At 42.4% G+C, this 72,089-nt stretch overlaps 1 long non-coding RNA gene across 1 annotated transcript; it reads right to left on the minus strand.

Annotated features, from left to right (window-relative positions):
• Positions 1-16,435: 16,435 nt before the first annotated feature.
• Positions 16,436-47,355, minus strand: LOC123365301. The gene is made up of 4 exons (XR_006577523.1): positions 47,218-47,355; positions 34,169-34,307; positions 17,782-17,902; positions 16,436-16,466 (listed from the first exon to the last, which is right to left on the minus strand). It is a non-coding gene; the product is annotated as an uncharacterized LOC123365301 (long non-coding RNA).
• Between the last annotated feature and the right edge of the window lie 24,734 nt (positions 47,356-72,089).

Here is a 72,089-nt window from a genome sequence, read left to right on the forward strand (position 1 = left end):
ACTGCAACCTGTTAGCTTAACTGGGGTAAATACCCCTTCCCTTCAGTTAGTTCACTGAAGTGGTTTATAATAAAACCAGTTTATTTAACAAAAGGCCATAGGATTAAGTCATGGCAAGTATAAGGAGTAAAGATAGAAAGGGTGGCAAGCATCTGAAGAAATGGGATTTTTTTTACCCATGAAAGCTTATGCCCAAATAAATCTGTTAGTCTTTAAAGTGCCACCAGCCTCCTTGTTATTCATAACTACGGCCACACACTTCTGCACAGGACTAATCTGGGATAGAGTGATGCCTGCCTTGTTCAGTTAACTTTCCTGGGGTTTTTCCGCCCGTGCTATTTGCTTTACAAGCCCTTTACTTAAGACCAAATAGGTCCTAAGAGACATGTGTCAGGTAGCAAGCCACTGGTGGCCATCACCAGCTTAGGGAGGCTTGGGGTTTATTCCAGAGAGTGCAAGTCACAGGGCCTTTAAAGGGCACGGTTTTATGTGGAATCAGATGGCCAAACTCCAAGCGTTGGCAGATGTGTTGATAAGATAGTTCATCTAATAACAGCTATGAGGAGCACTAGGCAGAGAGACAGAGAGACAGAGAGAAAGAGATGTATTTGACTGGCAATTATATAGGAGAAGGGAGTCAGTAGCAGCAGCTAGTGACATAATATATTTATCTTCCTCAAGAACAATGCCTTCTAAAGCCCAGATTTTTTTTGTTTCATTTTCTGCTCTTCTTCTCTTTCCTGGAGAAGAAGGCCTGGAGAACCAGCTGTTGATACTTCATCTGGGAAACTGACACCTAAAACCTTCCTCCTCACAAAGGAATCCAACTCTATCTGAATAATCTTGAATTGGCAGTAGCAATTTGTAAAATTGCATCCCACTAGTGAATCATAACTCATTTTGGGGATCTATTGTATTTTCTACAAACCTTCTCTTGCTGGGAACAGACAGGAACTCTGGGAGACAGAGATAGGTAATTTACACCCTTTTCCTCAGTGGTCACAGCTGCCAAAAGAAATACTGCTGCTCCTGGAAAGGAAGTATGGACATACTCAAAATACCCTCATACATTCCCGCTGCAACCCCTGCTCATGATGAAAGCCCTTCCAGTCTGGGTTGGGCAAAAGTTTGGTGTGTGGAAAGCCTTTAGAGAGAATCTCTTCCTTCCAGAGCCTTTGCCGCTCGCCACTCACAAGTTCAAATCCAACTGGGTTGACGGTCACCATCTGAAGTTGATTTGCTGTTTTACGTCAAATGAATTTGGTGGGTCCCATCCATTTCTTAATGGACAGCTATTTCCAAATCACCAGCACTACCGGCACTAACAGTCAGATTCAGGTGACAGTCTCAACAGAGAGTCCAAGGAGGGGATAGGTCCTTCATATGGTCCCTCCAGGGTTTCCTTGAGGTACATTGACTGTTGCCTATATGGTACCTATTCTATGGATAAATGGAAGGCATTTGTTTCCACTGCTGTCATTCCTAGTACCCGTCATCAGAACTAAATTTACTTGTGTTTTCAGGTATGTTTTGGAAACTGTTTACATCTTTCACCGCATTCATGATCATATTAGAACAGGTATTAATTCTTTGGATAGAGTGTTGGATCTTTCTTTCATTCATTTGTTTGTTTGCCATTTGATCTGACATGGTGAGATAGCATCCTTCTAATGTAGTAACTGTTGTTTAAATGGTTCATCCTAAGCATTGATTTGTCTGGCTATGAATAAGGAATGGAGAATCTGGCCCTGAGTAAATATTACATTGTAAGGAAATAGGAATATGTAAGTAAAGCATGTGGCTGTACTGTTGTTTTACAATGCACTTTCACAAAAAGTTCAGAATGTCTTTGAGTCTCAGATTACTGCATGAATGACCAGCATTATTTGAACAGTTTTGGATTTAAGAGTTTTAAAAATCAGGATAAAACCATCCATCCACCAACATAATCCTATTTACAGCATTAAGAACCTACTGCATTGCAGGAGAACCAATTTCAGCTGACAAAATCTTCAAACATAAGGAAACGGCTTTAACCTTTTGTGCATTAGAAAGGGAAGAGAAAAAAGATTATGGCAACCAAATTATAACACTTGCATTTTGAATCATTTAAACCGCTTTAGGCATGTGGCTGTATTTTTCAGGAGTTTGTTTCTTTTTTGTACACACTGGAATAAAACGTTAAAGCAGTTACAGTAAAACAGCCCTAATTAAACTATCAGGATGGTTTTGTTAAAGGTTAGTTGCATAGTTTGGCTCACGTTAAAGGCCTAAATTACCATATGGGGACGAGTGATTTTGAGACACCTTAATGAGGCTTGATTTTCAGAGGTGATCAGCTCAAGTTGCACACCAAAATAACTAGTTGCATTCAATAAAGTGTAGACCATCATGTCTAATAATAATCAAGAACATGCACTGCATCTATTGTGTGCTTCATTCTCTTATTGGTAAATAAGACAACAAAATTAGAAGATTTAGACATGTTTTAAAAATTAATGACTAAGCATAGGATAATTTCACTATGTTTGAATTTGTCAGTTACTATTAGAGTACTAAACGTGGGCATGAAAATGTTACTGAAGATCAAATTTGGATCATTTGCTCAGAACTTTTATGTAACTAAAGAGTTACACAGCTAAAAACTTCCCTCTACTTTACTACCCATTCCCCTCTTCAACTCTCTATGGGCTTGGCTACAGGGCCGGCTCCAGAGCCCAGCGGGGCAAGCACCCGCCTGGGGCGGCCCTTTCCCGGGGGGGGGGCGGCAGGCTGGACCGGCGGACCTGCCGCAGTCATGCCTGCGGGAGGTCCACCGGAGCCCCAGGAGCAGCGTACCTGCCGCAGGCATGACTGCGGGGGGGACGCTCGGCCGGCGGCTCCAGTGGACCTCCCACAGGCATGACTGCGGACGGTTCGCTGGTCCCGCGGCTTGGCTGGACCTCCCGCAGGCGTGCCTGCGGCAGCTCAACCAGAGCCGCCGGACCAGCGAACCGCCCGCAGCTGCGGGAGGTCCAGCCGAGCCGCGCGACCAGCGGACCCTCCGCAGTCATGCCCGCGGGAGGTCCGCTGCTCCCACGGCTCGGGGGCGCCTCCCGGGCATGACTGCTTGGGGCGGCCAAATTTGTAGAGCCGCCCCTGCTTGGCTACACTTGAAAGTTGCAGCGCTGGGAGTTACAGCGCTGGTCGTGCAGCTGTGCAGGGCCAGCGCTGGTGTGTGGCCACACTCACAGCTACCAGCACTGGTGTGTGGCCACATTTGCAGCATTTACAGCGCTGTTGGGAGTGCTGCATTATGGGCAGCTATCCCAGCATTCAAGTGGCTTTTCAAAAGAGCGGGGTGGAGGGTGGTGTACTGTGACAGGGAGCGGGGAAGATAGAGAGAGTGGATTTTTGGAGCCAACACTGTGTGTTAGCTTCCCTGGATTGAAAAATCACAAAATGTTCGCGAACCCTTAGTCTTAATTGCAAACAGCCTGCATCCAACGCTGTTTCTCTGTCAAGCAAACTGCTTGCCTCTCATTTGATCGTTCACAGCCAGGTACAGATAGCTCCTGTTTGCTGTGATCAGTGTTTGTTTTTTAGATAAGCAGTTCAACTGAGCTCCGATCGGAGTTCACAACAAAACAAAGAGAGGCTGCATAACAAAACAAAGAGAGTAATTTAGTTAAAAGCATTCTGGGATATCTCCTTATTCCCTGGAGGCCAATAAAAGCGCTGGTGTGTGTCCACACTTGATGAGCAGCGCTGGATCACCAGCGCTGCAATCGCTACACCCCAACCTGGCCAGGTGTACAGCCAGCGCTGCAGCCAGGGAGTTGCAGCGCTGGATGTGCCTTGCAGGTGTGGACGGTTACTAATTGCAGCGCTGGAAAGCCTCTACCAGCGCTGCAACTTGCAAGTGTAGCCAAGCCCTATGTTACTTATATGCCTCCATCACCATTATATCCATGTGCCTTGCAATGTGTATCCTTACATCACCCTGTGAGGTAGGGAAATGCTAGTATTGCTATTCTACAGAGGGGTAGGGTGATTAAGTGATTTGCTCAAATTCACACAGGAACCCTGTAGTGGAGCAAAGAACTGAACCGAAGTCTCTAGGGTCCTAAGATAGTACCTTAACCACTGGACCACCCTAGCCTTCCCTATTAGGGAAATCTTTGAGAAGCCACTGATATAGGGAATAAAGGGGCTTTAGGGCTCTGGAAGGAGAAGCAGAAAGTATCTGCCAATCAGAGAGGCACAAATGGGATTCCCCCAACTGCCAGTGATGGGCATAAGTCACAGGGGCAGTGCCTCAGCTGATGTATGCTCGGTTGAGTTATGGCAGTTTAAACCTGCTAAGGATCTGCCCCAGCGAGTTCAGATTAAGATCTGACCGTTCAAGTCTGGTGGGGAAGTTTCTGTTCCGAGTCAGCTCAAGACATTTGGGTTTAAATCCAAATTTGAGCTTCTCAAAAGTTTGGAGGTGGGTGTTTGGATCTGTCATTCCACTTCAGACCCATCTGCAGGGGTTTTGGTCTCACAGTTACATGGGTTGGTTGGCAGGGGGCATAATCCAAATCCTATTTTATCTAATCTAATCTATCCAGGTTTCTGTAATGACACCCATCATCCGAGTGCCTGAGCACTTTCCAAAGACTTAAACTCCAGAAACAAAGCTGGAAGGTAAGTCCTTCACTATGGAATAACTGTTAAAATAGGTCAATATGCAGGCCAAACGACCTTCATGAAGTACTTCTTAAATTCGGAATTTGATTGTATCAGTATGTTAAAGTATTCTTTACGCCTGCACAGCATCTCCAGGTGTTCTGACCAGTTCTAATTAGAACCATTAGCCCTTACCTCCAGCTGGCAGAATTGGCATAAGTATCTGAATAGAAGGGAAAAATATGGGGTGGAAAGAAAGTAAGTTTCCCTGCTTGTGTTAAAAGTGAAATTATTTAAGCATGAGAATGCCCTCAGATCCCTTCCCCTAGCCTTTTCCTTTCCTCTGAGATTAATAAATAAAACAAAGGCTACAGAGGAACATTTGTATTTTCCAGGTTGATTTTTATTTTGTTTTATCCAGGGAGGCAGATGCACATAGTCTGACAGGAGGCATTAAGCTCAATGAACTTTTTTCACTTCACAGACTTCTCCCCCTTGAAGTGAAAGACTTTAAAAGGGGGCAGGGAGAGGGAGTGAGCCTTTTACGGCAATCCTAGCAAACACTTGTGCTCATGGCACTTTCTGTGTTTCACATCAAAGGAAAGAGTCACCCTTCATTAAAGGTAAAAGGCAGATTATTACAGGATCTAATTTATCTTTTGATTCCAGCAGATAACACACTTATATTACCATGCTTAGCTGCTGTGCAGCTCCCCAGGCAAAGAATGAGAGACCACAGGGTGGTTAATAGTAATGCAGAAATCCCAATCAGTTGGAAAGTCTGTCAAGCAAGCATCCAAAAATTCAGAAGCTCTTTAGACTGGAAGTTGCACAAGAAGAGGCTCCCCTGGGAGATATTTGGAACTTCCCAGTTTTCATCTGAGGCAAAACCTGAAAGCTCAGGAAAAATGTAAACAAACAAAAATTCTAAGCAAACTTTTTTGAAACACAAGATGGTCCAGGCTCATCCATTTAGTTTAAAATGAACCTTATTTATTCCAGACCAGTTCTTTCATTTGTAATGGTAACACAAAAGTTATGATGGGAGCAGAAAGGGAAAGTTTACTCATGTGAAAGAACTCCTGTTTAGGTCCTGATCTTACCAACTGAGGTCAGTTAGGAAGACTGGGTTTGTAAGAGGTGTGAAGCGAAAATAATAGACTGTTTCCAAGCTTCAAGCACCTTCTTGAAGAGGTATTGTCTGATTAAAAAGGAAGATTACTGCTGAGGAAGTTGTTCTGTTACTTAATCCAGATTCAGATGGTCTTTTTCTGTCCTCAGTCATAGGTATTGAACCCCAGAGCCTTCAGTGATGAGGCATACATGTATAAGTGTGTATAGCATGAAAGACAGGAAGGTCTCATAATTGAGGCATTGCACTGGGACTCAGGAGATCTGGGTTCATTTCCCAGCTCTGACACAGACGTCCTGTTTGACCTTGGGCAAGTTACCTAATTCCTTAGTGTGTCAGTTCCCTATCTTTAAAGGGGGGATAATACTATTTCCCTATCTTATAGGAGTGATGTAGCATAACTTCAGTGATTGTGTGTTGCTCAAAAACCATGGAGGTTGGTCTGTAAAAAAGCCTATAAAATGAATATATCACAACCAAGTCACAGTAAGGCTACATAAATAGCAGAATACCTTCAAGTCTTGTATGTCTTATATAAAGAATGGAAGGCTGAGGAGTACGCTATTAATTTAAATTTGAATTATCCCAACCAAAATTGCATTGGAGAGTGTCTCTTTGTCACAGATCAAAATAATGTTCCCATGGGAACCAAGCTGTAATCTCTATTATAGGGCATAGTGCTGATTCTAGAGTGAAAATGTTTGCTCTTGAAGTCTACTGGATGCTGAAGATGAGGCAAGAACATACATTTTATTTACGACCCCAGGGGGGCACTCAAAATTCTGCAAGAGTGTAGGGCCTGATAATGGAAAAATGTAGGGTCTCTCTAAGTAAGTCCAAGATACCAAGCCCTTTCATGTTTCAGGTCAGGCAGAGTTACTTTTAGAGATTTATTTGGAAACTAAAGCCTTTTTTAAAAAAAATCAGCTTATAAGTCTAGTGAATTGACCGTACTGCTCTACTGAGGTCTTTTTTTCTACTTTAATGATTTTTTTTTCATGTTTAACAGGCTCTCCACATTGTAGTTCATGCACCATTAATGTAATCAAATCATTACACTGATTTTAAAAATCCACTCCAAGGAGCCAATAGGCTGTGACAACTACTAATTGAAGTTTCAAGGGTGTTGTAAGAATCATAGAAATGTAGGTCTGGCAGGGATCTTAAGATGTCATTCCAGCCTCCTGTGTTAAGGCAGGACCAAGTATACTTTAGACAACCCCTGACAGGTGTTTGTGTACCCTGTTCATAAAAATCTCCAGTGACGGAGATTCTACAACCTCCCGAGGAAGCTTAGTCCATTGCTTAACTATACTTATAGTTAAAAAGTTGTTCCTAATATCTACCCCAAATCTCCCTTGCTGCAAATTAAGCTCATTACTTCTTGTCCTACCTTCAGTGGACATGGAGAACAACTGATCATTGTAATCTTTATAACAGCCCTTAAGACTATGGGCTGTTATAGTCTTAAGGGCTATAAGACTATAAGTCTTGAGAAAAGTCTTGAGAAAAGAAGACTATCAGGATCCCGCCTTGGTCTTCTTTTCTCAAGTCTAAACATGCACATTTTTAAAAAAACTTTTCTTCATAAGCTCAGATTTTCCTGAACCTTTTGTCATTTTTGTTGCTCTCCTCTGGACTCACTCCAATTTGTCCACATCTTTCCTGAAATGTGGCGCCCAGAACTGGACACAGTACTCCAGCTGAGGCCTCAGCAGTGCCAAGTAGAACGGGACCTACTGTGTCTTAAATACAACACTCCTGTTAATACACCCCAGAATGTAGTAACCTTTTTTTCACAACTGTATCACATTTCTAACTACTTCTGTTTTGTGATCCCCTATAACCCTCGGGCTCTTTACAGCAGTACTACTGCCTAGCTGGTTATTCCACATTTTGTAGTAGTGCATTTGATCTTCCCCCACCCCCCCGTGAAGACCTTTGAAATTGTTTTTATTGAATTTCATCTTGTTGATTTCAGATCATTTCTCCAATTTGTCAAGGTTGTTTTGAATTCTGATCCTGCCCTCCAGAGTGTTTGCAAGCCCTTGCAGCAAGGGGTTATCTGCAAATTTTATAAGCATACTCCTCCATTCCATTATCCAAGTCATTAATGAAAATATTGAATAGTACTGGAGGCAGGACTGACCCCCTGTGGGGCCCCACTAGATACTTCCTCCCAGTTTGACAGTGAGCCATTGATAACTACTCTTTGAGTATGGTTTTTCAAATAGTTACACACCCACCTTATAGTAAATTCATCTAGACCACATTTCCCTAGTTTTCTTATGAGAATGTTATGTTGGACTGTATCAAAAGCCTTGTTAAAAGCAAGATATAGCACCTGTGCAGCTTCTCCCCTATCCATTAGGCCCGTAATCCTATCAAAGAAGGAAAGTAGGTTGGTTTGGTATGTTTTGTTCTTGACAAATCCATGCTGGCTATGCCTTATATCCTATCATCCTCTAGGTGCTTACAAATTGGTTGTTTAATATTTTGTTGTAGCATCTTTCCAAGTAGCAAAGCTAGGCTGAATGGTCTATAATTCCCTGGGTTCTCTTTGTCCCCCTTTTTAAAGACAAGTACTATATTTGCCCTTCTCCAGTCCTCTGGAACCTTGCCCATCCTCACCCATCCGCCATGAGTTCTCAAAGATAATTGCTAATGGTTCCAAGATTGCTTCAACTTGTTCCTTAAGTACCCTAGGGAATTTCATCAGGCCCCTTCCACTTCTTTCCCCTTTGTTATTAATATTTATTGTGATAAGTATCTGGTCACAATTTACCTTTTTAGTGAAGATTGAAGCAAAATAGGCATTAAACATCTCAGCTTTCTTGATGTAGTCTGTTTTTGGCTCTTGTTTCCCACTAAACAATGGATTTACATTTTCCATCATTTTTCTCTTGCTTGTAAAGACCTCCTCTTATTGCCTTTATGTTCCTTGCTAGGTGTAACTTGTTAGCGTTTCTGATTTTTGTCCCTAGATGCTTGTGCTATTCTTTTGTGCTCATCCTTAGTAATTTGTCCATGTTTCCAATTTTTGTAGAATTCCTTTTTGATTTTCAGGTCATTAAAGACTACCTGGTGGAGTCCTATTGTCTCTTACTATTTTTCCTATTTTTCCTTCACTTTGAGATAGTTTCCTGTTTCACCTTTAATAGCGTCACTTTGAGAAACTGCCAACTCTTCTGTCTCCTTTTCCCTTTGATTTTCTTCCCGCAGGACCTTACATACCAGTTCTCTGTTTGTTAACATCTGCTTTTTTAAAGCCCATTGTCCTTATTCTTTCTTTCTTAGATTCTATCATAAGAAAGAAAGAATCATTTCATGATCACTTTCACCAAAATTGCCTTCCACTTTCAGATTCACAACCAATTCCTCCCTGTTAGTCAGAATTAAGTCTAAAATGGCTGTCCCTCTCTGATTACTTCCTCCCCCTTCTGATACAAAAAGTTGTTTTCAATACATTCTAAGAATTGATTGGACATTTTGTGTTTTGATGTATTACTTTTCCAACAGATGTCTTGGTAGTTAAATTCCCCTTTTACTACCATGTCGTGTGTTTGGGATATTTCATTACATTGCCAGGGTTCAATGGGTCCTGCAAGTCCCATGATCTTGCCTTCTTTGAAGCATCTTCAAATTCCAGCTATCCCTGCTATCCAGTTGGAATTCTCTTCTTTCTCCTGTTATTGCCCCTATTTTGACCTGATCTTGTGTATCCCTGTGTCCCTGTTCATCTGCCCACGCATGAGGACCTCTGGCATGTATGTCCTCCAGGCTGAAGAATGATGTTCCACAGATTCCTTTGTGCCTAACCCACTACTGCCACAGCACTTCTGAAGTTCTGTGTCAACAATTGTTTAGATACCAGAGGTTCTAGAAGTATGAGAGTTTTTGGACTGGAAGGTAGTCCGAACCTAAGACAAGAATGCCAACTATAGCTGGGATTCAGGATAGATACAGGAACTGAACTGGCAGGATGGGAATATACTTCACCTGTGGAGGAACCGATGAATGATGAAAACTCAGCAAAGATGGAAGGATTATTGATTTAAATGAAGTCCAGGACACCAGGAAATCCCAATAAACTTGGCTGTCTGGTCTTCAGAAGTGGCTAAGATACCTTCTGTCCAGTAGGTGGTGTCAAGTAATCTAGTAAAGGCAATTCAAGCTGGAGAAAAAGTCCATAAATAGCCCTTCAAATGCTGTTTTGTGATTTTGACATTCCATCTGAACCTTCTTTAATGAGGCCAAGTTAGGAACTGTTTTGATTCAATGTCTGAGCTGGAATGCCTTGAATAATTTTTTTTCCCTCTCCACAGCCTCATACAAGCCTGATTATTCCACTAGAGACATTGTGAGACTAGTCCAGGAAGTATGTTTTGAGCTTATTAAAAGGCTTTATTAAAACTGGCACATACAAGTAATGATCAATGAGTGCCTGGCACCAGTACACTGAACCACATTGTGCCGGGCATAATATTGATGTTCACTGAATACTTACAGCATTAAGCAATGGTTCATTTAATTTAAAAAAAAAAGTGCTTTGGAAAATACTTTAAAGCAGAGGTGGTAAGTAAAATGCTGTACAACAAATACCATCCAAGCTTTGATGTAACATAAATTTGTTATCTCTAAAGGACAAGAGCCAGTGATAAAAGGCAGTTAGTTAGGTACAGGACCTGTGTGAAAAGTTCTGCACAGAATTGGCAAATAAACCCAGTGGGTTTCGCTGGTGTAATCTCGTACGTTCCTTTTCTTAAGAAAAAGGAAATTTTCAGTAGCCAGTGATTCAGAATTGCATCAAATAACTGTGCATGACTGTGCCTGACATTGGCTCTTTCATACTACAGTGGTGGGTGCATTAGGAACATGTAGATAAACAGACACTTTTGCATTTGTTCCAGGAGCTCAGATAAATAAGTAGCAACAGTACAGTATTCTTTCACTGCAGGAGGTCTCCATTTTACTAACATTTCTGCTAACCATTCTTAGTTTTTGCTATTTTTTTTACTGATGTGTTCTTTTCTAATCCCATTTGTGTACCTGTTGCTGATTAGATTAATGGTCCAGCATCTCTGAGACACTTGTTTAAGATGTGGAAAGAATGTTATATGTCAGCCATTCACATCTGTGCTCTACAAGTTTAAAATCACCCTTTGTTGAGAGACATAGAAAGAGAAAACTGCCTGGAACACACTTTGTAACCTTCCCCTGGCATTTAGTAGTTGTCATTTAAAAAGCAGCTTTTACTGATTTGCACTATTTGAGTGTATTGTGGTATTGTCCTTTCTAAGTGTAGCTGTCAAACACTGCATGGCAGGAAGAAGTACATTTTTAATGACCATCATATACAGAAAGATAGATTTTAAGTGATTACAAGAAATAAAGCGTAGAAGTCAGAATTGATTACAAGAAAACAAAAGTAAAATGCAACTAATGCCTAACTTAAAACTAAGTGAATTCAAGGCAAAGGTCTCTCTCATCACATGTCTCATCAATCTTACTGGCTGATCTTTCAGTCAGGATCTCTTCCCCCTGTCCAATACTGCTTCCTTTGTTCTTCAGGTGGTGATGCTGTGGGTAGGGAGAAAGGGAGAGACAATTTGGGGCACCTCCTCTCTCCCTCTGTACAGTTCTTTCTCCTCTTTGTGAGTCCTCTACAGCCAAGGTTCAGGAGACAGAAAGTCTCTGTGGATGGGATCTCCAAGCTGTTCCTTTGTCAAGGTGTAGATTTTTTGCCCACACCCTCTTTCCTGCCAAAGAATAGCCACTTAAACACATGATGGCTCATTTGATATTGTTGACACCTGGCTGAGGTGTTGACTAGCCTTTTGTCTCTAAGGAACTGGTTTGTGGCTTCCTGCTCCCCCCCCCATTATGTCTAGTAATACCATATGGTTATAGGATTCTACTATACATACAATGTTGCCACACATATTTTACCAGGACAGTAATGATCAGCAAATTGTAATGGTACCTCACAAGGCATACTTTGTATAAGATTAATCATAGTCGGTATGAAACAGATGAATACAGACTGTCTCACCCACCCAAGAGCCCAAACCCCTTCAGCCTACCATCTCCTCAACCCTCCTCTTCTTTTTATCTGCAACCCACAAAATGGCTTGAAACCTATCCTGTAACCCGAATTTCACAATACTCTACACCTGCAAGGGATTGTGGGACATGGGAGCCACAGGATAATTTTTCAGCCACTCTGTGAGTTGCAGACTAAATCAAGTTGAGAATCACTGTTGAAAGCTAAGCATAGAATTGAGACACCTACAGCCTAGTCCCTGTTGGCTGGTCAAGAAGAAGATTTCCTTTCTGCTCAAATAGCAGAGCTGACTATAGATTGTAAGAGTTCCTTCCAGTTCAATTCCTATTTCTGATAATGTGTATATAGTTTGTCCAGTTACCACATTGGACTGAGTCTGCTGAATGGGTAGATCTGGCCTACTGTCTGTCCATAAATTAGCAAGTGCAATTTATTATATTTGACTGAAAGCAAATACTGGCACCAAGTTTTCAATGGAAAAAAGCTAGAGCAATAAACATATGCTGCCTGGCCACTGCTCAGTTACAAATTACTGGGAGTCTTTAATTAATACATTCAGTAGGCTGACATGTTTTTCTTCTATTAATAAGGTTGTAACACACATTTTGCTGTGGAGAGGGGAATCACCTCCCTAGCCAGATCAGTGTAATTGAGTTGGCTGATCTTCCTTTCTCTCTGTTCTGTATATGGTAAAACATCCAGACGCACACTGGCATATGTGTTACTGGTGCTGCTGAGCGTGCATGTCCTCCAAGTACTCTGCTCTGTGGTTAGGCAGTGCCTGCCTAGATTTTCTCAGAATTCACTGACTAAAAACATGGTTAGACAGCATGACAGGTGTTTGGCAGATGGTTGTGTTGTGAAATAAGCTCCACCACATTTGTTTTAATTGAATCAGAGGATGTCACGGCCAGTTTATAAATATGGTTGTTATGACTCAGGCGCAAAACGACAGCTGCACTGATAGTTCTTGATTTGTGTCACATACACACCAGTTTTATACCAATCCCTATTGACTTCAACAGAATTACTTCTGAATTAAATCTGTATAAGGCCACAAAAATTGCATGACTTTAACTAAATTTTCTAAATCAATTTTGTTATATTAGTGGAACTCCTCCTTTCTGTTAAATTGGTTTAAGAGTGGCTCATATTGATGTAGCTTGATTCAATAAAACAATTTGAGTGTCCACACTAAACAAGTTGCATCAATTTAACTAAATTGATTTAGAATATGATTTTCTTATAATGGTGCAATTCCCGAGCGTAGACCAGCCTTAAGTGAGTGGAGAATTGGACCCATGTTGTTGATGAGGCCTGAGTAAAGACTGCAGGAATCTGGGCCTGGGAGATTTTTGGCATATTCTTTTGTTGTTGTAATGCACATTTTCATATTTTTATGTAGAAGATATGAGTAGGAGGAATGATAGAGTAACAGTAACAGTAGTAATAGTAATTTTGATTAAAATAGATATGATTTTTCAACATTTGTTTTCATCCCAAATAGGGACAGAAAGTCAAAATATAAAAATTTGTAACAAACTACCTTCCCCCCCCCCCCCAAAAATAATTTGGAAACATTGAAATGAAACATTTCATTCTGGTTTGTTGAACTGAATTGAAACATTTAGTTTTGAGTTAGTTTGATATTAAACTCCATCTGCCTCTAGAGCCTTATGGGAGTTGTAGTTTGGGTGCTTCATGCTCCTTCTCGACCCTATGGACCAGGCTCCCTGATTGGACTACACCCATGATGCACCCTCTGTCATGTTACACCCCCCCATAAGGTACCATTTAGCTTGGTCAGAGGTGAGACCACAGTACATCACTGGAGATTGTGGTCTGATGAAGAAGCCCAAATCAAGAGGAGAGAGAGGATGACGTTATGGAGGAGAGAAAGTTTACAGCCCGATAACCTTACAGTGAATCCCACTAGCAGATGGTCAGTTCCATAACATTTAAGACCAGAACCCTTAAGTAACAAGAAACCCAGCCAAAGAGATGCAAATTGCAATAGTCAATAAGCCAAGCAGCGGCCTAATATCTATTCCCTCTCCCTGAAAACTGAGATGGAAGGGAGATGGCTCAGCAGCCCTATAGGAAAGCCCAGAAGTAGACAAACAGCCAATGTACCCCAGTCCAGCCCTAGTCCCTCCAAAACAAAGCATCAGTTCGCCCTCTGTGACACAATCATCATTAATTCTCATTATTTGTATATGGTTTATTGGAACAAATCACACACTCCGCTAGTATTTCTGGGTACATTCATCCAGTTACAGAACACTGCATGGCAGCATGTCACCTTGCTCAGTCCCCAGTTACAAATTACAGAGTGACAAGTAGCAAAGAAATGGAAGAGAGAAACTTTTTGATGAATATAATTCACGCATTTACATTTGTAATACAATGGTGGTAATTGGATGGCTGCTCTGTTTTTCCTCAGTAATGATCCAATCCCTGCACTCAGATAAACTACAAGCTTTGGGCCTCATAGTTAGTCCCCTTGGAAACCTTGTAAAATAGAGCACTCCAATTATCCGCTAAATAGTTTCAATTACTGTGCTTAACCACTTAGCAACAAAAGATGTTTTGTCCACTATGCCATGTACAACTTAGCTGGCTCATTTAAAGGGGACCCGCAATTTTTTTTTTTTAAATTTTAATCAATAGCCTACACTCCAGCAATACATTTGGATAAGCCCCCCAAAATGACAAGGGCATTCAGCATGTTATTACTATACAATATAACCTGTGTTGTAGACCATTTTTTTAAAGTACTCACTGTCCTAAGTGATCACCCCATAGTATCCACACGCAGCATCAGATTTCCTGTATTAAAGGTCTGATTCAAGGCTCACTGAAGTCAATGAAATGGCACGTGGGTTTCAGTGGGCTTTGGATCAGGCCATCTCTCCAACATGATCAGAGATCACTGGGAATTGTCCAGATACAGCATCACTCTATACCAGGAGACCAGAATTGGATTTCAATGTCCATAAGGCACATGTATACACACAGCTGATACACAGGGAATTTCATGCACTGCATCTATCTGGAAATTTATTTTCAGATTTTATATTAAAACACCAGAGAGAAGTTAAAAAGAATAAATTTCCCATTTTTGTCTCACCTCCCTCCAGGGTAACTGGTGGGGTGAGCAATTCTTTCCCAAACAAATGACCTTTTATTTAGTTTTTTAAATGTACGTATGAGTATTTCAAGCATTTTATAAAATTAAAAGCATTTCAGTTATCACTAGGGTTATTTGTCATTTATATTGCTGTGGTGCTCAAAGGCTCTCATCAGGATTGGGGGCCCATTGTGTTAGACGTTGTACAAACACAGAGGAAGACACAAACCTTGCCCCAAAGAGCTCCAATCTAATTTCTAACTGTTTTTTAAAACCATAGCATAAATTTGATTACCACATAAGTACAATTCAATCTTTTGTGGAATACCCTTCAGCGTTTTCAGTAAAATTCAGCTTTGTTACGGCTGTCTCCCTTAAGAGCTGTCAGTCTCCCAAGTTTCACTTTAGTTAAAAACATAAGAAGAAAAGCCAAGTATGTTTAAAAGCTTATAATACATTGCATTCACCTGTTAGACTGCCTTTTAAGGGGGATTGAGTTCACATTGCTACAGCTGAGAGAATACTGTAGTAAAAAGCATCTGGTTGCATATATTTGTTGACTCATAATTAGAAGTAAAGGGTCAATACTAGCTACATTACTATTAGACAGAGGAGGTTTGGTGATTTCCTCCTGTGCTCCCCATTCCCATTCTCCATCCATTGTATTGTAGTTTAAAGAAATTACCAAAATCGTTGAAACTAGCTGCATTCGATTGCATTATTTTGACAAAAAATGCAGAATTTTAAAATATTGTGTGCAGAATTTTCAAGTTTTTGGTGCAGAATCGGGGCGGATTTGATTTGTCAAATTGGTTTAAATCATGATTTAAATCGCTAGTCAGGAAGACTCTATTTAATCATGGATTTCTACATAAAAGTGCATTCTTGTTGGTTGTCTTAACCTTAATACATATTCTTTATAACTGAGAGATAGATGTAGGTTTCATTTTTAGAAGGTACACACTGTACATTTTTAAAGTGATTTATTTTGAAAAGTTTTCAGATTAGTTTTAAAGTTATATCAGAAAATGAATGATTGTTTGGTTATTTCATTTACCGAAGGTAATTGAAGCAGATATTTATGAAGTCATTGGGAGGTGAACTATCTCCAGTTCAACAGGTTAATCATTAATATTTGGAAGATTTTCTTACCATGCTGTATTAGGAAGAGATCACCAAACAGACATTTAAATTGTTTTATTTAACTAAAGCAACAACGTTATGTATTCTGGATTTTTTTCTTCAACAACAAACATAGAATATTTTAACAAAACAAGTATATGAATTTTTAAACTTAGTTAAACGTTCAAGTTTTTTAAAATCAGGTTTGTTTTTGTTAAAATTGTTTTTAACTAAAATAGTTAAATGAAATATATTTTTTAAAAAAATCAAATCGACTATGTCAGCCAGGTCAACATGAGAAACTTAAAATATTGGCTTCTGCAGCTAACTCAGCCGTCTTCACCTTCGTTTTCCTGTTTGTTCATAATCTGGAAAAGAAAAACAAGCTTTCCTGCTTTTTCAGTTCCCCAGCAATTTATCAATTTGGAATGAATTAGTCCAAAGGAAGAAAATATTCTTTCTATACCAGCAGAAGAAGCTACTGCTGTCAAAAGTGAGATTACCACTTCAACAGTCTCTGAATCCAAGTGTTTAAGTGACTTCCACCAGTTCACTGGTGTGACTTTCTTTAAAACATCAGAAGCAAACATATTCCTTGAGTGGTTCTTATTCTCAAACTGGGTGTCTTTTACAGCCTGCTGCCATTATAGGTTTTCCCTTCTAGTGAGAGAATGGTATGGTAGATCTCAAATCAACGAAGGCTACACTCAGGGCTTGGCTACACTTACAAGTTGCAGCGCTGGTGGAGGCTTTCCAGCGCTGCAACAACAAAAGCACCCAATCGCAGCAGCCAGCAGTTGCAGAAGGACAAGCAGAGGAGCGTGTTACCGGTAAGCTCAGAAAGACCTCAAGACTTCTGGAATATACTACTCAAACAGTTTCACTTTTGTTTCTACTGCCTGTCCCTCCCTTCTCACATTTTATCTCCAGACTTCTTCTCCTTGTCCAGATCTATTCCATCCCCAACAATCTTCTATTCATTGAACTTTTTGAAACTTCACACTTTTAAAGAGAGGTGTAAGGGATTGACTCTGTGTTCACAAATTTGCAGAGGGACAATAGGGTTGAGGTCTGTTATTTCTCACCTCTATATATTATTTATTTAAAAACATTTTTGCTGTTAACAAGCATGTTATCTCTGGAGACACAAATCCACAGTTTGAGAACTTCAAAACTAAGCATCTCTGATGGTATCTTCTAGACTGAGCACTGAGACCCATTGGGTAGATAGAAATATTAACCTAAATAATCTATACAGAAGCCCCTGGAACCCCATAAGATTGGATCCCTAATCCATGAACTATTGGAACTCATTTACAAAACTTTTCTTAAACATTACATGAATATATTGTCTCACACTATAGATTTAGAATTTATAATCCCTATTCCATGATGAGATATCTTTGAGTTATAATGTAGTTTCATTAAAACTATCTTTAGATACGTTTTTTCCTCAAAAATCTGATTTAAATTTAAAAAAATCCAATTTTTTTAAATAATTGATTTTTATCCACCCTGCACAGAATTCCCCCCAGGAGTAATTATATCTATGCCACTTTGCAAAATCTGCTGTGTGATTCAACAATTCTATTACTTCCCTTTCCATTTCCAGCTGCACTTGTAAAATGTTGACTGTTACTTCATCTGAGATGTGGCTGGTCTCCCCTCACTGTCCTATCTTACCTTCTTCCTTTGGAGTCGTGGTGTGAATGAGCCTGGTTTGGGGAAGAGGAAGGTTGATGTATGCTTTGGTTACTATGATCTGTCTTCTGAGCAGCTTTCACCCAGAACTGATAGATCTCTCCTACAGATGGAAAGAAGACATTGTGGCTGTAGCTTTCAACATACCATCTCCAGGGATAGCAACAAATGATAAAAGTCCTTTTCTTCAATTTATGCATTTTTGGTGAGACCTAATTACACAGTTCTGAGCACCGTCAACAATAAAGCATCCAATTCCAGCCCAGAAAAGCTTTGAACTATTGACTTTCCAAGACGAATGTAGTTCACTTAGCTGCTCTGAGAGAAGAGTTGGTTTGTACAGGATACATCCACTCCCCATTAAGTCATCTTCTCTTTAGTGGATTGACTAACTTGTCTGGACGCTTGTCCAGTCCTGCCCTTCCCTACCCATCCAGATGGGATGCTGTGGCTGCCAGATTTTGTTAATTAAACTGGGCCAAAAGAGCTCAGTTGGAGAAATGCAGACCTGGTGAGATACTTGGCTTGGATAGCTCAATCTAGTGCAAGAATCAGCGTGTGTATATAAAATATTGTAATATCAGGGGTGTCCAAAAGAATAATACAAGACCAGATTGTTAAAAAATATAACGAATTTTTTAATGCATCCAGGGCCTTACCACTGCAGTGCCTGCCTCCCAGAACTGGTGACGGGCAGCACCAACCATCAATTTATTTTAATCCAATTCTCCCAGACTCTGTCTCAGTTTACAGCCACCTGTAACCCAGCTAATGGGAGAAGGAGTAGCTCATTACAATAGGATGGAGTATCTCAAACAAACACCTGGGCTTACCTTAACCGAATAGTGGCACTCCTCTTTGTCTTTCTCCTAACACAAACATTGCTGAAAGAGCAATTGTATTGTCTTAGAAATATTAAGCAATTACATTTTCCCTTAGCTCTATTATTGTTCCCCAGGATAATCCCAACATGCCCATGAGTAAGGAGTTTTGGGTTACTTCCATGTTGATTATCCTTGAAAATTCTTGGCTAAGTTTCTGAAACTGATGTTCCCCAGGCACTAGATTCCACTACAGATGACATTAAAATTTTGCCATTGAAATGCAGATAGTGCATGTAGCCTTCCACAGCTGAGTTCTTTGTAGCAAGTATATGTCTTGGTGCATAAAAATCTACCTTTATAGTTTAAATCATCTTTTAATGATGGGGATGACAGAATAATATGAGGAAGGAGACTATTATATGGAGAAGAATTGATCTGGTATAATAGGTGCCTAACAATCCTGATCTCAAGTTATTTTGGTTTTCTGGTGATTTTTTTGAAGCAGAATACTTTTCCTTTCTAAGCCCTCCCATAGGGAAACATCATTTTGGGTGAGGATTTTAATTGGGTCTTAGATGCGCATTTGGATCAGTTAGCCTTCTTTGGTGTAAAGATGGGCAATCTGAGAAGCTTGGTAATAGCCCTTTCTCTGGTTGATGGCTGGGATATTATTACAACCTAAGCACTCAAACTTCTTACTTTGCTACATCCCACAATTCATATTCCACAGTATTTTTTTCTTAACTACATCATTAGTAGAACACGTTCTACTCATTTTAGTCCTTAATCTAGTTGTCAAAATACTTTCCATGGTTCTAGCTACACATTTGAAGTCTCTGTGCCTATTCAGAGAAAACTGATAAATTGGATTTGTCTTGGGCAGTTTTGGTTACAGAGAAGGTCTGGGGCTATAATATTTTTTAACTAGTCTATCATCGTAGGGCAGAAATGTTTAAGTGAGTCAACATCTTGTATGTATCCCCAAAGCTGCACTATTAACTAATGTTGTGCACTGAGTATTTTACACTGGGAAGAGGAGCAAGGTGGGGATACGCTCTTTCTTCCCTCCTGTTTATTTTGGTTGTAAATTCTCTTGCTGAAGTCATACTATGGTCTAATTGTATCTTTGTCTCTGAAGTGGCAGAATGCATGCATTGGAAGTGGATGATAAGTTAGTTTAGTTTTCTTTTGTCAAACCCAAAGAGACTACTAACTCTGTCTGATTTACTTTACTGAATGTTTTGGGTTTTTTTTTCTTTGGGTTCAAGCTTAATTTTGAGAAGTCTGCAGTTCTTCCTCTTGGGCTGTTTAAACTCACCCGATGGTAATCAGGGAGACCATATAGTTCAGTGGATAGGACATTAGGAGAGCTGAATGGTATTTCTGGTTGTCCCACTGAACTGCTGCATGACCTTAGATTGGTTACGTTGACCTAGATCCATTAAGGTACTTAGGCCCTTAAATCTCAGACATATGCTCCCAAATTTTAGGCTAAACTGTGATCCACAAACCCCCCCACTTGGCTGACGCCTAACCCTGTAACCTAAACTCATTCAGCACCTAATTTTCCAGTGTGAAAGTTTCCTAGATGTCTGTTTCTGCCTCTGAGCATGCACACTGCTGACTCCCATAGGTGTCTGGCCACCTATCTCCCACCCAAGCTCCAGAGCAATTCATGAACCCTGGGAAGATAGATGCTCCACGACCTTAAAGAATTGTTGGGCTAGCAAAAGAATGACTCTGTAGCCTGGTGGTTATGGCACCCACCTGGGAAGTGAGAGAGCCAAGGTTCAGTGCTCCAGTGACTCTCTTTTTATTTATTTATACATAATGGAACAGCTTCAATAGGAGAGACTGAGGAAGTCCCATCTCAGAATGTCCCATAGTCAGTGGCTACAGTACCCTTCTGAGAGCTGAGAGTCACTTACTTAGTCCATCCTGTGCTTTGCTGCATATTGGGCTACCCAGATTTGCCATCCTTGTCTGTCAACTCTCCTTCTCTCCAAACCTTCCCATTTCATGTTGAGGTGCTTGATGTCATTCAGAACTGTTCATTTCCATATTATTCACGGGCTTCCTCTTTCTTCTTGCGTTTTCTGGCTTCCATTCAAGGGCAGTCTTAGTAAGCGTTCTTTTTCCATTCTCAGCATGGCCAGCCACTGATGTCTTCTTTTGTAGATTATTTGTGAGAGGGTGCCTTGTCCAGAATTTTTTCTTATTTTTTCATTCGTTATATCCCATATACTATATAGTTCATAAATGTATCCAGTCATGCCATTCAAAAGAAATGAAACATGATATTCAAATTTCATGTAAAAGATCAAAACAGCATGTACAAGCTTGTCCATCCACTGCAAATGGGATCTGGGAATCCCTGCCATGAATCAGCATAATTTAGTTTGTCAGGTGCAAATCCTGTGGGATTATCTGATTTAGAGGAAAATTATACCCCTGGCAAAATCAAAAAGGGTTTGTTTTTCTCTTTTAATATGTCAAATACTCTTCTTATTGAACTCTCTTAACCATAAATCAAAAAAACATAACTATTCTCTTCCCCAATAGTTACTTTGAAGGCAGCATCCAAAGAATCAAGTCAACTCCCAACGATGTCCCTATTCCCAGTAAAACCAATCCTAATTAATTATATTTTCCATCCTAGCTTGGCTAATTCAATATTCAAGGTATTCAGGCTATTAAATGTCTGGCTGATATAAGTGTGAACTCTTTTTTTGCAGAAACTAAAAAACAAACAAAAACATGTCCAGATCCAATATTTTGGTCTACATTCAGTGGAGGCACTTCAAAGTATCACATATATATGAGATTTGTCTCTCTCAGCCCTTAACGCCCTGTGCTTTCTTTACAGTCTGATATTTAATATAAATTATTAAATTAAACAAGGAATATTTGTTATAACTAAGGTTAGAGCAATGTGGGAACACATCACAGGACAAGAGATTGATGAATGAGGTAAAACAAACTAGTCCCAAAATCTATACTGAGCTGATGCAAGAGAAAAACAGTACAACTGTGTACCTTAATTGTACATTACTCCACTGCTCATAAGCAAACTTAGTTATAAGGGTTTACCCAAGCCTCTGAAATATAACACACAAGAACAGTTGCTAGTGGTTGTCCTCAAGGGTGGTTTCATATTGAGAAGCTTTACTGTCCATCTTGTGCAGTTGTTTTAATGTATAAATCCCCTTTGGACCCCATGGAACTTCTGGCTGGAAATTTATAATTTACAAAGTTTGTTCCCTGAGAGTCTCATTTTCTGTGGCACAGAAAACAATCCTGATAAACTGGATAAAGATTTCTCAAAACATTGTTCCCAGGCTGAAAATTAATGTTTTGGGAATTCTATACATGGAAAAGAAAAACAAGCAAGAATGAAAAATTAAATCAACACTTCCTGGGCTCTGCGGGGCCATTTCTGAACTTTCTGCCTGGAAGAACTCAAAAGATGGTGGATTCAGGCATGACTGAATTAGCCTTTGAATTATCCCACCCCACATAATCCATAGCAAGTTTCCAGGCGCATAGAGAGAGGTTTCTTACTCCTGAAAGAGACAGGATGGAAATGATATCTTCTCTTTTTCAAATTGCTTTTGGGTGAGGAGGATTAGAACACTCACATTGTATCAGATGAGAATTTTTTTGCTTACAATGATAGAAAAAGAGTGTTTTGTTTGACAGGTTGCTGTGCTGTTGTACACATATGTCCTTGATCCTTTCGCTACTCAAAGTACATCTTGAATATGTTTGTTACATGTACTAATTTATACCAATGAAATATAGTATTTAAAAAATCCCCATTTGTGGATGCAAATCAGCATGTGCAAATGTAGTCTTGAACTGGAAATAGACCTAATCTGCAAAGTTTGAACCAAAGCTCTGCAGAGTTTGAGAATCTTGAATCTGAAGTGATGGTTCAGATCCCTCTCCATTTTTTACATACACAGACTGATGTATTTACAACATTTGCTGGGGCAATTAGAGAAGCCTGCTGAGAATTTGGTCTGGTGTATTTCGCAGCCTTTACTGAACTATGAAAAGAAATAGAGTCCTCCTGAAGCCAATTTGGACTCCACTCTTAGAGAAGCATGACAGAACATTTCTACTGATCAGTCAGAGGATTCTGAAAACTAATAATGTGGAGGATATGCCCTCTTACACTTTTCACAAATTAGCAGAAAACTGGCAGAGACTTTGGTCGCATAATTCCAGAAGGGCACAAGTCTCTTGGAGTGAACGGAGTAAGTTAATTCTATGGAAGTTCAAGGTCTAACTGGTTCACCTCTAGACATTAACATTTAGCAGGAAATAAGTGTATTGCTTCAATTCTTGGGTTAAAGAGGGTGCTTTCTCCTGATTCCTGAGATTCTTCATTTGGTTTGTGTTTAAAGATGGCTTCTTTCCATAGACTTGCAAGTAGCTCTCAGAGTCGCAGAAAATCAGGATTAACTGCTTCATTGCTGTCCAGAATGCCAGATAGTACTTGTGCTGCCAACACATGGAATAGCTGTAGAAAATAGCTGCACACAACGTGCAGTGGAACACCAGATATAAGTAGTTAAAAGTCCTGGAAACCAGACACCTGTTTCACATGGGTGATGTAGTTCTGCTGATTCCATGTAAGAGCCTACTGTTCTCTCTTGTACCATTCCAAAGCTATTAATCTGTGATTTATTATATACCAGCTCAGTTCCTGGGGTGTAGGCTGGCTGCCTTTCATCAAATTGCTAATGAATACTGCTCTTAAAGTTATTGGAGATCATTCTAGTGTAGGGGGATTCTCTGCTGATATAAATCTGGAATACCACCACTACCACTCTGTGTTTTTTTTGTTTTTTTTTTGCAGGGAGCATGGTCAGAACTTCCCAAGGCCGTGCAGATATCAGCTATTATATCAGTCCCTGGGGATGTTGGCAGATGGTGTAACTCACAGCAGCCTTCAGACTGCTCTATATTTGGCTATGGAACTAGCTCTGCAGGCAGCTCATCTAGGATTGGGAGAGCTCAAAAGCCACCCATATGCTTGCCCCTATTTGCCCCTTGTCTACAGTCCACAGCCAAGAAACCGGGTCACTAGGTCAATTCACATTGAAGAACATTTTCCAGTGACTCATTGCCACTGCCAGTTAAAATATACAGATTAGGCTGAACATTTATTATAAAATATACAGGGGTGCTTGAACAATGTGTATAGTGGGGGTGCTAAGAGACATTGAACCAAATTGTAAACCCTGTAGATGTTGGAAACCATTTCAAGCCAGGGGGTATGGCAGCACCACTAGTTCCAGCTCCTATGAAAATATATTGCTTTTAGTTTGTTTATATAGATTCAACCGGTCAATATTCCTCTATGACAAGACTGATGTCTCTCTGAGCTCCCAAACTGACTCCTACAAAAGTCAATACTTTCATTAATGTCAGTGGAATAAGGACCAGCTCCTCCCTTTACTAAACACAATAAATGCATGAATGGGCCTATTTCTGCCCTCCTGTTCAGGTGCTCAATTCCTGCTGATTTCAGAGACTGTTGCATGCCTGTATTTGAGGGCAGAATTTTGCCCTATAATGTGGGGAAACCTAACAAGATTTTGGCTTGCAAAGCCCAGGGCAACAAAAGCAGCCTGTTCATGCAATCACCCACACCTGATACTCTGAGCCATGCTTGTGGATGCGCTGAGCACTTCTTGCTTATCTGTTAATTGCTTTGACCTTTTTGTTTACTTCATACTCGGGAATTTCAGAATTTGCTGCACTAAATTGACCTTAGGATTGAAGCATTATACAAACATTGACTTAACCTTTTCTGTTACTCTGTCAATATTGCCAGTCTATACATATGCATGTCCTATCACACTGGCAAAACCTTATGCTTGAAACTAATGCCCTTTATTTGGTTTGGATGTGCAGTGCAGATTCACAAAGCACACATCTGAATGTCTTTAATAAAATGCCTAACTCCTGTTAAAAAGGAGTGTTTCCAGAGGATGACAGACCAAAAGTCCTGTCCTATTTTAGAAGGACCGTCCCTTCTCTGACAGCATTTTTCTCACCTCAGCTTTCTCTCTCATTCTTAAAAATCTATTACTATGCAGGTACAAACTTTAATACCAGTTGCAACAATGTACATCTCCGTTTGATCCCGGCTACTGCTAGCCACTAAACAGGAGTTGCTAGATGTTTGTTTAACCTTTTAGTTGCAGAATTAATATAGTGCTCAAAGTGCATCTCTAACAGGTATAGTTGGACACTATGCAGACACTTACATGCTAGAGTGGGGCATGCTATAGAAACCCCTAAGACTGCTAGATTGTTCATGGTACATATAGCTGCATTCCGTAACAACTCGCTGATCAGTGGGTACAGGGGAGGAAGGAAATAATTTAAAAACCCTAGAATAAATATCTTTGAAAGACTTAATTTATAACTGAAATGACAAAACCATTATTTTATAACTGCTCTTTAGGGTTTCTATTTATTCCACCAAGGTCTGAATTTCTACCTTATTTCCTGTGGATTTTGTTATACCAGTTACTACTTATCAGTTTGTAAAGTGCTTTGGGGTTCCTTGAGTTTGAAAGGTGCTGTGTAAAACATTTGATTCTACTTGTTTGGTCTGGAGAGCAATCAAGCAAGGTGACAGATGAAGAGTTGTTTACATACCGACTCCACTTAATGTCATTTTTGGACACACTTCAGGTTCAGCATAGTTCCATACTACTCTGTGCCTAATTTTTGTCATGGGAAACAACTGAAACTTTCCCATTTATAATTGATATTTCTCCCTCTATTAAAGAGAACATTTTCAAAGGTGTTTGGATCAAACTTTGACTTACTACTCAATGATGGGATGTTAGATGGGGTGGGATCTGAGTTACTACAGAGAATTCTTTCCTGGGTGCTGGCTGGTGAGTCTTGCCCACATGCTCAGGTTTAACTGATCGCCATATTTGGGGTCGGGAAGGAATTTTCCTCCAGGGCAGATTGGCAGAGGCCCTGGAGGTTTTTTCGCCTTCCTCTGCAGCATGGGGCACGGGTCACTTGCTGGAGGATTCTCTGCAGTTTGAGGTCTTCAAAACACAATTTGAGGACTTCAATAACTCAGACATAGGTTAGAGATTTGTTATTGAAGTGGATGGGTGAGATTCTGTGGCCTGCATTGTGCAGGAGGTCAGACTAGATGATCATAATGGTCCCTTCTGACCTTAAAGTCTATGAGTCTATAATGCAGTTCTTGAAATCTGTTTTTTCCCCCCAAATCCCAAATGTTTCATTTTTTAAAATGCTTGAGGCCTAGCATTAGCAAATGTGTGTATGTGCATGTGATGGAAGGGGGAAAATATCAGTAAAGAAAAAATAAACTTGGAAGTCTGAAACCAAAGTATAAGGAACGAATGGGGGGAAATGAAGGCTGGATGAAGATTGGTAGAGAACAGCTTTAATTTCACAGAGTTATGATGATCTCCTTTTCCCTATCCCTACTTTCAAGAGCCAGGGAGGCCATTGGATTTTCTGAGCTTAAAACAGATTTGGTTGGAAAGTTTGCTTCCTCTTCTAACTGAAACACCAGGCCTGTCTGGCCTTATGGGGTTGGAGCTCATTATAAGTGCTACTGCAATACAGATAATATCCAGACATTGTCACATAGTCCATGCCTGCCTATAGGTGTTAAAATGAAATGGGACCCAATGACTTATATCAATAGTTGTTAATGCACCTCACTTGTTAACGTGGGAACTTTTTTTAACTTAACTTGCCAGCAAATATTATTTTCTTTGTTTTATTTTCTCACAGGCTGCCAGGGAGAAGGACTGCTGTCCCCTGTAAATTCTTTTTATGGTATGTAGCCTAAAATATTTAATTCTGTGCGCCGGTTCTGTGTAAGTTGAAACAAAATGGAGGAATTTGGATCTGAAAGTGAAACTCAGTTGGCCAGTCCCAAGTTCCATTCAGACACAGTGGAGACTCAGGCCTTGTGTTCACTGCTACACAAGGTGTACATTTTACGACAGGGTAACTATGCCTGTGAGCTATCTTGATGTGAAAACACTGCAAAGACCTGACACTTCAGTATTACCATGAGGTAAACTTACCAGGGTCAACTATTGGAAACCATATAGGGCTTACAGTAAAACTAAAATGCCTGGTCTTCAATGTGTTTTTACCTCAGGTTAGTTCGTGCATGTTAGTTTCCCTGAGGTAAAAAACACAGCTTTTTTTAAGCAGTGAAGACAAGTCCTGAAGCTCAGTTTGTGAGGTAAAGGAGGCTGGGAACACTATAGGGAGAACAAGTCCCTCATATCGTTCTGCAGCCTCTTAGCTGAGGAGGAAGCAGCTTTCATGGGCTCTAAACAAATCCCCATCCAGCTGTCTTCAAGCAAAGAAGAGCTTGGACCCTTGAGGGAGGAAAACTCCTCTGATGAGGATGAGGGACTGGGGGAGGGAAGCTCTCCAATAAGGAGAAACACACACAAAAATGATGTCCATGCTAAGCTGTATAGTAGAGGAAGTTTAAGTGCTGCCACTTTGTTTTTTTTAAAAAAGCCATGAATCAACCCTTTTAACTTAAATCTTCTAGAATTTTCTCAAAAAAATTATGTCCCTTTCACTGAAGCTCCAAACATTCCCATTTGATTCAGTTTGATGCATTTGGTCTCTATAGAAGCAGCAGATCTCACACCTAACTGGGAAAGGTCACCTTCTGTTCCTAAAAAACAGTAAAAGGAAACAAATGACAACATGATGCACTCACCCAAGGATCAAAAAGTTCTTTTCCAGCTGTGAACATTAGTGAAAGATCAAGCCATTCAGCACTCAAGCTTGCTGACCACCTTGGGTCAGAAGGAAGCACACATTAAATGCAAACCAAATGCAATCATTGAATAGCAGGAAATTCAAATTGCTCTGAACTGTCTGGGGGTCAACAAGGCTAATGAATAGCACCATTTCTAAATGGGATCTCAGGATCATCATGTGAGAGCTTGCTTATGTGCAATGTTACACCAATTTAACTAAAGGTGTGATTTAAAATAGATTCAGAGCAAAAGCAAAAAAGTGTGTGGAAACTCTTTAATAGATATCGACTAGTCTTATGTCAGTTTAACATAAGTTTAAGTTAAGGCAAAATAAGCCACCACTGTCTACTACCTGGAGTTGTGGATTGCTTTAACTAAATTGGTTTAAAAAACAATTTAAGTTTAAACCAGTGCCATTTCTGTGCTTTAAATGAAGCCTCAGACTTAATAGCATGTGTCTGAATGTTAACGAGGCAAGTCCAGGGCAAAATTGATGAGTGTGGGGGAGAGAGGAAGAGAGTGTGGATTGATGCAGTATTTAAAGTAGCGACAAATTCCATGCCTGTAAATAGATGGATCTCACTGATAAGGAACTGGGATAAAAAGGAAGTTGAGTGAGTGTCCTGGACTATTTCCCTACATTTTTCCAATGTGCAAATTGCATTTCCAATTAATCAACCTCCTTGTATAGTAAAGTTGATCTTTGAGGGGAAAAAATGACTGTGTAGGTAAGCTTCACTTCATCCACACAAAGTGGATCTTATACAGGTAAAGGGCTGATGAGCTGGGGAGATGAATCTACATCCCCCACTCATGGTCAGACAGTGGGGCTGCAGTGTAGCCAGCCTGCATCTGCTACTTCTACCTTTTGTGGTGTTTGGATCACAGGCTCCACATAAACACAGATCCTGTTGTTTTCCTCTCAAGCCTGCTTTCCTTCCCTCACCTCCCATTCCAAGATGCCCTCTGCATTCTCATATGCAGTTCAGGAGCACAGGTTTCCCTCTTGTGCTGCGTGTCCTCAGGGGTGAAAGTAACTTACAGGACTTACCGGTACTGCTGGAGTCCGGAGGGGGGCGTGGCCTCATGCGGAAGAGGCGTGGCCTCTCGAGATTTAAAGGCCCTGGGGAACCAGCTGTGGCTGGGAGACCCGGGCCTTTAACTCAACCAGAGGCTCCCAGCTGCAGAGGTGGCTGGGAGCCCCCCGGGGCTCAGGGGCAAATTAAAGGGCCCGGGGCTCTGGCCGCTGGGGGGAACCCCAAGCTTTGCGGGGCTGGGGCAGGGATTTAAAGGGCCCAGAGCTCCTGCCGCTGAGGGGAGCCCCGAGCCCTTTAAATCCCGGCCCCAGCCCGGCCACCAGAGCCACAGCCAGAATTCAAATGGCTCTGGGCTGCCTGCAGCCCCGGGGAGCTCTGAGCCCTTTAAATCTCAGCCGTGGCCGGGATTGAAACGGCTCAGGGCTGCCCGCGGTGGGCAGCCCAGAGCCCTTTCAATCCCAGCCCTGGAAGCTGGTGCGGTCCAGCACGGCTTACTGGCTCCGGACAGGCTTACTTTCACCTCTGCATGTCCTGCTATTCAGCACAAAGACACTCTCCCCTCTAACCCCATATCCAAGCTGGAATAGTGCAAAGGGCCTGGCACTGGCCTTCTGCACTGGGATGATTTCACTGGCTACACTGGCAACGTTAAAGTGCTGTCGCAGCAGCGCTTTAATGTGACGTGTGTGGTTGCAGCAGAGTGGTGGGAGAGAGCTCTCCCAGCGCTCTAAAAAATCACCTCCACGAGGGGTGTAGCTCCTGGGCACAGCTCCCAGTGCTGGTACACTGTCTATACTGGTGCATTACAGCCCTGAGAGAGAAAGTTGAAAAGTCATTTTAAGGTAATAATTGGAGATATACCAATCTCCTAGAACAGGAAGGGACCTTGAAAGGTCATTGAGTCCAGCCCCTGCCTTCACTAGCAGGACCAATTTTTTTTTATTTTTTTTTTTTGCCCTAGATCCCTAAGTGGCCCCTTCAAGGATTGAACTCACAACCCTGGGTTTAGCAGGCCAATACTCAAACCACTGAGCTATCCCTCCCCCTCTTAACCCCTTAGAATATTTTACTTGACTTTCAATAAGCTTTGAAACCAAGTTAATCTTGAATAGCCACTTTTAAAAACAATAACAATCCAGACCAAATCAAAACGCAAACAGGTATCCCCAGAAAATGTGTTTTTTTCCTTCAAGCCCTTGGTTACATGTTTCTTATAATGTAATGGCGCCTTTGCCTGATGCAGCTCCAACCCTCTGGGCACCCCACGGATAAGCCATTCTTTCCTTTCTATGGGTTGTGTGTATAATATGCATTCCGACTCGCATATAAAAGATTAATGACAAAATTGGTTCTGTCTGTATGAAGATTTTATAATGAATTAGGCCTTTCATGTGTAAACTGTGGAAATTGTATACCAACAGCGAGCCACTGAGATCCATTAGATGCCAAGATGAATGAACAGTAGTAAGAAGACAGCACCACTCTGGGGCCCAGGTCTTATGGGAGGTGGTTCTAACTGATGCAGTTCTTCAGCTTCCATTAAATTACCTGCCATCTATCTAGATGGTGTCATGCTAAGCCCAGCTCATGGTTTTCTACCCAATCTATATGCAGAGGGATGACAACAGTTGTTGAGGTGTGTTTGCCATTTACATCTTTTTACAAGCTGTTTCCTAAACAAGCCTGTGGCTGTTGTGTATATTCATATAAAACTTTGCTAAACTATATGCGTTTGCCTTTGCTGTGAAAGAACATGATCTCTTCTGGAAGAAGTTGGGTGGGGGCATGATAATCTCTGCCAGGGCCAGCTCCAGGACTTTTGCCCCCAAGCGGAAAAAAAAAAGAAAGAGAAGAAGCCGCAATCGGCGCCTGCTCTACCACGCCACTTTCTTCTTCGGCGGCAATTCGGCGGCAGGTCCTTCCCTTCGAGAGGGACCGAGGGACCCGCCGCTGAATTGCCTCCGAAGAGCCCAATGTGCCGCCCCTTCCCCTTGGCCGCCCCAAGCACCTGCTTGCTGAGCTGGTGCCTGGAGCCGGCCCTGATCTCTGCACTAGTATAAATATTTTTAAACATTTAGCAAACTTGAGAGGGCAGCATGGACCAGCGGGTAGAGTGCTGCACTAGACCTCAGAAGATCTAGGTGCTATTCCCATTTCTGCCACTGATTTGCTGTATGACCTTGGGCAAGTCATTTCACCTTTCTGTGCCTTTGTTTCCCCTCCCATCCTTTGTGCCTATAGATTGTCAATTTAGATTGTAAGGTCTTCAGGGCAGAAACAACTGTCTCTTACTATAAGTTTGTACAGTCCCGAGCAGAGTGCGGTTAAGACCTCTAGGCACTAATACAATACACATAATAACAGTAACCTGTTAATCAAAACAATACAGAATGACTTCAAAACTGGACTTGACACAGCACTAGAAAACATACTGGGCCAAATTCTGTTTGCTGTTCCTAGTAACTTTAATGGGAGCTGAGTGTGCCTTGCCAGGGGCAGAATTTAGCTCACTGTATGAAACAAGTCTGCATTCTGCAGTAGTAGTTAATCTTTTGCAAGTGACTCAGAGTGTAAAGTGGCATCTTTTGATAAGCTCATATTGTATCTATTTGAATCTAGTATTTCCCAGTACGGGGTAAGGGAATGCCATGCACTTCTAGGAAGCATCAGACTAATCTGAAGCTGTGCCAATCCCCCTTTCTCGTTCAATGCTATTTTTGCTTTTTTAGGGGAAGCACAGGAATTGCCCTGGAAGGGAGGGTGCCATGCCTCATTCAATCCTCACCATTCCAATACAGCTCCCATCATTCCTAGGCTCACAAACTGGTTCCCAGGACTCATTTCCCTCCTCATGAGGCTACTACTGCTTTAACCTTCTCCATCTTTTTCCTATTTTAAAAAAAAAATGTTAATGCTATTGCCACTGGTCCCAGTCTACAGCCACTGAATGGGTGCACAGGCAAAGGGATGCAATCCCTCAGTCTACAGCTCCATATTACTAGCTCTGTTCTCGCTTGTCTTCAGAAGACATAATTTCCTTCTAGAGGTGGTGGCTTTGGGGGATAACTTACTATTCAATGGAATAGGGTTTCAATCTCTGATAGGACAGTGATTCTTCTAGCACTCAGACATGCTGAGCAACAGTCCCAAATTTATCCTGAAAAGGGTTGTCGATAACCCTGCCACTAGAAACATGTTCCAGTTTAGCAACATTTTCTGTCTTTCCATTTGAGGAGATCTCTGTCTTGGAGGCTGGGAAATAAATACGATTTTCCTCTGCTAAAGGATTTAGTGGAAAAAAACAGGTCAATGAACGTTCATTAATACCCATTTCTGCTCACCATGCCCACAAGCTATTGACCAAAGTGTTCAGAGTCTGTAATAAGTGTTTAACCTTTTCCAAATTCTATTGGGATAAGTGAGCCCTCAAAAATGTCAACGCCTGTCATACCAATGCTGCAACAGATGAACCAAGTGAGTGAGGAGTTTATATCAAACCATCCATTTAGAAATCTCAGTTAGGATACCCTTTCATTAGATTATGAGGCAAGGGACATGACTACCTTTCTCTGCAGTGCAGAATTTAATGCTAGAGGAATTCCTGAGCAAAACTAGAGCCAAAATTGCTAATGAATTCTATTTTTAATTGAGATTAGTTCTGGTGGGAGCTATTTCAGTGAGGCAGGTTTTAGTAAAACATGTTGAATTAACAAGAAATAACTTCTAAACATGGCACTGATGCCGCTATCATATAGCGTGGCTGTATATTCAGTCTTGCTCGTTGCAACTGGTTCCTGGCTCTGTGTGGCAGAGAGTCTATAGCAAACAGAACATGAGGCATTGTGACCTTCAGGATATTATGGTGACTTTTAAACAGCCTACAAAAGCTTAATCCTTTATAGCACAATAGGAAGGATCCTGTTTTGCTCTAGCGGAGAGAGGTGACACAAAATGAGCTGGCTTGACAGCCCTGGAGACTGAAATACTCTATGTAGTCACTGAAGAAATACGGCATATTTAATAGCAGTAGAAGCTGCCTCACGGTGCATCCTGCCAGCATGTCTTAGTTCTGTTCTACAGAGACTGAATCCAGAGATGAGAGGATAATTCCAACCCTATTTAGCCATTCACCTCTGTGCTGATTCTGCTACAATGATGCCAATTAGTGCCAAATATGCAGGTAGATTGGTGATGTGGACAGTTGGTCACTAGCAACTGGACTGGGGTTATCAACTCATTTCATATGGGACACCAATAAGAAAAGCCCAGCAGGAAACCCCTGCCCTATAAATGATGCTAAGAAGAAAAATTTAGGAAGAAGCTTAGCTAAAAGCAAAGCCCAGGAAATATAGTGTCAAGCAGGCTATTCAGGGAAAGTGTCTGGTATCTGTGTAAAAATGCAGGAAAGACTCAACCAAAATCTAGAATGGTTTGAAAAATCTGTGTCGTAGTTATAATCTGAGCACAGAGCAATTTTGTAGATGTTCAATATCCAAACCTAGAGCAGGACCTGAATTTTGAAAATGGATCCTAAAGGGCCAGATTCAACCATCACTACGTTTTGTCAAGTGGTAAAGCTTCAGCTGAGTCTTGAGTTTATAACTTGAGCTCAGCAAGACACCAGTATGTTTTCTCTGTGTGTTTTAAACAGTTTTGAAGGAACAAGCACTTTTAAACTCTTTGATCTGATCAGCTATTTTAGACTTCCACTAGAAATAGTACAGCCACTTTTCAAATGCAGAATTCTTTTGGTTGGTTTATTTGTTACTAGTGCATATAATGGATATTTTATCCTTCTCTTAATACACAAAAAGCAATGTCTGTATTCATATAAGTCTTGTGACCTAAGTTAACCCATAAAAGCAAGAAAATAAAGCTCAAGCTCCCTCTTTAAGGTCCTGACCCAACAAAGAATTTGATGTTTAACTTTAAGCACATGAATAATCCTGTATAGTTCAATGGAAATGATCATCTGCTTAAAAATAAGCACATGCTTAAGTGTTTTTCTCAGTCTGGGTCTAACTCACTCCACTCCACTCACTATTTATTACAAAACACATAGGGCATGATTGTGTCTGGTCCTGTATGAGTGTGCAAGAGAAGGAGAGGAGCCTTCCCTCCAAATCCATTCCACATTTGCACAAGGACCACAAGCAGTCAGTCTTTGCACTTTCCTAAATGCAAAGATTTCTCCACACTAGTGCTGCTGGGGTCTGTAACCAAAAGGTGTGAAGGGGGAACAGCATCCCAATGCCAGAAGAAAGGGGGTCACTGGTATCTGGTAGAGAGTTTCAGTTGGCCTGACCATTCAGCATACCCCTACTCACTAATGTCATAATCTGTATCTAAAAGGTGTCATGTATGGTGTCAACAGAAAGCTAATAACATACTGATCATTAATATTATTGCATGGTGTATATACTCAGGACAAAATCAAAATTACAAACTGCACAGCTTATCACTTTAACTGGCGTTAACTAACACGTTAATTCAAACACAGCCTGGGTTGGTTTAGATTAAAAGTAAAACAAGTGTATTAACAAAAGAAGATAGGATTTTAGGTGAGTTCAAGTATGAAGGATAGAGTTAGAAATGGTTACATGCAAATAAAAGTGAAAAACACATTCTAGAGGCTAAGACTTAACAAAACTACAGTCTTGGTTCAAGGTAAGATTTTTTTTTTTACCACACTACCTACCAGCAAGATGGCTGATCTCCACTTTGTGTCCTTAGGTGAAAGATCTCTGGGGGGTTCTTTGCTCCTCTCTTCTATAGTCCAGTGAACATTTGAAATGGATTCTTCTGAAGGCCACTCCCCAAGGTAAAGTGCATTCAAGCTGTGAGGAAGGAAACATAGTGAAGGAATTCCGTGCTTGTGTTTGCTAAAATGCAAATTGATCTGTTGCTGCAATCGCCTCCTCCTGTTGTGATGCTGAGTTATCTCCTCCCCTGGTTAGCTTAATGGTTTTGTTTACCTTTTCTGTAAAGGCATTCCCATTGTCTCTTAGTGTACATTGGAATTACCTTCAAGGTGCACAGTTGCAAGAGGAGACCCAGGGTATATAATGTTACGCTGTGCAGATAAACATTTTTTCCTTAATTTGACCCAACATATTATATTGCAGGAGAGTTGTACAATTAGTCTTACTGTCTAGGGACCTCTGCTATACCTACAATAGGGCTAATTGTCCAATACAGCTGCAGTAGAGGACAGTGGGTCAAATTAGGGAAAGAATTTCAGACAAAAGTTGGAGTTTAATATAATCAGACTCTGATGTTTAATTTTTTTCCCACAAGTAAAACAAAATACAAATACTCCATTGATACTCCCTGGTGAGTCCATGATTCTATCATCATGTCAATCACCTCATTTGCATGGTGTTGAATCCTGTGAATTATTCTTATTAAGCATTCACTTCTGGTTCCTTCAGAGTCAGTGTTTACTATGAATGCTTATTACTAATAGCACTGAAATCAGTATTGAGGATTCATAATAGGGAATGAATTAACTGGGTTTGTGTGCTTATATCATTCAGTATAAAATTGCTGAAGAAGATGTTAGAATGAATGGTGTCAATATGTATACACAATAACATGCATTTAGCAAAATGGTTAGTAAAACTCTTTTTGGAAAAATATACACTGCAAATATTTTATAAATACTGTTTGATCTCCAATATACTAAACACTCTAGTGATCTTTGGAGTCTTTCTAGTAAAGACTTTTTAAATAATACATTTTCTCCAACCTTTAGTTGGTCATGTCTTGGACCATGATCTTGCAAATGTTTAAGCACATGCTTAACTTTAAACATCTGACTAGTCCCAGATAAGTCAATGTGACTGGTCACATGCTTAGAGGTAAGCACATGCTTAAGCGTCTGCCTGATCGAGGGTTGGCCCCTGATCCTGCAAAAATTGCATCATAAACTCCTAAAAAGAAAGAAGGATTATAATGGAAATATTGATTCTTAACTCTGGCAATGCTATAATAAAATATTTTGTGACAGATTTGATCTTCGGATAATGGTTGAAGGTCCTTCTGAAATGAATGGCAGCAATGCTTGTGCATCAGAGGGCAGGAGTCTTTCTGTTGTTCATTCCTACTGTGCTTGGGGTTAGATATATTTTGATCAATAATCCTTGTGAACGTGAGTCCTGGATGCAGAAATGATTGTCTAGTTAAGATTAAATTTAAATCTAATCTCTCTGCCTTCCACATTGTAAAATTACCTGGATGTTTCTTGTTTGATTCCTGTGTAATCAGATTATTATTTGAAGAACATTCCATCACAATTGATTTGCCCTATAATGTATTAAATTAGTGTGATGTACAAACTTCTAATGTCTTATGATGCTTTTTCCCCAGTGCTACCCTCGATCATTAAGTCAGTATCTTGATGTGAAAATGTTATACGAACTCACACTTGGATTTGCTGCTGGTTGTATGCAAATAAAGAGAGCGTCCTATGGTATAAATGGATAAATCACACACAGTTTTAGTCAGTGTTAGAAACAGTGCTATAGCCTATTTTATTTCTCATTATATCTGCAGTTTTGAATAGCTCTTTAAAAAATAAGCCTTCTCCAACACCTCATCTCTCATCAGCAACGCTAGGATCCCTTATGCAGACGTTGTCAACCTAGGATTGATTTTCATCATCAGTATTCCAGTGCAAAATAAAAATCCATGCATAACATAAATCCTGGGTTTACCGCATTATGTGAGGAATCCCATTCTAGTGATGCTAAAGGGAGATTATGTGCTGGACCTGAAATTTTCTATTTAAATAGTAATTCAGTATCAAGCCCTGACAATGGTTGGATTGGCCAAAACATCAGCTACAATGATTAATGAAACAGTGCGAAGCAGGCAGGGGCGGCTCTAGCCATTTCGCCGCCCCAAGCACGGCGGCACGCCGCGGGGGGTGCTCTGCCGGTCGCTGGTCCCGCGGCTCCAGTGGACCTCCCGCAGGTGTGCCTGTGGATGCTCCACCGAAGCTGCGGGACCAGCGGACCCTCTGCAGGAACGCCTGCGGGAGGTCCACCGGAGCTGCCTGCTGCCCACCCGGCGACCGGCAGAGCGCCCCCCGCAGCATGCTGCTCCAAGCACGCGCTTGGCGTGCTGGGGTCTGGAGCCGCCCCTGGAAGCAGTAAATATATGAAAACCTTCTCCTAACTATGCTTTGAATTTGTGAGGTTCATTCTAGTTATTGGAATGGAGCGCTGGAGCTGCAGATGCTAAGTAGAACGGTTTATGATTTGTATAACTGATTCATCTATAGAGCCAGTGGCCATCTTTAATTGCATCCTAGTATAGATTTTTAAATCGCTGTATTAGAAGCATTTGGAAGTGGATGACTCAGGGACCATATAATGACATAATATGTTTTTATCTCTAGGTCACTGATCTCAAGCCAGTGAGCGGCTGGCAGGGTGACTGATGCCAGAGCAAGCACCTGGACATCAGAGTGAGCAAGGTGCCCCCACCCCCTGCAGGATGGGAGGTGAGCTCACGCAGATGCACTTCTGAACTCTGGGTCTTCACTGACCAAGGACAACAGCTGTGAGTGGGGTGTGGTGGAGGGAGAAGGGAGAGGCATGTTAAAGGAGCTTCTGGTTGAGGGACTTAAGAATCTGAGGCAAAACGACACTGCCCAGTGGGTGGGTCTTTTGCTCGTGGCTTTATGTTTATAAATCCTGCTTATGGCACTTCCCCAAATTAATGACGGGTGACTTCCCTTCTTTCATTAAGTTTCTTTTCTACACTCAGACTCTGTGTTTGCGAGGGGGGAAGTATTGCCTCTTAGAGGCGCGCGGGGGTGGTGTGAAATTGTCCCAGATTACTGGGTAGGGTCTCCAGCCGGTTTTGTGTTGTATTGTTGAAAAGGAACCCTAGATATAGAACCTGGCTTTTGTTGCTGTCAACTCCAACTGGCAGAAGGGTTACATTTTATTAACTGTAATAGTTTGTTTTATGTCTAGAACACACAAAGCATGTAGTAAACTCCAGTGGCCTGCTCTGAAGTGAGGCTAATTGTTTAGCCTCGGATCTCCTTTGGACTCTGTGCTGACACTTAAAAAATTGCTACAGCATATAACAGTAATGATGCAAAAACCTGGAGTAAAACTAGTATAAGGAGTATTGTTTTCCCCATTACAGAAGATTTCACTATATATTATTCTTTTGGGGAAACAGTATTTTCTGTGAGAAATTTAGAAAGGAACAACTGGTGGAAAAATGCTGACGTTTTCCAATACAAAAGAATGGTGACTTACCTTACACTAACTGAGATGTGTTGTCCACCTGAATTCCACTCTTGGTGTGCATGCACCCCATGAGCACAAAATCAAAATCTTTTGGCCAGTAGAAAAAACTGGGGCCACGTCTACACCCCGTATGCTTTGCGCCTCCCACAATGGGCATGTAGGGCAAAGTAGGCCCAACCATCCCTCATTTCCTTCACCAAGACAGAATCCAGGTGGTATAGAACCCCATAGTAGTTGGGAACTTTGGAAAAAATTTGTGGGTTAGTCATATGTGGAGGGTCTTTGTCTAGAGTGACTTTGTGACTGATCTGATTTCTCTTAGGGACTGGCCTGTAGATTCCCAAATAACAAACAGTGGCTCCTGAACTTTTCAGAGAGTGCACGACTTCATTGGTTCTTACATTAAATAGGTCACAATCTTAGAATGGGAGGTCCTCACTCGTTCTCTGGACCTCCTCTGGTATTCCTGACGACTGTAGCCATGGAGCCGTGTGCATGGTGAGTGACCACTGGAAAAGGTTTAGAAAAGGGCAACTAAAATGATTAGGGGTTTAGAGAGGGTCCCATACGAGGAAAGATTAAAGAGGCTAGGACTCTTCAGCTTGGAAAAGAGAAGACTAAGGGGGGACATGATAGAGGTATATAAAATCATGAGTGATGTTGAGAAAGTGGATAAGGAAAAGTTATTTACTTATTCCCATAATACAAGAACTAGGGGTCACCAAATGAAATTAATAGGCAGCAGGTTTAAAACAAATAAAAGGAAGTTCTTCTTCACGCAGCGCACAGTCAACTTGTGGAACTCCTTACCTGAGGAGGTTGTGAAGGCTAGGACTATAACAGTGTTTAAAAGAGAACTGGATAAATTCATGGTGGCTAAGTCCATAAATGGCTATTAGCCAGGATGGGTAAGGAATGGTGTCCCTAGCCTCTGTTTGTCAGAGGATGGAGATGGATGGCAGGAGAGAGATCACTTGATCATTGCCTGTTAGGTTCACTCCCTCTGGGGCACCTGGCATTGGCCACTGTCGGTAGACAGGATACTGGACTAGATGGACCTTTGGTCTGACCCGGTACGGCCGTTCTTATGTTCTTATGTGATACATCAAATGTAGCCTGTAGAGAAGAGAAGGTGCAAGGAGCCTCCTTCCATTGTGCCCCTGGGCAGGAAACAGCCACAGAATAACTGGGGGGGGGGGCACAGGAAGTGTGCATGGCAATGGCTCCTAGCATTGGTAGCCTCCCCATAAGGGAGAGAGCTAGTTGGGGTGAGACCATGGTTCTGCCCCACCTGAACCTGGCCGAGCACAGAGGAGAGCACTTGGTACTCCCCAGGAATCCCCAGAAGGAATGATGTCATTGACATAAAATACTGGCCTGCCAAATCTTTACTGCAGCTGATGATGCTTGGGAAGTAAAGGACCCAGCTTTGTCCTCAGAACCCAGTTTGAATTTGCAGAGCTGGCAGCTAGAAAAAAAAATCTTTCTATCTATAGACTGAGCACAGTTGACAGACAAATCAATGGGCCAGATTCTAATTTCATTTGCACCAACAGAAATCCGGAGTAAATTTCACTGAAGATTATGGAGATAGTGTAAATCTCCGCTTTGTAAATGAGATCAGGATTTGGCTCGGGGACTGGAGAACCCACAGGGAATAAATAATGGTGGCTGATCAGCTCCTCCCCCTCCCCCCCAGCACCTCCCGCTCACTGGTGGGCCTCACCGATTAGCTCCTCCCCTCCACTCCAGTGCCTCGCCAATCAGCTCCTCCTCCTTCTCCCAGTGCCTCCTGCCCGCTGGTGATCAGCTGTTCACAGTGTGCAGGAGGCGCTGAGGGGAGGGGGAGGAGCGGGGGCAGTAAGAGGCAGAGCGAGGGCTGGACATGCTCGGGAGGGGGAAGAATGAGGCGGGAAGAGGCGGGGTGAAGATGGAGTCTTGGGGGAATGGGTGGAATGGGGGTAGGGCCTGAGGCAGAGCAGGGCTCAAGTACCACTGGGGAAACCAGAGAGTTGGCGCCTCTGATCTGAGATCCCCAGAATTCTTCCACCAAGCTCCCTGCCTCCACTGCGGCCTGTGGCTTTCAGTTACAGTCCAGCTCCATGCTATTAAATTAGTGAAAGTGGCTTGAAAGCATGAGGCCAGGGTAGCAGTAATTTTCTCTGGCTTCCTTACATCACGCGAAAAAAATATGTGATTGCCATTCCTTATTTCACTCCACTACTCTTTGTGGATTTTTTTTTCAAACCTCTGCTGCAAATGGTCTTTGAAGGAGTTTATTATATCTCTTATAATCAGCATTGTACTGAAGTCTTCCTGGAACTACAAAGCATAGGTGTTTGAATTGAAAAACAGTGTAATAATGATTTTCTTTGCTTTTTGTAATGGAGGATGAGAGGTCCTTGCTATTTACCCCTGGGCTGAGGTTTCTCCTATTTATTTGCTTTCCAAGTGGCAAGGATGCATGCACTACATCAGCAGGGTCTTATGCATGCTAAATATGAATTATTTTTGTTTTTAATATGTCTCCAGTTGTCTTTGTGTTAGCAGCAGACAGTTCAAATGAATGTATTTCTTGCTGAATGGAAAAATGAACTTTATTCTACTAAAAGTATGTATTTACATGCGTGGTTTGAAGATTTTATTTGTAATTGGGAGTTTATTTCTATGGATAAACCAACTTCTCCACTGAAGGATAAATAGTGGGATTATGTGGCTATTCTTCTAATACACTGACAAGTGTCAATCATTAGTAAAAAAGCCAATTGTCATTGTCCCTCTCACACACATATATCTAGCAGATGTTTTGATATGTCTAAACAGCACTACTCTGTTGCATGGCTCCATTTATGGGCACTTGCACTGTTCCCCTCTGTCTGGTCTCCTCAGTAAGTTTTGAAATACAACGAGCTTCACCATGCCCATGAATAGGATTGATGGAATTACAAGCAGCAAATAACTCTTAAAAGAATCCCGTTACCATCATGGCCTTTCTGAGTGTCATCTTTGCTAGGAGCTGGTGTGACCATGTTTCCCTTTGGGCATAAGCTTTCGCGGGTAAAAAAACCCACTTCTGCAGATGCATCTGAAGAAGTGGTTTTTTTACCCATGAAAGCTTATGCCCAAATAAATCTGTTAGTCTTTAAGGTGCCACTGGACTCCTTGTTGTTTTTGTGGATACAGACTAACACAGCTACCCCCTGATACTTGACATTTTTCCCTTTGTTTTCTATGATCAACTTGGGCCCTTTCCATTGTTGCCTGGGACACTTAGATGAAAGGAAGAGAGACTATGGCCTAATACTGAAAGGAGAGGACTGAGAGTCAAGATATCAGGGTTCAATTAGTCAAGAACTTGAAGACGTTACCTCAGGAGGTTATGGAATCCCCATCATTGGAAATGTTAAGAACAGGTTAGACAAACACCTATCAGGGATGCTCTACGTATACTTGGTTCTGCCTCAGTGGTGGCGATGGACAAGATGACCTCGTAAGGTTCCTTCCAGCCCTAACTTTCTATGATTTAGTTATTCCTATCTCTGACCCTGACTAGACATGTAGCCCTCAGCAAAGTCATTGAGGGCTCAAGGCTGCAAAGGCATTGCCACCCCGATCTAGCAAAGCACTTAAATACATGCTTAACTTTGAGCACATGAGTGGTCCTTTTGAAGTCACAATGGGACTGATCATGTGCTAGAATATTTTTCTGGACTGGGGCCTGAGTGCTCAGCTCCTTGCAGGACCAAGCACTTAACCTCTCTGTGCTTCAGTTTCTCCATCTGTACAACATTTCACAGGCGTGTTGTGAGGCTAAAGTAATGAACATTTTTGAAGCGCTTTGAGATGGTAGCACTATAGATCTGCAATGAATTTTTATTATTTATTAGTAAGGATCAAATTCGTGCCTAGGGCCTCTTCATCAGCTCACTTCAAAATCAGATGAGAAGGCCCAACTGACAAGGTCTTGTGCATAGTAGTGGTCCCATCAAGAGAGCACTTTCTTCACTCTTCTCAGACACTTGGGTTCTATTCATGGTTTTCTTAGTCAATTTTCAGTAGAGGTTCTGGGCAATTATAACCTGGCTACAGGCTTTCCTTGCTGTTCAGCTTGTTGTAAAATGCTATTACAATGAAAACCCTTTGAACCAGCAATTCATGTGAGTCATGCAGAAACCACCATGCAACTAAATTTTTCCTAGTTTACAGAAGCAAACAGGTTTAAAATTTCATTTCTCATCTCCAAATCTAAAGTATCATCTGAATAAGAGGAAACCCAATAATAATATTGTCTGAATCTGATTCTCAGCCTATTTGCCCATTCCTACTGTAGCTATCCAAAATAGTTTTCTGCTCCCCCAAAATGTGGGAGAGGAGGTATTTTAAAGGATTCCTGTCAATGTATTGGTCAGTGTGGAAGTGTATTGCATGCAGGGCCAATCAAAGGGAGGGCCAGGAGGGCCATTTGGCTGGGCCTCAAGCTCAAAGGGGGCCTCAAATTTAGACACTTGTTAATTTTTTGGCATTGGATAAGTTTTGAAAGTTGTTTTTATGCACATCCTTATTGGACCAAAATGTGACACACTCTCTCAGCTTAGAGCTGCAAATTTAAGCAAATAAGAGATGTGATTTGGTAAAACCATAATTTTTTTTGCACAGAAAAAGGCTAGAAAAGCATTTGTTAAATAAAAAAAATTTCAAATTATGTTTCTCTCTCTTTTTTTGGTGCCTTATTTTGTTTTCCTGTGTTGCCTTTTTTTATTTTTATTATGGCTAGGGGCCTCAAAAGCTGGAAGTGGCCCGGGCCTCTCTGGACCTCTGAGAGGGACTGATTGCATGTAGGGCCTTATAGGCATTAATGCAATAAAACGTTAATGTTTTTATATCTTTAGTTTTGATTGTTTTTATAGGTTGTAACCAGAAGATAAGAAAGTGGTAAAATACATATAGATGATTAAGCGAATTTATTATAATTTCTTCTTTTGTTATATGGCTCTGATTCAGCAGTCATCTGTATGTCTGATCTATGCAATAGAAATACAGGGCCAAATTCTGCATGCATTGAAGTGCATGGGACTGTTTTTGCTGTTGACTTTGGGAGGAGCAGAAATGGGCCTACGTTTTTTTTTTTTTAAAGAAGTTGCTAACCTATATTTAAAAACCTGAGCGTTATTCAAACATGTAAATCACTTTGCTTTAATTTCTGCATAAAATAGATTAGAGTTAATGAAGTCTGATCCCCTTATGGATTAACATGAGTAACATAATTACACATTAACAGAGCAGTATGTATGGTACTAGAGTTACTGGCTATCATTAAGGACAAGGAGGTTCAGGAAATAGCATCCGTTTTTATAAATGCATTAGAGAACTTACACTTTTCAGCTTCTTTTTCCACCAAGATTCTTTTGGAAAGGCCTCTAAATGCAAATAGCCAATATTGTATTAAAATGTGTGGGCCAGGCCTAGCTTAGCAGTTAGACATATTCAGAAAAAAGAAGCTTACAGAAAATGACCGGACTAAAGTGAATGTAGATCTAGTCTAAATGTTGACTTGTTATAGAAAAACAGCAGCCAACGCTGTGATCTGAATGGTACTTTATAGAAATGCTTTTTAATTGTGTTGGTCTGGTCTGATCTGATCTGGTTCAAAAGGGGAACAGAAAAACATCTTGCTTACATCTTCCCAAATATTTTAATAATTTTTCAAAAGCTTATGCTATCTACCAGGCCCTCTACCTGTTTCAGTTGCAATCCATAGCAAAAGTCCCATTGGCTTCAACTGAAGGAGGATCAGATGCTAAAAAGGGATGATGTATTGTAATGTAAACTGCAAATAGCAGTGGACAAAATTAACTGAGGTGAAAGTATATAAAAGAAAATCCAGTAGCAAAATTCAAGCATCATAGACAGGGCCGGCTCCAGACCCCAGCGCGCCAAGCGTGCTCTTGGGGCAGCATTTTGCCGGGAGGGCGGCAGGCGGCTCCAGCGGACCTCCCGCAGGCATGACTGCGGAGGGTCCGCTGGTCCTGCAGCTCCAGTGGACCTCTTGCAGACGTGCCCGCGGAGGGTCTGCTGGTCCCGCGGCTCCGGTGGAGCATCCGCAGGCACGCCTGCGGGAGGTCCACCAGAGCCGCGGGACCAGCGGACCCTCCGCAGGCACGTCTGCAAGAGGTTCCCTGGAGCCGTGGGACCGGCGACCGCCAGAGCGCGCCCCGCGGCGTGCCGCCCTGCTTGGGGCGGCGGAATTCCTAGAGCCGCCCCTGATCATAGATGTGATGATTTTGGTTAAACATCCTTTTTTAGGAGCTAGGATAAAACTGAAATACACTGCGGTTTACATGAACCACTAGCTCTTCAAAGGACAGACTTCACACCAACTTCTAATGCTAATGAATTTTTCTCTGCAGCTATTTCCCACAGCTGCAACCAGTTCTGGCTCCTACCAAACCCATATTTGAACTGGCTGGCCTTCACGTGAGATAGAAATCCTCACATGCTTTTCACAGCCATATGACAGTTCCATTTCTGCTTGACTCCTCAGGGCTATTTGGGGGCTTTGATTAGATAGATCCCCTACTGTTGTAGTGCTCTCTCTTTCTTTTCAAAATGATTATCGTCAGGAAAAGTGAAAAGTGGCTGGTTTACACAATGCATATGACTGCCTACAGCTCGTTCCTCTCAGAACCTTCCTGGGAAAGGGTCACTTTGCAAACAGAAACTTGGGGAAATGGAGAAAGAGACAGGGTCTCAGATTATCTGCTGATGGAAAACAATGTGTATATATAGCCCAGTATATGCACAGTCTCTTTGCTCTGCAATATCTCATGCTTCCTCCTAAATATTCTGGGCCAAATCCTGATCTCATTTACAAAGTGGAGATTTACGCTATCTCCATAATCTTCAGTGAAATTTACTCCAGATTTATGTTGGGGCAACTGAAATCAGAATCTGGCCCATTGATTTGTCTGTCAACTGCGCTCAGTCTACACCTAGAAAGATTTTTTTTCTAGCTGCCAGCTCTGCAAATTCAAACTGGGTTTAAGGACAAAGCTGGGTCCTTTACTTCCCATGCATCATCAGCTGCAGTAAAGATTTGCAGGCCAGTATTTTGTCAATGACACCTGTGCAATGCCAATGGGTTGGAACATAATGGAACATAATAACCAGTTCTTATTAAAGGACCTGGGCATCATTTTAGACAGCTCTATGAAAAACTACTGCTCAATGTGCAGCTATGGTTGCAAAGCAATCAAGATATTGGGATCCATAAGGAATAGGGTGGAGAATAATATGAAAAAAAGCACATTACAACTATTAGGGATCGATATCCATGTGATACCTAGGGGTCACGTCTTCCAACACTGAAATGCAGCTACTTCTCAGGTGAAGCTCAGTCACTAGGTAACAGAGCTTAGCAATACTGGACAGCTCAGTGGTTTGAGCATTGGCTTGCTAAACCTAGTGTTATGAGCTCAGCCCTTGAGGGGGCCATTTAGGGATCTGGGGCAAAATAGGTACTTGGTCCTGCTAGTGAAGGCAGGGGACTGGCCTTGATGCCCTTTCAAGGTCCCTTCCAGTTCTATGAGATAGGTAAATCTCTATATAATACTGGATAGCCATTTAGGTTAAAGTGAAACTCCAGGGTGAATATATCAGAATATAATTATCCAAGCTGGAATTTGTCCAGAATGCTGAATTTAACAGACCTACCCTTGCAAAAAGTGCAGTGGGATCTTAAATGACCACAAGTGGTCAGGATCTCGGATTTACATCCTGTTCAAAACTCAGTGCTTATTGTAGCTTCCTAACATCATGCTGTGACATTGGGTCAATACCTATTCAGATGGAAGAGTACTTACCTACGGAATAACCAACACCATATTCAGCAGCACCTACTGTAAGCTAGGCATTTGTTGGAGGTCTCCCCTGTAAGTACTGAACCTGGCCAAACTGTGCTAAGGTTGTGAGAGCTGACAGGATGCCAGCCAAAGGTAGTATTGTTGTAGGCAGACCACTTCCCATTTGAAAAGATTGTCTTCCAATTTTTTTTCCACACTGTTTGCCCACCTGAGAAATTCCACTAAATAATTTGCCTTGAGCAGAGATAACAGTGAGGTGGTCTTTGGTTCTTTGCCAGTCTCACTTTGCCTAGTACAGAATTCCTGCACTTTCAGTGCCTGCAAACGGTCTCTCACCGCCTGTTTGGGAGTGCAGTTTAAAGGAAGTCTCTTTTTAGGAAACCACAGTATAATTTTACCACTTGACTGCTGATAAATGAATGCCCTAGGTATATGTGGCAGCACATCTTTTGTGCTGCTGCACTTAGCAGTTATGGCCCTGCATGTCACTGATTTTGTATCAGCAGTACAGTCAAGGAGTTACAAGATAGGACCTGCTGTGAAGGGTCTAACGATATGAGATGATTTATACATGAGTCCATTGCTTCAGAGAACTCTGGATAGCAACACAGCTTTCTCTCACTCTTGCTTTCTCTCTCTCTCTCTCTCTGTCCTACACTCAGATGTTGGTGACTGTAGCGGGGTGGTCACCCCGCTCCTGCCCGGAAGGGCTTAAAGCAGTCTGGGAGAGGGCTGTGGGAGAGGAAAGCTGGGCTGCTGGGGAAAGCAGCCACAGCTGTAGCCAGTGCAATTAGGGCCCAGCTGGCCCTTGTAAGAGGGCAGTGGGCCAGGAGCAAGGAGTTTCCCTCTAGCTGAGGAGGGAGATGGACCTAGCTGCCTGAGTGCTAAAGGGTACTGGAGTGAAGCAGGGCTGGGGAAGGCCAGAGGAGTTGGGGAGCTCCAGGCTAGCAACTCCCCAGGCTGCAGGGCCTGGTCCAAGGCCTCTGGAGGTACTGGGTTGCAGGGAAAGGCAGCAGATGAAAACCTCCCTTGCCTATGATGACTGGCTTATACAGATTGCAGTTGGCCCCAGTAAAAGGGGGCTAGATGGTGACTGGCAGTAGCCCATAGGCTGAGGCAAGGTGGGGATAGAGGGTTGGGGGTTTCCCAGAGAGGGGAGACCTAGGGAGACTGGTGGGGTTATTGCCAAGAGGGAAGCCTCAGGGTAAAGGGGCACTGGGTCCTGGGAGGGACACAGGGGGTCAGTGGTAGTGGGACTCCGGCCTGCAGAGGGTGCTCTAGAGGCTGGAAGAGCTAATTCCCGAGATGATCAGCAGGAGGTGCCGCAGGGGTGAGTCCTGCACGCCTACAGTGACCTTATTGATCAGCATTAATTCAGACAGTCTGTATAGTGGAGTTGTTTTCCATGTCCAGGATTGGTCATGTGAGGATGTGAGTTAGGGGTGAAAAATTGGCATCAATTCCCTTCTCCCACCAGGCGTAATTAACAAGGAGAATTAAAAAACCTGGGACCAGAAGCTAATCAATCATGTCTCTGACACTGAAAGGTAATCAATCACCTAAAAGCCTTTGAAAAATGAGGCAGATTTATGTCCAGGTCCTTTCAAACTGACACCTACCATATCACTTGACAGATGGAGAGGGACTTTCAGCTGTCAAATTTGTGTCTAGCCAGAAGTATAGGACTTGCGGCCTGGTTCTCCTCTGAAAAGTTCTCTCTTACCCCCCAGTTCAGCACTCCTGGGCATTCAGGTCCTGCAGCGTTCAATCACTAGAAGACTGAAAAAACGCCATAAGTGATTGTTTTATATATTTCAGCTCTCATGGAGATAATTGTGACATCTCATGGGCTGTATCTTTTAAAATTCCATCTCAATAACACAAGAAGCTGCCTTATCATTTTGATAATCTGAGCATTGTGGTGTATTGAGGATGGTGTTGGAAGCGGAGGGGGTTGCTTCTTCCCTGTTCCTGCTCCAAGGCTACAGGGCTCTAGTTGCAAAGCGTGGGAGCAGAGTCAGCTCGAAAAGAGCCAGCTTAAAGCAAGGTGGGATGACTAGTGCCTCTCTGGTTCAGGGAGCAGCCTGTTTGGGGGTTCGTGTGTGTTTCTGGATCATCAGAAATAAAGTAGTGTTATGTTGCAACATTCTAGTAGGAGTATTTTATGTTTTTATCTATTTTCTGTTTGTATCCTGTGATATGTAACGCTCACTAAGGGACATTGTTTCAAAGCTTGAGTGATGGCTGCTACCTCAGCCTATGCACCAGGGATCAAACCATGGACCTCAAAGTATGAGCATCTCCAATTTAAGCTAGAGAGGTGGGCTCTGTAGGGGTGGTCTACAACAGAGGTTCTTAACGGTTTTCTTTCTGAGCCCCCACCCCACTCGCTATAAAAACTCCATGGCCTAGCTGTGCTACAACAACTGTCTTTGTGCATATAAAAGCCAGGGATGGCATTCGGGCAGGCATCTCAGACATGTGGCCCATGGGGTTATTTCCTGCGGCCCACCAAACTCCCCTCCCCCCCGATCCTCCTTCCCCTGACCAGCACGCCACATCCCTACTCCTCCGCCTCCTCCCAGCACTTTCCTACCGTCAAACCGCTGTTTGGCGGCACTTAGGACTTTCCAGGAGGGAGGGGGCGGAGTGGGGACAAAGTGTACTCAGGGGAGGAGGTGGAGAAGAGGTGGGGCAGGAATTTAGGTAAGCGGTTGGAATAGGGGCAGAGTTGCGGCAGGGACTTTAGGGAAGGGGTTGGAATGGGGGTGGGGAAAGGGTGGGACAAGGCAGGGCAGGGGGTGGGGCCTCATAGAAGGTTTTAGTGATGCGGCCCTTGGGCCGATGTACTAGTCCTCATGTGGCCCTCGTGGTGATTTGAGTTTGAGACAGGGCCGGCACCAGCTAAGGAAACCAATACAAAGAGGCGACACTCCATCCGCTATTGGGGTGGCCCGTCCGGGTCTTCTGCGGGAATTTGGCGGTGGGTCTCTCAGTCCCTCTTTCTCTTTAAGCAGCTGCCGAAGAGGAAGAGAGGGAGTGAAGGACCTGCCACTGAACTGCCACCGAAGAACGGAGCAGCGTGATGGAGCTGCAACCGAAGTACTGCCCATCGGCCTTTTTTTTTTTTTTTTTTTGGTCCTGCTGTTTGGGGCGGCAGAAAATCTGGAGCTGGCCCTGGTTTAAGATCCCTGCATTAGGGGGTAGCAAGCAGGGCAATTGCCCGGGGCTCCACCCACAGTGGGACCCATGAAGCTAAGTTGCTCGGGCTTTGGCTTCACCCCCCGGTGGTGGGGCTTGGACCCCAGGGTGCAGTCCGGTGCAGTGGGGCTTCAGCTTTCTGCCTTGGGCCCTAGAGAGTCTTATGCTGGCCATGCTTGGTAGACCCCCTGAAACCTGCTTGTGGTCCCCGAGAAGGCCCCAGATACCTGGTTGAGAACCACTGGTCTACAACAGCCTCCCACGGCATATGTAACATAGTGACCAGTAGCTTTAGGGTTGCCAACCCTCCAGGATTGTCTTGGAATCTCCAGGAATTCAATATTAATCTTTAATTAAAGATGATGTCATGTGATAAAACCTGCAGGAATATATGCAACCAAAACTGGCATCCCTGTGCCTTAAACCTGCAAGTCCCCTATTACTGTTTGGAGAGTGTTAAATATCTTTTTCTGTGTCACGTTGAAAGCTTCCCCTATTTGTATTTTCTGCTGTTCTGAAGTGATTCACAATAATAATAATTAATAAATTAATAATAAAAAGACTCTGCTTTGGCAAAGCAGAAATGGTTTAATATGTGAATCACATTGAAAGCGTTTTATTTTAATTATCCTGCAGCAGACAAATGCCAAAACATGACCTGCTTAATAATGAGGGGGGAAATCGGGTAACTGATGTTCTGTGTGATCTGCATGTTACATTCACTTATGTGATAAAAGCTAGAGCTGACTTACATCATCTGGGTCAGCTATGTAAATATAAGGCTGCAATGGCTGAGGAAGCCAAGATACAAGTTGTGGGGAAAAGCAAGAGCTAGAACAAGATGTGTTCTGGATGCTACCAGGTAAGATGGAGCTGTGCAATGAATCAAAAAACATTGTGCTGCTAAACCACCCTAATTCTGCTTTTGTGGAATCTCTCTTTTTACATGAAACTGAAATTAAATATTCATAATTAAAGATGGTCATAGGATTCTTGGGGAAAAAAACAGTTGGAACCCTGGCAGCCTAATTCTGCCCTGATTTACCCTCTGTGCAAACCTAGCCAATCACATCATCTGTGGGGAATACCTACAGGAGGGCAGGGAAATTCAGTGGCGTTGGCGCAATGGCTTTTGTACATCTGACAGCTGGGGTTTGCTCCCTCCCCCTCCAGAGTGGGAATAGGACACGAGGTGGGCAAGCCATAGTGGAGATAGCAGAAGCATGCAGCAGTGCCAGGGACTGTACTGAGGTAGAGCTAACATATCTGCTGGGTTTAGAGAGGGCAGGAGGGAAGAAAAGGAAGGGTTACTCTTTGTCTGCTATTCCCATCTCCCATGGCAGCACTGCTCAAACCTTTGAAATAAGGCTGCTGCCAGTGTTTCCCCCAAAGGATTAATGGTGGTGTCCACACACCCTCTTGCATTTGTAAGTTTGGCCTGGGTCAGTTCTCTGAAATTTTTTTTCATCTGGCACATCAGCAGAGAGCTCCTGAGTATAGTTCTTGTAGTAGATTTGATCAGTACATAAGCCTGGGTTTGCAAACACTTTATGATTGTCATATATTGGGATTTCCTTATATGGTCATCCATAGAGAGAGCCCCGTTGTGTTGAGACCAGACCCAGGCAATAGGTGTGTCACAGGTAGTGGGTCACCTGCACCTCTCGCCCCTCCTGGTGAGTGCATGCCCTTCCAGGTCCCAGTCCTTGAGCTGTCACCTGGATCAGGGCAGGATCAGGCAATTTCCCATTCTCAGACAGGGCTCTGGGTGGCAGGCTCTTCCTTCAAGCAAAGTACTATCGACGCAAGAACATCTCAGAGAAAACATATCTTAAAAATAATAAAACACCCTGTATGCGATGCCTGCTTTCCCTGAAGGCTTACTGTTTCCTGGATCTTGAAAGGCAGAACTCCTTCAGATTCCTTCACAGAGTGCGTCGGTCAGCTTGACTTCTGGGCAAAACTCATTGACAATTGACTCCCTCCTCTTCTCTTGAGAAGCTCTTTTTAACTCTTTACAGTACTTTCTTTTTGCTCTCTTGTTCCCAGCATGGCAAAACTGCTATGTTACTTCAGCCTGAAGCCTGGAAGGACATCATTGTCTTGTAATTGTCACCCCAAGTGTTTTGTTGGGAGTTGCTTATCTGAGGAGCAACTCTATTGCCTTCCTGTTTTATCTTCTCACACAGCCCTGTTATAAACTCATAGACTTAAAGGCCAAAAAGGATCATGATGATCATCTAGTTTGACCTCCTACATGTTGCAGGCTACAGAACCTCACCCACACATACTCCTGTAATAGACTCATCACCTCTGGCTGAGTTACTGAAGTCCTCAAATCATGATTTAAAGACTTCATGTTACAAAGAATGCATCATTAAGGCAGACCACTATACTCATACCAATAGATTACAACTTTCCCACACAGACTGGATCATATACAAGGTTCATAAAATGGTTACACATCAGTGTTCTTAGAGTGTTGCTTAGTAACTCCTACTGTATTCACAGCATTATTACATATAATCTCCACTTATGACAAGGTTTCTGTCACCTAATTACTTAAACTACAAACTAGCTTGACACTGAGTGTCATTTAACCCATTGTTCAGCCACAGATCACGAAAACATTTCTCCCTCTTTTTCACTTTCTTTTATGAAGCTAGAATTTTTCACTGATGTGGTTCTGGAGCAAAATATGACTGAAGGACTTGCAGAAGTTCCTGGTCTGTATAAAAATGTTTTGCTCATCATCAGGAGCATGTGTACAATCTGGTTTTCTTGGTATGACATTTGTGTCTATAAAACTATGATTGAGGAGTTTCACTGCTCATTCAAATGACCTATAGGGAACCTGTCATATCTGCCATTCTAGTGTTTCTTATTTAAGTCACTACTGCTAGTGGGGAACTCATCCATAGCCAGTGTAAAGAGTATAGGATCCCTTATTGAAAGATTCAATTTCCCTTCTGACAGTGGGAGTTAGAAGCTGCTCTTTTCTGGTGCTAAACCTCTTTGCATCCCTTTCCAGCAAGAAAAACTCCTGGGAATAAATTGTTGGTGCCCCAGGAGAAAGAAAGGTTTGCATGGAATTTTATTAATTACACATATGGTGCATCAAAATAGTTGCTATTGCATTTGTTATTTCTAAATAAAATGTGCGTAAACAGGTTCATTTTTGATTCATCTATCCTGTACTTATGGAGAATTTGTTACTCAAACTAGTCACTATAACTTATAAAGTGCAGCAAGAGGAGTGAACCTTTCAACGGTTAATCCCTTAGTAGGACTGAGCAGATCTCTGATCTCCTCTTACTATGTCCTTCTCAGCAAGTTTGCAGTGGAGAGCTACTTGAGCTACTGTGCACCCTTCTTCTCCCCATCCCAGAGACACCTAGCAACCAGCCCCCACCCATTACCTTGTACTTAGTTTCATGCCCTGAGCTAGTCTAAACTCTCTCTATTCAAACCCTCTCCCTGTCTCTGAATCAGAACCAGGACAATAGTTACTTGCTAGAAAAGTGAACTATCATTACTGTGTTTCTTCATTAGTTAGGAGAGTATTTCTAGTGATACCCCCTCATTAGCTGTCTGAACAGAGATGGAACAAGGCATTTCCATCTTTAATTTAGAAAAAATGTGTTATGTGATGCATTCCATAGCGTGCCTTTAAACTCAGTTCTTAGGGCCTGATCCTGATCCCAGTTTCTTGAGATGGGCTTCAACAGGAGCAAAAATAGGAGTGGGCCCTAGACCAAGATTTTTCAAAAATAGCATAGTCATTTGTTGTGCCTCAGGTTTTTGGGTGCCTGAGCAGAAACATCTTAAAAGTTGAGGCATCTTTGCAGAAGTTGGGTGCTCAGGACTTTCTGCAAATCAACCCCCTTTAAAGCATCTCAAGTGGGGCACATAAATAATAATTAATCACTTTTAAAAATCTTAGCCATAGTCTTTGTTTCAAACCATATTTATTTTCAGTTGCTGATTATGCTTAAAGTTTCACATCAGACTATGCAAAGAATTTTTCCTTATTGGTATATGGTAACGTACCTTCATGGAATGGAAACTAATACACATGATAAGTTGTAGCTACACAGAGGTTTGGTTTAATAAATACCATATGGATAAAAAGGGCCACAGACAATCTTTGATCTTTGTGCAGTGTTCTCTTTGCTAGTTGGAGGTCCATACTAACCAGTTGCTATTTTAGGTTATTTGGTAGATCATATAGTAATTACTGTGAAGCCCAACGTATGTTCCGCTGAAGAAAACATACAAAATAAAACTTAAAAAATGTTTTGTTTAGTGTACAACATAAAATGCACTTACCCTGCCACAGCAAAGGTCTATTATCTATTCGGGTACATAACAATTACCAGGTCAGTTAGATGTTCTAATAAGGTATTTGTGACCTGTAGGATGATAATACTTTGCATTCCCACAGAGCTTTTCATCTAAGGAGCTCAAAGTGCTTTATATGCATGAATTAAGTTATCCTCACAAAACCCCTGAGTAAAGTATTTCCCCCATTTCTCTGTAGATGGAGAAACTGAGGGACAAAGAGGGTAAGGATCCATACCTAACATCAGGCAGCTAGCAAATGGCAGATCCAAAAATACAACTTAGGATTCCTCACTCCAGGCCTCTTCCCTAATAACTGGATACATCTTATTGTTAACCTCTAAGAAAAGGTTGAAATGTTTTTATTTGTCTCTTGTGTCTTTTACCTGTCTGCTGATCAGTACCACTGAGCTGGAAAAAATGTGAATGCTACCGGACAGCATGAATGAACTAACTTGTCCCTGGTGTGGTGAGCACATTTCCTAGTGAGATAGGATTTTTGCAAAGCTTTCATGAGCTTCCCAGTACCATTTCTCCCGGCTGCAACCTGCTTGAACACTTGATTGAATGCAGCTTTTATTTCACTGTTTCTGTTTGGAGGAGTACAAAGAATTCTTGTTGTTTTTTAGCACAAACTTTGCCAGAGGCTGGGGGATTTGCAAATACAGGCCTCTAGAGTTTAAATAAGAATGCACCAAAATAACACGGATGGTTTTAGTTTCAGGAGAGCTGTCCACACGCAGAAAGAGTCTTTGACAGTGTACATTGTTAATGTGTCTTATTTGCTGGACAAATCAAATGAAACTGTTAGTGAGTATAAACTGTAAAGAAAATACTTAAGGGAAAGTGCAGATGAAATCAGTGTCTGCATGATGGGACTGCTGCCACCTCTTCATCTGACCACTTTTTACTTAGCTCCTTTTAAAAAAAAAAATCTGAATCCTTTTCAGCTCTAACATTTCTAAATAACACAGCTGTATGCATAGTAATCAGGGCACCGGAGAAGGATCATGTGAACCTTGCTCTGCTTTCAGACAACACCAGGAGTACAAATACACTCCTCACTCCCTAGCTACATTTTGGTTGACATGAAACAGAGATAGCCATGTATAAATATCTATATGTATGTATAAATATCTCCTGTCTGTGTGTTCCATTCTATGCATCCGAAGAAGTGAGCTTTAGCTCACGAAAGCTCATGCTAAAATAAATTTGTTAGTCTTTAAGGTGCCACAAGTACTCCTGTTTTTTTTGCGGATACAGACTAACACGGCTGCTACTCTGAAACCAGAGATAGCCAGATTCCCTTCTGATGCCTGTCTGGATCAATAACTATTGTTGGTGCAGAAAGATCTTCTTTAGCTTCTCAAGCTATACTCTGAGCTGATGCGCTGAAGGAGAGAGGCTAACAGTTTGACAGGGGACAGTTTTATTTACAGAATGCTGCCCAGCTAATATCGGTTGAACAGCACTAAACGATGTGCGCTTTGTTCAGACAAAGAGATGAAAAGTTATAACAGGCTGCGCATACTGACTGCTATTTTATCGACTTTTCTATGCTACTCATCATCCTAGTAACTGGCCGTTGTCTATATATTAAGGAATTTCTCCTTGCTACACTTCTGTGCAGTAGAGAAATATAATTAATCCCTACTTTACACATGGAGAACTAGGACAGAGCAAGTACATGACACTTGTAAGGCCACATAGAACATTTGGGGCCAAACCCAGATTTTATCAATCCAATCCTTAGCCACAAGATTGTCCTGCCTCCGAAACTGATCTATTAGAACATGTGTTCTCTGCCTACTGACTTCAGTGAGGACAAGATCAGATCCTAAACAGGCTTTTATTTTGCCCCTCCTACTTCAGCTATCTGGGACTCAGCACTGCTGCCCTGATTGTTATTTGGTGGTTGTTCCCACGTACATGGCACCAGGCATTTGGATGTGGTGAAAACCATTTGTCCCGACTTTTCTGCAGTGTTTTTTTGTTATTGTTAATGAATTTTCCAGAATGTGAATTTTGACATTTCTCCCCTCATAAGCGAGAGCAAACTTTTCTGAAAACTAATTGATACACTCCCCCATTTAGAGATATAGCTGGGTCCGGAGGTCCGTTTTCAGCCCAAAGTTCTGGGCATGTGCTATTAGTACAGGCTGCTTAGAATTCTGGCTCTGCAGAGCGAACCTAAGGAGCAGGATTAAAAAGGGACATTGGGCATAGGGATAACCTTGGGGAAAAAAAAGAGAATATTTATATCAAAGCAATTGACTTTGTTTTCCTCAGATCCATGGTGTTCAGAGCTGGATCCAAACTTTCCCAAAGATAAGGCTATTCAGAGCCAAAGTTTTGCATAGGCCTTTATAGCACTACCAGTCCGTGATGTCTTTTTGATTAATTTTGGATCTGGTCTCAAATTTCCCCATAGTATAAGTGTTCTGATCTCGGCCTTTAGTTTGGGACTGTGTCTTCCCACAGTTGAACATACTGTCACGCTGTATACTGAATTGAGATTTTTTTCCCCTTACAGTGCCCAGCTTTTCATTTTGCATTTTCCTGCCATGAAAATTGTGGTCCTCTATGATTTTGCACTTTAATTTCATGGAACTTAGTGGGCTGCTTTAAAAACAGCAGTATGTGATCAAAATGGAGGGGGAGGGATAGCTCAGTGGTTTGAGCATTGGCCTGCTAAACCCAGGCTTGTGAGTTCAATCCTTGAGGGGGCCACTTAGGGATCTGGGGCAAAAATCAGTACTTGGTCCTGCTAGTGAAGGCAGGAGGCTGGACTCAATGACCTTTCAAGGTCCCTTCCAGTTCTATGAGATAGGTGACCAAAATGGAGGAGATTGTGGTCTGTGTGAAAGGTGGGGAATGAAGCCCTGTTTAAACAGAAAAATTATCAAAAATATTTTAATTGCTTTTGATAATTAATACAATTATACAAAAGAAAACTGATGGAATTTTTAGCTCTTTTGAAAATAATTCTTAGGGCGGGAGGCACTCTGGGGCACTGTGGGAGAAAAGAAGAGAGGCCTGTGGATGTTGGCTAATGGGCCTAAGGAAGGAATGCCCTGCTGGAAACCCCTTTTCCTCTTTTGATTTGCATGCTCAGTGTCCACAACTTTTTCTCTACTGTTGCTTTCTGCTATTTCTAGGGACAATTGGTTAACAGTGGCAGTGGAGACCAGGAGTGAGAAGTTTGTGGCACGAAGTCCAGATCAGCTCTATGCAGGCCAGCTATCAGTAGATGAAGGTGGACAGATGAGGAGGGTCAAGTAAGTTGTCTGATTGCCCAGCAAGAAAGCTAGGGAGAGTAGTTCCTTTGGAGGAGCAAGAGGGAACCTGGGCATGAGAGGAGGTACTGAAGATGAGCATACTTATATCTGCTATCTTGATACAGCATGCAGAGGATGCATTCTTAGTGTTCCAAGGATTAAGTGAGAGATAACTGAACCATTTGCTCAGTATGGAAACCGAGTTCAGTGGCATGTTTACTGGGATTCAACTAAACTGATGTGGTAAAAGATTATTAAATCATGCAGCAGTTCATCATAGAAGGAATCCCAATAAACAGTATTTTTAAAGTGCTTTAAATCATATTTTTGTGGCCTGATCATATTTATGAACCAGAAGAGACTCTTGTTGGTACTGCTTGGCTGTTAAACATGTGAAAGAACAGCCTGTTTCTGTCCAGTTGAGTAATGCCTTTGCACTGGAAACAATACAGTACTAAGCCTGAGCATAAATGCCAGATTCACTTGCTTTCTAATTCCCATCAGAAATTTTACAGAGAGTAGCAGCAATAAAATATTTAAGGGAATATCTTGACAACTTGCTTTCATTCAGAAGTTTGCCCTTTCCTTAGTCATATATCTCCAGTGTATTTTTTCCCACCCCTCCAGGCAAAGTATCAAACACTGTCTGTCTTCTGCTATTGATTCGCTCCCATGTTCCACCAGCCTCTGCCTCTGCCAGCAGAAATCCAAAGCTGCAGGACCCTGATGGCTTACATTATGCATGCACCACAGTGGAAGTTCACAGTGGAACAACCCTCTTTCATTAAGAAGTCTTGAGATGGACGGCACTGCTCCACAACTGGATGGTCCTCACTGGGGAGGGGCATGGCCAGAGCGCCAAAGATTCTCATTCAGGCAATCTGCCAAGCAGTGCTCCTATGCATCCCAAACCACTGTAACACTGCCTTCCCTTGGCAGGACTCCAGCATGCATGTACCACTGCCGATGCCCAGGAATGAATCACCTTCCTTGTTTGGGCACAGCTGGGTCTGCTGGCACTGAGGGATGCAGTTTGTATTCCCTCTGTCATCAGCGTTGACTCAACCCCAGCAGTCTATTCAATAAATTATCTCCAGCATATGCTGGAAGTGTCACCATCGACTTTAGCTTAAAAGACTAACATTGAGCTCCTCCCAAATCCTCTTCACTTCCAAATTTTCTCCATTACTGTCTCCAAGGCTTATAACCCCAGTATCATTTTTAATTTCTCCCCTTCTCCCTGCATACACACACATCTACCTCAGGCTTCCAAAATATGTATGAGCATGCACAAAACTGGAATTGTGTATGCATGCAGCTGCCTGTGCTTGCAGTATCTTTGTACACGTTTGTGCATATTTTATGGGTGCAACGAAGGTGCTTATGTTGGAAAATTTGGCCCACAGTGTTCTGGCCATTGGACTCACTGATTGTAATAAGGAAAAAATAATAGAAAGCTTGCTTCTCCCCCCAAAGTCAATTATCATCTAGTTCATGAGTGAAGAAACAAAAAATCTGAAGGTTTACAGTGTCTCCCAATGAGGAAAAGAGATTATTGCCAAGAAAAACTCACGTACAGATCAGATTGTATGTTGTTATGTTACAAACAACATGGGGTTGGAGCTATTTAAATCAATGGATATTGCGGGTGTTCGGTTCCTTCAAGATCAGGCGATGAAATGCAAAATTTGGAAACTATAATAATTTAACATTTGATGTCATGGCCCAATCATGTCAATATGAAAAAGTTGACACATTTTCTGTCCATCCTCCTTACAGCTGTCTTTTTAAAGCCAAATACACTGTTTCCCCTCTTTGAGTTAGCATATCATTTTAAAATAAATTACTAACATGCAAATTTTATATTTCCCTGTTTTAGCTATTTATTAATAAGATGGTGTTGAGACATTTAGACCATAAATGTAACCACCACTTGAAAAATCTTATTAAAGCTAGAAATGTTTCTTCTTATAGATTTGTAAACATAGATGTGTATACACAAATTAATTTGTTCACGTGGCCTCTGAGTGCATATGTATATAGATACCTACACAAATACATACATATCCATATCTATAGATAGATGTAGAAAAACAGGACATTAAAAGAATATGAAGGTTGCAAAATCAAGCACTCACAAGTCAGAAAATGACAGAACTACGGTTGCTTGTGGAACCTTAATTCAGCTATCTTGTGTGTATGCATTATGATATAGACTTTACAGGCATGATCACAACCATTTTTTCCACTGGACCCCTGCCTCATTCAGTGCACAAGGTGGACCTAGACTGGAGATAGATCAGGATTGTGTATTGAAACTGGCTGTTGTCTCTAGGATCCCTGCCTCATTTACTGCTGAAGTTGGAAGGTGTGTAGTAAATGAGCCAGGGGACTGCAGGAAAAGAAAGGACAGTCTCATGGTTAAGACAGTTGAATGCTCTCCTGGAAAATTGAGTTCTATGCCTGACTCTGCCACAGAGTTCCTATGTGATGCTGGGCCAGTCACTTAAAGCAAACTTTTCACAGGGGGTCACTAATTATGTGTTCTCATTTTCTGGGTGCCTGATTGAGGCCCTGGGGTCCAACTTACTGAAGTTCTGAGCTCCAGCTGGGGTGTGGGATCTGGTGTGGGGCCGGGGATGATGGATTTAGGGTGCAGGAGGGAGCTCTGGGCTGGGATCAAGGGGTTTGGTGGCAGGGAGGAGGATCAGGACTGGGGTAGGGGGTTGGTGCACAGGAGGGGTCAGGGTGCAGGCTCCAGGTGGTGCTTACTTCAAGCAGCTCCCAGAAGAAGCAGCATGTCCGTCCCCCCCCTCCAGCTCCTACGTGGAGGTGCGGCCAGGCGGCTCCAAACACTGCCCAGTCTGCAGGTGCCACCCCCGCAGCTCCCATTGGCTGCAGTTCCCGGCCAATGGAAGCTGCAGAGCCAGTGATTGGGGTGGGGGCAGCATGCGGAGCCCCCTGGCTGCCCCTACACATAGGAGCCAAAGCAGGGACATGCTGCTGCTTCCAGGAGCTGCTCAGAGCCAGGGCAGTCAAGGAGCTTGCTTTAGCCCTGCTGCACTGCCGACTGGGCTTTTAATGGCCAGTGCTGACTGGAGCCGCCAGGGTCCCTTTTCGACCGGGCTTTCCAGTCGAAAACCAGACACCTGGCAACCAGTGTTCCTTCTAATTTTTCCCACCCATGTGTGTAATGAATTTTGTTGTGTGCACCAATATGAAGGTGATTTGTGACACATCTCCTCCATACTGGTGCACATAACAAAATTCATGTGGTGAGGGTGGGGCCAAGGGATTCGGAGTGTGGGAGGGGGCTCAGGGCTGGGGCAGAGGATTGGTGCAGGGGCGTGAGGTCTCCAGCTGGGGGTGCAGGCTCTGGGGTGGGGCTGGAGATGAGGGGTTTGGGGTGCAGGAGAGTGCTCCAGGATTACAGCAGGGAGAGAGGACTCCACCCAGTGCTCTCTCTCCGCAGCAGTACCTGGGCTGGCGGGGAGAGGCGCCTCTCCCCGTCATGTGAGCTCTGGGGCTGCAAGATAGGTGTCCCTCCCTGGTCCCAGCAAGTCTGGGCCGGGGGAGGGCCATGCCATGCCAGTCTGGCCGCGGCTTGCTCCTGTCCGGTCTGGGGGCAGGGAGCGAGAGAGAGGATCTTGCCTGCTGTTCAGCAAACAAAGGGCCCTATAATTCCTTAAAGAGTAAAAATGAAAAGAAAAAATAACCTGCACAAGCTGGAAAACTGAACTGAAATAGGTGAACACTCTCAACACATGGTCACCTGCCTAATAAACCCAGCCTATGCCTTATTTGGTGGAGGCCATCACAGCTCACCATTCCCATAAAAGGGCACAGACAAGGGGAAGGGCAGACTGCAAAAGTGGACCTACATACGGCAAGTTGTGGAGGCCAAGGGGGAAATAATCAGCATATGTGTGACCAGGCAACATCACTGTGTAGCTGTAGCCGGTATGAGAATGTGGGGAGCAGAACAACTCCTGTTGCCACCAAGGTGTGTGAGGGCTGAGAAACATGGAAATGGTTCTATATAAGCTTAAATTCATGCATTAGCCACATGGTTTAGAACATATGGAGTTAGCTGCTTAACTTTAGACACCCACATGTGAAACTGTTGGCTTTTGACTTTATCCTCTCTTTGTGTCTGGTGTCCTCTATATATAATGGAGATACTTCTTAATGATGTCACGGGTTATTCTGTGAATTAGTTGTTAAGTGTTTTTACATCCTGTTTTTGTTTTGAATGTTATGTTACTATACTAGTAAGCTAGACTTCCAAAAGAGGATAATTATTGAGAACACACCTGGGGTGTGAAGCTTTTTTTTATTAGGGAAGAAATGAAAAGAACTGTGGCAGCAGTAGGGCCCGAGACCAGATAGGGTAAACCCAGCTTTAAATCATTAATAGAATGCAGATATCCTGACTCCCAGCCCTTTTCTTTAACCACTAGCCATTGCTTCCTTCATGTCCAGATTTATTTATGTCTATTGCGTGCCAACTGTTCAAAATTGTATTCTTCCTATAAAAAATGCACTTGGAATGTCAGTTTTCTTCAAGAATTCAGAAAAAAACAAACTGAAAAATGAGCCACCAACAAAATGACAATGAAAGTAGTTCTGAGCAATATAATCCCATCAGATTTTCATAGTACGGTAGTTCATGTTTTAAATATAGCTGCTTCTTTTTTTGCACCCCCCTCTTTGGGAGTGAAAATAGTTGCAGGTGCAATTTCATGCCTGGTGTGCTTGATGTATCTGTAGATGTAATTGGTGTCATTAGGATATATAAAATCCTGGTTTGTGCCTAACTGCAATCTTGTGGTTAGAAGTAACCATACCAAATTCTACTTGCTTACTCATCTGGGGTAAATTTTTAATGGATGAGTCATTGTATTTTTAAATCACTATCCTGCTAGAGGGAGAGCAAATAGACTTTGTAGGTGGGCTGGTAAATTTTCATGACAATTTCAGAGGACATAACCAGGGATAGATTTAGAGGTTACTCTACTAAGTAACAAATCCTTCACCCATTACTTTCCAAACCAGTCCATAATCATTGATAGTGCCTACTCACAAATGACTTATTGCTTGAATATTCTTTATTTTGGCCAGTACTAGTTTGCTGTCATAATTACTTCTGATCAGTCTAAGCCAAATTTTCAATGCATAGCACCCATTTGTATGTATGGAGCTTTGGTGCACTCTCCCTCCTGTCCACAAGAGGTGGAACTGATACATGCAAGTCCCAGTTGTGCCCACAAATAAGCACAACTCAAGCCCGGATGGCTTTTGTGCAAATACAAATGATAGTGGGCAAAACTGCATATTCAAACAATTGTGTGCACCTATCTATGCATGGACAAAAAGGATTGTGTTGGCCCCAAAATGGTTGGTCAAGACTCCTTTGCAAATATGTGTCCCCAGGCTGCTGTTGCCACAAAGTTTATTGTCACAAAGGACTAGATTATGGCATTTATGCCACAACTGTGTATCAAGGTCAAAGCAGAGGTGCACTGCCCCAGGACAAGTATGGGGGAGATTATGGCACAGGCATGACACAGTCTCTCCAAGGATTTCTTAGTGTGTACAAGGGGATGTGTAATCTGTTCCATCTGTAGACTGTTGCCTTATGTGCCAGTCCCAATCCATGGACTGGTGCAGTGGGAAGCAGGGCCATGATCCCCTCCTTTCCATCCTATTTTCAGCTTCTTGCCCCCTAGCGTGATAGCACAAGGAGCCATCCTTGTGCTCTCTGGAATGCAGGGACCACTATTGTGGGTGGTCCTCGCGCAACTGTGCAAAGGATGGGGAGAGGCTCCTTGCATGCTCTTGCACACCCACACAAGGGCAGATGACAACCCAGAGCCCTAGCAGAGATGTCTCTCTTCCCCAGCATTTCTGTGCAAAGGAGATATAAAAGACTGACATATGGTAACTGTCAAACCTGAGCTTGAATTCTTGTTCCCTTTTAAACTTTGAAAGGTTTTAACCAGCTCTGTGCATTCCCCTTTTGCTAATAAATTACTCCTACAGCCCTGCTGTTCTGCTGCAATTCATCAGTTCCATGGAGTGTAGCCTGAAAGCAGCCATGTGTTGTCGTCATAAATCTGCTGTGCAGTTTGTCCGCCTTTGTGTGATGTTCTCTGGGATACCTGCAAGATCATTCCTAAGTCATGATCTACAAGCATAAAATATCTTTGAGGGACTGCTCCAACCAAGCTGCACTTTATTGCATAATTGTGGATCAATGTTTTTCCAGAATATGCAGCTCTACCTAAGCGCCTTTCCCACTAGCAGTTGTAATTAATGATCAGTGCACCTGTAGGTAATGTTTTCTAGAAGAGATGCGACGTGTTTTGTAACGTGAGATCCAGGTTGGTTAGTGCTGTTCAAATCAATACCATCTACAGTATGTATACCTTTTAAAGAAGGACTGTGTTTGGCATTTATCACTCCTTCACAGCAGATCATCTCTTGGCATCAGGTTTGAACAGGGAGTAAAGGCAGAAGCAGTCCTAGCTCTGCTACTGACCTGCTGTTTGAGCTTGTCTATGCTCCAGGTTTGCCATCCTTAAAATGGTTATAAGTAAGTAAGTGCAAAGATAGAAGTGTAGTGCTTCTTTACTGGCACCTTTGCTTGGTGTCTATGCTCTAGTGGTGCAGCAGCTTTCCCAGCTGGACCAAGGAAGAAAAGCCAGGTGAATCTTTGCTTTTGGCAAAATGTGCTGGTCTTTTCCTTTTGTGGCCCTGAGTTTTTTGTGGGAGACAAGCTTGGTACGTTCTAATGAGCTGAGCAATACTTTGAGCATTTTGCACCAATAGTTGCTTCCAGTGGTATCAAAAATCGACTCACGAACAAGCCTCGCCTCCTGGAGAAACTTTAAACCTCAGAATCTCTAGCAAATATTGTGAGAAGGCTGCTCAGAGGGATTCAGCATTTGTTCTCCTTCCTAGTGGGAAGCAGGGATTTCCCCACCCCCCCCCCCACCATACTCCCAGGGAAGTGATGGTGAATGACACAACTGCAGCACATGGTCTCGGTAAAGTTCAATTATAAAAGGGAAAATTAACTTACCTTGTGCCTCTGCTCCTACGAAGTTATCGTCTTGTGGGATACTCACTCTGGGGTCTTAAATCCTTAGCACAAAAACAGCAGAAGTCCCTAGTTCTTTTGTTTGGGCTTTTTGTGTGAGTCTTTTTTTACCCATGAGGGCAATGGTATTAGGGTGAAATGCTACCAAACATTTAGCTATGTTCCCTCATGGGACTGTCTAAGGGCCACAATGTGCCGTAGTAACCTAAGGTCTTTTTACCACTAAGCATATGGAGAAGTGCCTTGCAGGAAGGGCAAGTGGGCCTGAGAAGAATTTTGGCAGGATAGTAAGTTTATTAAAGTAGAACACGGATACCGTCATAGAGAACCATCTCAAATGTGCTCATAGGGAGTATGGCTGATGGAAATGAGTGTCTAGAAATGGAAATTGCCACATCTGGGGTTGAAGAAAAACTTAAAGAGCTTAATGTGCTCAAATCAGGGGGACAGGCTAATTTCCATCCCAGAGTTTGGGCGTATGAGTTTGCTAGTCCGGTATCGAGGATTTTTAATATATCTCTCTATTTGTGGATAGTACCATATGACTGCTAACATTGTACCTGCATTTAAGAAAAGGAAAAAAAATAATCCAGGCAATTACAGATCTGTTAGTCTGACCTCAGTAGTATGGAACGCTTTAGAACAAATTGTGAAGGAAAGAATAATTAAATGTATGGAGGTAAATGGGATGGAATATAATATGGATTTACCAAAGATAGATCACGCCAGACTAACTTGATTTCCTTCTTTGAGAAAATAACTGATTTTTTAGATAAGGGAAGTGCAGTAAATCTAACAAACTTGGACTTCAGTAAAGCATTTGACATGGGACCACATGTGAAATTATTAGCTAAATTAGGGAAGATGGAGATCAGTACACGAATTGTAAGGTGGATAAGGGACTGGCTAACAGGGAGAAGGTAATGGTTGTGCTGAAAAGTGAATAATCGGGCTGGAGGGAGGTTACTAGCGGAGTTCCTCAAGGATCGGTCTTGGGATATTTACTAATGACCTTGGCACAAACAGTAGGAGTGTGCCAATGAAATGTGCTGATGACACAAAGTTGGGAGCTATCATCTCTACAGAGGAGGATCGGAATATTGTACAGGAATATCTGGATGATCTTGAAGCCAAGAGTGACAGAAATGGGATAAAATTCAACAGTACAAAGTGCAAGGTCATGCATTTAGGGTCTAATAAGAATTTCTGCTACTAGCTGAGGGTTCAGCAGTTGGAAACGACAGAAGAGGAGAGAGACCTTGGTGTGTGGGTCAATCACAGGATGACTATGTGATGTGACTGTGAAAAAAGGCAAATACGATCCTAGGATGTATCAGGCAAGGCATTCTCAGTAGCATCCCATGAGTAGAAATATACAGAGGACACTCAAAGAAGCACAATCAGTTTAATATTTTTTTTTATTTCTGTTGTCCATGACTTTCAACCAGAAGTGAGAGGACAACACATTTGTATGGAATATAAGTAACTTTGGCCCAGAACCTCAAATGATTTTAGGGTCCTAACTTTCATTCATTTTTCACTGGATGTTAAGAACCTAAATACCATTAGAGATCTGGGCCTTTGGGACTAAAATGAATGACATCCCTACAAATTAAGTACTTCTGAGAGACATGCTGTGAAGTGAAGACACTATCACCAGAAAAATTATTTTCTCTGTCGGAAACCTAATCTCATAGGGATTGAGTGGTACAGAAAGAGCTTTCATTAGCTCTATCAAGACCCCCATTAATATTCCAAGACACAGGTTTCTTAATGGGAAGGTCCAGAATGGTCTAGCTGTGCATGAACCTGACAATAAGAGGCTGCAGAATCTACTGCTCTGCTTTCAACTAATTCATGCTAGACTGAGAGAGCTGTCAAATATACTCGGATGATCTTAGTCTTTATATAAGACTCAGACAGATGAAGAAAGTAGTCATTGTGGACTCCTTTGGGATCGACAATGCTTTGCAGTGCTGAGAGAAGCCTATCTGTAGTCATTCCATTTTTATAATCTAGTCCTTTGGTTGGAATAGTTTCACTCCAAAGAGCACTTATCCTGGAGTTTAGCCCATAAGGTGTCTTTCAATAAGGCACAAGTTTTTAACAGTGAGGGTAATTAACATTTAGAAAAACTTACCAAGGGTTGTGGTGGATTCTCCATCACTGGTAATCTTTAAATCAAGGTTGGATTTTTTTTTCTAAAAGAGATGCTCTAGTTCAACCACAGCTAACGGACTTGAAGCAGAAATTAATTCAGGGAAGTCCTAGGGTGTATGTTATATAGCAGGTCAGACTAGATGATCACAGTGCTGCCTTCTAGCCTTGGAATCTACATATCTGTGACATTTATGAAAGAAAGCTTGAAGCTTGTGCTTTCCTTTGGGCCCAAGGTGTGAAGCAAATCCGAATGGAGCACTGAACCAGGGAATGGCCATTTCTTCAACAGATGAAGCAGCAAGTATGGTCATCTGATTTCAGCCTCTAGGGAGGCAGGATGCACACTGCTTAAAGGTGGATTTCTTATCCGGATCAATCATTATGCTTTCAATGTCATGGCCCAACATCCAACTATGGACAAAGAATCATTGTTGCAAATTACTAAGGCATATTGCATCCTATTAAAATTTGTTGGCACTCAAAGTTTATCCAAATGTATGAACTTTAAGTCAAAAATGTCTTTTTCTTAACTAGTTTACAATAATCTGCAGAAATATTTGCACATCATGAAAAAAGAAAATATATCCCTTCTGTGTTTTTTTCAAAAAGTATATGTCAGTACAGGGCTCTTACATCCTTTCAGTACCCTTCTGTCTTATTGTTTGCTTTTTCAGTACAAACAAAAGGGTTTGTTTTATGGGGAAGCAAGGAACTGAACCTGCTTCTACAACGTCACAGGCTAATGCCCTAACCAATGAAAGTAATTTAATCTTTCTGTGCTTCAATTCCCCATCTGTGCAATGGGGATCATAGTGTCACACTGTCTGGAGTGGTTCATGACTGTGAGTGCCTACCTAAGGGCAAACTGTCAAAAAGCAGGGCAGACACCCCAAACTGGTGGTATGTTCTATAATTTGATTTCATCAAACCAGTAACAAATGTGAACTCTTGAAGCACTATACCAGTCTTACCATGGAGTTACAGACACTCACCTTGGGCACTCCAGTCTAGCTGGTCACCCAGGCAAGCTGGACTTTGTGATGAATGGCCATTTACGCCAAAAATCAGAAAATATTCAGGTTACTTCAGGTCCGAAGAGACCAGTCACTCACCCTAGATCAATTTGTACCTTAGATCTCACACCAAAAACAATGCTAGTAGCCAATCCCATAGTAAACTCACTAGGGATTTATTAAATAGAGTAAAGAAATGAGTTATTTACAGGTGAAAGCAGGCAACATATAAGCACAAATGAGTTCCAAAAGGTGACAGAGATGTATTAATCTCTCCACGGAATGCCTTTTAGGGCTAACCCAGCTTGACCTTGGGGAAATCTCTGCTTTAGTTTCCTAGCTCCAGCCCTTGTTAGACTCCAAACAGCAAAAATATAACTATTTTCTCTTGTGAGCATCTTTATAAGCCCTTCCCCCACACAGTTCAAATGGATGGTATGGGCAGGAGCACACACAATTTCTTCATGGCTGGATGGGGGCAAGCAACAAAGTTTTTGTCCTACAATGGCCCATTTAGTTTTGATAGTCCTTGATGGCTGGGGGCAACCAGTTATGTAACAAAAAAATCTATATTTGTAAGTTGCACTTTCATGATAAAGAGATTGCACTACTGTACTTGTATGAGGTGAATTGAAAAATGCTATTTCTTTTGTTTATCATTTTTACAGTGCAAATATTTGTAATAAATAATATAAAGTGAGCACTGTATGCTTTGTATTCTGTGTTGTAATACAAATCAATATATTTGAAAATGTAGAAAAACATCCAAAAATATTTAATAAATTTCAATTGGTATTCTATTGTTTAACAGTGTGATTAATCATGATTAATTTTTTAATTGTGATTAATTTTTTTGAGTTAATCACATGAGTTAAAAATTAAAAGAAAGAGACATATCTCTATATAGATATTTTAGCTCATAGAGCTGGAAGGGACCCTGAAAAGTCAATGAGACCAGCCCCTGGCCTTCACTAGCAGGACCAAGTACTGATTTTGCCCTAGATCTCTAAGTGGCCTCCTCAACGATTGAACTCATAACCCTGGGTTTAGCAGGCCAAGGCTCAAACCACTGAGCTATCCCTCCCCCCATAACTGTGATTACTTGACAGCCCTCTTTTGTATATATATTTTCACGCATAAATGCCCAACAATACTTCAAGTTCTGTTTACCGGTGATCTCACATCCACTGTGAATTAGAGCTGTACTTCAATAAAGATTTAAAGAAAGAAATCTAAAAACTGATCTGGACCCTATCTTATATTTAGTTTACAGTGTCTGTAAGCCAGGCCTCTGATCCTAACCGCAGCGTTAGGATCCCACAGTCTCAAAAATAAACACATGTAAAGAAAAATCTTGACAAGCTGTCCAAAGCCTGTGTGCTACAGGAATACATTAGAGTACAGTGGGCGGGAGAGGGGGTGTTGTGGTTTGTCATTCATTTTGATGGACTGCCTAGCAACGCAGCCGTCAACAAGTCAGTGCTCCCAGTATCAAAAAGTTCTTTGCGATCCAACTGTTTCCATTGTGGTTCTCATCCTTTGGTGGCTCTAAGGAAGAGAGGTGCGGGGGAAAGGAAATCAAGAACTGAATGGCATCCTCTGACTATGCATTATTATAAATCCCACATATGGCCTGGAGTGTGGGGGATAGGGCAGGTCTTGGTAGATTCCTTTCTCATCTCCAATAATATCTTATCTGATAGGAGAGAAAATGCAGGTAATATTATGTGAGGCACAGTTTTGGGAAAGCAGCAATGAATCCTGTGGCACCTTATAGACTAACAGACGTTTTGGAGCATGAGCTTTCGTGGGTGAATACACACTTCGTCTTGCATCCGATGAAGTGGGTATTCACCCTCGAAAGCTCATGCTCCAAAACGTCTGTTAGTCTATAAGGTGCCACAGGATTCTTTGCTGCTTTTACAGATCCAGACTAACACGGCTACCCCTCTGATACTTGAGTTTTGGGAAAGGGCTTGATGAATTTTTAGTTACTATAATCTTTAAGCAAAGTGGCAGCTGAATTCCTAACTGCTCTGTGGTGTGCTCTCTCTCTTTCTGTCTCTGTGGTGGGAGTATATGGGAAACCTTTAAACCGCTAGGCTTAGTAAGACATGTTCTAAAGGTAAGCAATCTTGACATGTTACTCTTTTGAGCTAGGTTCAGTTTTCTGTCTACTCTGCTATGAACTCTTGCTTGTGAGCATTAGTGCAAAGTCTGTTGTCGTGATCAGGTTGAGCAGCGTGTTGTAGGCTCAAACATGACCTTTGGGCAATTGCTTAGCAGATTTCTACATTGCTTTTTCCTCCCCTGCATGAGAATTACAGCAGTCCTTGAAGTGATGCCTTTCACATCACTGCTAGCAAAGCAAGTCAACTACAACATTTCCTTCTTTACAAAAATATTCAAAATACACAAATTCTAATGCAGGGTGGTCAGTGCTGAACAAAGAAACAGACTTCCCAATAAAGCTGGGTGAAGAATGGATTTTGTTTTGTTTTGTTCATTGGCAATTTCAAAAAGTTTAAACAAAATGGTTTGGACTGAAAATATTTTTTTTGACAAATTGAAAAGTTTAAAAAAATGGTTTCAGGTCAAACTAAATATTTTGTTTTTACAAAATGTAAGCCTTTCATTTCAATTTTGATAATTCTTACGCTTTAAAAAATAACATTAAAGAAAATTTTGAAGCAAAAAGTTGTCAACTGAAAAAATTTGTTTTGAAAATGTCAAAATATTCAGATTTTTTCCCCTAAACGATCAATTAGGTGAAAGTGACACAAATCATGGTGGTGGAGGTAGTGAATCTGCAAAAAATGTCACCCAGTTCCACTCCCTAATCCTTTATGTTATACTAGTATGCTGACTACCAGTCGAAGGCAGGTTTCAAGAGTGGTCGAGTTCATGGCTGTGTATGTAAGAATTGTCAGTTAGCTCTTAGAACATGGGATAGGAACTTCATTCTGGTGGAAGTGTGTATAAGTCAAAATGATTAGAGACTAGGAATCCTGGGTTTACAAACTTTCATTAAAATAAGCAGACAAGAGACCACTTATATAACCACATACAATAATACAGATTTATTGTTCTAAGGCCAAATCAGGTGAAATCAGTGGGAGTTGCATCTTTTTGAGAATAGAATTGGCCCATAAGGTTTAGGTTTGAGGGTGAAACCCTGGCTCTAGTGAAATCAATGGCAGACTTCCCTTTGACTTCACTAGTGCTCAGATTTCACCATAGATCTTGAATGAGTTCTGTGAAATTAATTTTGGTTTGCCAGACTCCTTGTGATCCATTTTTTCTCCTGTTCATGTCCCATGGCCTTTGCTCCCATCCAAGTTTTACTTTGAGTTTCAGATTTCGATGAAAAAAACAAAACAAAACTCAGCCAAAACTACCAAGTATTTCCTGGTTTGGAAAAAACAATGTGAAGCTCCCATGTTTCATACGCTTTCAATCCCAAATCAAAACAATGGCTCAAGGTTTGCTTGCTATTTGGCCCCATACTTTTAATTGAACCACCAAGATGTGCCCATGTCTAAAATAAGTAATATTAGGACTTTATTTCTGTAACACTTCCCTCCCTGAAGTTTGTTACCCTCTCTCAGTGTGTAAAGTCTAAAATCAGATAGTAGAGGGAGATTTTCAAAGGCACAAAGGCAATTTAGGTGACCAACTTTCAATATGAGTTTCAGAGTATCTAACTCCTCTCTGTGCCTTTGAAAATCTCCCCCATAATCCTTCAAGACAGGTCATGTATCTGTTCTTGTTTGAGCTGTGAAGCACCTAACACAGTCTCAGGCTATAAAATAGCAATAGCAGAATGAGTAACTAATACTTTGAACCCCCCAAAGTTCAGTGCTCCTGGATTTCTGGGTTTAGGTACTTGTTTATTTGTATTCCCCACACAATGTGCAAAATGCTATACAGACAAATATGGAGACAAGGTTCCTGACCCAAAGTGCTTAATATCTAATAGGGTGACCAAGTGTTCAGTTTTGGACCAGAACAGGGATCCTGGCGGTTCCGGTCAGCACCATTGACCAGGCCATTGACTGTCTGGTTTGTGGCACTGCACACTGGGGCTGGCAGGCTCCCTGCTCTCCGCCACGCAGTGCGGCTCCCGGGTCGGGAAAAAGCCAGCATGTCCAGCTCCTAGCCTTAGGGGCTGCCGGGGACAGGTCCTCGTGCTGCCCCACCCGCAGGCGCTGCTCCCATTGGCTGGGTCAGGGCAGGGGAGGAACTAGCGCCACTTGCGAGTGCTCAGCAGGTGGCTGTTGAGGGGTCGGGTGGCGCGCCCCTCTCCCGCTGGTTCCCAGCCCTCTTCTCCTCGCACTTCTCGTGTGGCTGGGCTTGAGCTGCAGCATGTGCCCTGCTGTGAACCGCAGTCTGTCGTCCCCTCGCCGGCACCCAGGAGTTGGAGGTATGTTTATCCCCATCTCCGAGTGCTGGGAATGGGGCTGCACACCCTTCCCCCTCACTACATCCCTCCCCGTCCCAAACCCCGGCACCCCCATCCCCCCATCACTGCATCCGTCTCCGTCCCAAACCCCCTCTGCACCCCCATTCCCTTCACTGCATTTCTCCTTGTCCCACCCCCACACCTCCATCTCCCCTCACTGTATCCCTCCCCATCCCAACCCCCCCACACCCACATCCCCCTGTCATTGCATCCCTCCCTGTCCCAACTCCCACACACCCCCATCCCCCTCACTGCATTCCTCCCTGCACCCCCATCCCCTGTCCCTGCATCCCTCCCTGTCCCAACCTTCCGCAGCCCCATCCCCCATCACTGCATCCACCCGCACCCCCATCACTGCATCCCTCACCGTCCCAACCCCCTGCACCCCATCACTGCATTTCTCCCCATCCCACCCTGCACTCCCATCCCCTTCACTGCATCCTTCACCGTCCCACCCCCGCACCCCCATCCCCCCATCACTGCATCCCTCCCCATCCCCACCCTCCCACACCCCCATCCCCCTGTCATTGCATCTCTCCCTGTCCCAACCCCCGCACACCCCCATCCCCCTCACTGCATTCCTCCCCATCCCAACCCCCCACACTCCATCCCCTGTCATTGCATTCCTCCCCCTCCCAACCGCCTGCACCCCATCCCCCTCACCGCATCCATCCCCATCCCAAACCCCCTCCACATCCCCATCACTACATCCCTCCCCATCCCAACCCCCCTGCACCCCCATCCCCCTGTCATTGAATCCCTCCCCGTCCCTACCCCCCTGCACCCCCATCCCTCCGTAACTGCAGTAGATGCTCATGAACTAAGCTCCAGAGGTCCTGGGTTTGATCCCGCCCACTGACAACCAGTGCTATGGTGTTACATAGCATCTGGCAGTTGAGGCCCTGCTCCTGCAGGGAGCTTCATACATATTAAC

This window comes from Mauremys mutica, chromosome 2, assembly GCF_020497125.1.
Source record: "Mauremys mutica isolate MM-2020 ecotype Southern chromosome 2, ASM2049712v1, whole genome shotgun sequence".
Lineage (NCBI taxonomy): Eukaryota > Metazoa > Chordata > Testudines > Geoemydidae > Mauremys > Mauremys mutica.